Here is a 71,674-nt window from a genome sequence, read left to right on the forward strand (position 1 = left end):
ACTTCAGGTAAGTGTTCATAATGTCGACGATCGTGTATCCATATATATATGTTCACTGTACTTGTTAGCTAATTAATGAGTGTTAATGGACATGGCAGTGAACACTGGATATTGATGGAACTCGATCTGGAGAAAGGTCTTCTAGGCATCTGGGACTCGATGAGAAAAGAGCAAAAAGAGTTCCAAGAGATGATAGATATTATTCAGAGGTAATTGCAGTCTCACTAGCAAAACTATTCCAGTCTCTCTGCATGCAAATTAATGGTCCAAATATTTTTTATGTTATTTGGTAGTTGTTGGGAAAAGGTCTGTCAGGAACACCATATGAAACGCAAAGTGCCACTAAAAGTAGTGCTATACAAAGTAAGTACTAATACCTACCTTAGTTCAATTTCCCTATGCTCGGATGATGATGAATCTTTTTCTCGTAAAGTGGGTTCTACTGCAGCCCCAGGGGACCAATCTCTGTGGATACTATGTTTGCAAGTTCATGAGAGTGTGCTAAAAAAGAACTAGTCTAGAGCAAAAAAGGGTAAGTGTACACACACATATATATATATATATTCTTCATACATATATTTATATATATATATATATTCGTGATAGATACAATTTATTTATCATTATTCTTGATACATATATATATATATACTAATATACTTTTTCTTTATCTCATATCTCAAATTGAAGACTCGTTGGTTGAAGGAAAAAACTCTGGACACACACCATCTCAAAGCAATCCAAGAGACAATAGGTGGATTTCAGAATGATCAGGTCTTAACTCCCGGCGGCGAGTTTTACTATGACCCAAATATGTGATGATGAAAGCCAAATTTCATATTGATCCAAAGAACATGTGATGATGAAATGACGATGAAATGTAATATTATGTTTTAGTTTACTTTTACTTGTGTTGCTTGCGTGCATTGATCGAGCGAAAACTTTACAGTACGCGCGCGTATACGTATATTACTTTGCAGCGAATAATGCATATTCGAAAACCAAATTAAAACAAAAAAGAATCATCAATTGAAATAAGCAGGAAAAGAAAAAAAGACCCTTTAGTCCCGGTTGGTAATACCAACCGGGAATAAAGGGGCCAGCCCAGGCGCTGGCGTGGCTACCTTTTTAGTCTTGGTTGATATCACCAACCGGGACTAAAGGTCCACTTCTATTCCCGGCTACTAACCATTTATTCCCGAACTCCTATTCCCGGCTGCGTAATCGGGAATAAAGGGGGTTGGCAGCCGGGAATAGAAGCCCTTTTTTACTAGTGTCTGTTGCAAAGTCAATTTTGGTTTAGTAACAAAAGAAATGCTATGTTGAATATTATTAATTTTGCTACTCTGTATAGATTGTGGAGTATGTGTGTTTTTATAACAAGTTTGCTGATATGGCTCAGAACGAATAATACTGTGCTAGGAGCCCAAAAAGGAGTCTTTTGGTAAGTATTATTTTCAGAGATCAAGAGGAGGGGTTTCATGGTGCATTGCATTGGCTACCAATATCAAGGATGTACTAATTATATTCAGTTTGTCTTGCAACACTAGTGGCACATAGTAGGAGCAAAGCTAGCTCGTTTTCGTTATGTAAGTCCGTATAGATCAGTGCCTTATTATATAATCAAACTACTTGTTTGTGGACATGATGTATGGATTTCCTTGATATTTTAGCATGAACCAGCAAATATGCCCATGCGTTGCAATGAGAGAAAAACTATCAAATGTTCGTGAAAAACAAGGATTGAAATGATATATACTTAGTTATGTTTTATCATATGTAAAATTTAAAAGTTATAATTTATTTTAAGATGATAGTAACATCTATAATATAAGCTAATATTGGCAATTGTATGATAATGTCCTATTAAGTCTGCACCAAATTTAAAATACAATCTAGATAGATTTATTTCTGTTGCAAAACACAGAGATATTTTTATACTATTTATGCGTTGATATAGTTAAATATCGAGTTGCATGACTTACCCATAATCAAAGTACTAGTATGTCCGCTGACGGTTATGACGGGAGACATCTCTTGATTTTTCGCATGATAACTCTCATTGGGGATTACACAGGTATATAGAGACAAATTTATTTATAGAACGGACCGACAACAGTTTTGTCAAGATTTTAACTCACGGTTTAATTGGTTAGACAAAAAAGCTAAACCAGTTATAATAAAATAATTTTTTATCCTAAACAACAAAATTGCATAACAAAAATCTTTATTTTTCTTAAGAAAGAGGTCAAGAGTTCAAAGATCCATAATATTATTTTACTTATTTACTTTTAGTATTTATGAAAAGATAGAAGAAGTTAGAACGGTGGAAATTTGGACAAAACCAAACAGAAAAAACTAATGTGGAGAAAAAGAACAAAAAGACACAAAAAAGGGAAACGAAAACCGAAGAAAAGACTCAAAAAAAAGAGAAACGAAAACACAATGTTGAAGAAAAAGGACACCAAAAAGGAAACGGAAACAGATCATGAAAAAAATAAAGGAAAAAAGAAAAAACCAGCATAGATACGACACATAATAGGAAATGAAAAAAGAGAAAAACGGGGAACTAAGAAGGGCACGACACCGGTATGGCAGGAAACAAAATTTGGAAAAAAGAGATGCAGGGGAAGAAGGAATAGGAAAACAAGTATGATAATGATATGATTAAGATGTCTGGACGGACGGATGCCTCCCACTGCTCACTCCTGCATGCGCTCGCGCCCCTCCCCATTCTTATCCCTTCCACGCTCATGCCCTACGCTACCCCAATGATGCGGCCATGGCTGCTTCCCTGGCCGACGGCGGCGCCCTCTCACCAACCCCAATGTGCGCACTCCCCCACCCCAGTATCTTGCTCTCCCACCCCGGCGGCTCCTTCCCCCATCCCAGCATCCTCCTCCCTCACCGCGGCGGTTGCTTCTTCCACCCTGGCGATGCCCCTCCCCCACCCCGGCGTCCTCACCCACCGGGAGCACCCAACGCCTGCATGAGCGAGATCCATGGAGGTGGCACGACGGTGTTGTAGGGGAGTGGACGACTCTCCCCCACCCCAGCGTGACACCCTCCCCCACACCTGACGGCGCCCGCTCTCACATCGGTGACCGAGCTCCCCCATCCCGACGACCGGAATCGATCGGCCCAGCCTTTTCGTCCCCCTATGTTGCATATGTATGTTTCAAGTGTTTTAGACATTTCAGATGTATGTTGCATTTGTTTCATATGGATGTTGCAAAATTAGATGGGGGATGTTGCACATGTTGCAATTGTTGTAGAGGCATGTTGCAAGCGTATGTTTCGAGTGTTTCAGATGTTTCAAAGGTATGTTTCATTTGTGTTTTCTGGACGCATGTTGCAAGTATGTTTATCTGGATGTTGCATATGTTTTATTTGGGTGCTGCGTAATCAATGGTTTTCAAGTGTTTTTAGATGTTCTTTTCAAGTGTTTCTTAAGCATATTTGAAGTGTTTCAACTACCTTCAGACATATGTTGCAACTATTGTATTTGGATGTTTCAAAAGTAGACCGGATGTAGCATCTCTCCTCCCCACCTTCTGCTACGTTGTCTCTCCCGGTGACGCCATAGCCGAGTCCTTCCGAATCAAAGGTGCCACACACCCTTCCCCTCTTGTGGCCCCACATGGAGCATGAAACAGAGTGCAACACGCGTGCGTCTATTCAAATGTCTAGGCGCTAGCGCTACCAAAACAAATAGCATCACAATCTGTTGGATGATTTAGCTCCAGCAATGCCTAGCAACAAGATCGCGTAGATGGAATCGGATGGTAGCACATGGGACATAAGGATTTATACTGGTTCGGGCATGGTAGCACGCTAAACCTTACTCCAGTGCTGCTGCTCTTGTATTCGTATGCTCAGTTATAGGGGTCGTTGCTCCTAGCTACGTTGTAGATTGGAATGGTGGAAGATCAGTCCCAAGCCCAAGGTCCCTACCATCCTTTATATAGGTAGAGGGGATAGGGTTACAACAAGGGCAATTAGGCTAACAGATTGAATTCCTAGTTTATTACATGAAATACACAACATATTGATCCTAGCTATCATCAAGATACGCTCATCTTGGCTTGGCTTGATCTCTATGTTGGTTGACCTCGTCAGCCCTTGCGAGCCTCCTCTTTGATGGCTACTGGGCTGATAGCTTGGCGATGGTCACATATACGGGCGGTGCGGGTACCCCTAGCCCATATATCTAATAGTAGCTCCCGTTGGACTTAATGACATGCTAGCTGGTAGTTTTTTGCCCTCGGGACATCGTAGACCCCTATAATTTCTGAGTACTGTAAGTACCAGTGAGTTTTTCATTGGGTACCGAGATTTTGAGCAGTGCATCTTGATATTCTCAAGTATTGAGGAGCCAGTATGTAGCTTCTCGGGTATTGAGGGAGTTTCTTGAGTTCCGAGAACTTTCCTCAGGTACCAAGGAAGATGGTGGTGCACCATTTATTAGGGAACGTGGTTCCCTAGCCGCTGTGAGTGTCTGGCTCGGGTGGTTCAGCCCATATCGGGAAACACGGTTTCTTGGGCATAGCCCTTAAGATGTTGTAAACATCATACCTAGGTGTAGCACCCTCTAACCAGAAGCTAGCCTCCAGGACATTGTTAATGCCGGGATCGGGTGGTAGCACCCTCTAATCGGAAGCGTGGCCTATAGGACATTGTTAACACTAGGATCGGGTGGTTTCACCACTTTACTTTAGAAGTTGATTCCCAATGTATTCTGGCGTCAGCTAGTGGTTGCGCGTCATTAAGTCCTAATTGAAGAACAGATAGTCAAGACTGGGTAATTGCACAACGATCATTTCATGTGTCACTACGCCAGTTGATTTTTAAGGTGATCCAATGTAGATCGTTGGTTAACAGACACTAAGGGTGTCACATTTTTCTTTGATACCCACTAAGCAATGTGATCTCAAATTTTCATGAGCCTCGTTAGTGGAAAACGAGAGGTCAGTGTCTCAGAGCCCTAAGGCCAATGTAGCAGCAGTCCTGGGTCGAGAACCACCAAGGGCAAGTAACAAACGTGTGAGCAGCTATCGGTAGTTGAGTATGTTACTCTTCGAGCTGATAACGGGTAGAATGAGTGAGCGTCTGTGTCTTAATGAATAGGGGGATAGGACAAAGCTTGACTAGCATGGGCATGTCATAAAACTCTTTTTCTAGATTCTAGGAGCTCGTACTTTGGTTACAACCATTGGCCAACTAGTTTTCCGGTTTCTCGCAAAGGGGCACACATCCGCTAAAGTAAGGTACTTTGAGCTCATCCGGGTATTGGGAGATTTACATGACACAGAGGGTCAGAGGTTTTAGGATCATACTAGTGACCCTCTCGAATACCCCCTTGACTCTAGTATGGCAGGGTCGGTAGTGAATGGATCACTACTGCTTACACCTGTTGAAGGGGTGAGCCAGGCTGAGTACCCGATCTAAGTGTTAGATCACTTGCCTGCACCAGCTTGGGTGATAGTGTTTTGAGTTTGGGCCACTGGGACCCATGGGTGAGTTTGCTTACCAGAAGCTGGAGCATTGGTGCTCATGGCTCGTTTTCCCATGTGCAACATGTGCGGTTGGGATTCCATCCATGCTCTGGTTCCTGCTTATTTATAAAGAAGGGGGAGGCGCAAATGGGCATAATTTTATCTATGCACTATTAAGCTTACCTCCCTTTCTTTAGCTTATCACCTTCCTCCGTTCCCATCCCTTAGATCTGATCTGATGGAAAGTGTGGGGAGCTCAAGGACGGAGGTTTCCAGATGGGCAATGACCGAGCGTTATCCTTTTGTCTAGCCCATGTTTATCAGGTATGTCCTATGATCGACCCAAATTGGGTGAACCAGGGGTTCTTCTCACTGAGTGTTCTTCTAGGCTTGTAGTGCTTGATAGAGCACATCCTCCTCCTCCAACTTCGTTGGGCAGTGGAGAGGGCGCCGTGGCAGAGGAGGCCGTGGCTCCACAAGCAATTGTGGAGGTTGATGATGAGGTAAGCCGTGTTTGGGCACAGCTAGAAGCCATGCGAGCGACTGTTGGTATTGCTTAATGCAAATAGAAATAATCCACAAGTGCACGGAATTACCGTTGTAGCACTTCACCTTGAAGTATTCAGGGTATCGTATTTTTCTATAGGGAACGGAGGTAAATCTTCTATCTAGTTCATCCAAGGACAACACAAGGATAGAGTTAGCGAGGGTAGAGATGGATTCCTATGGTTTTGGATCTAAGGATAGATAAAGTCCACTTCTACTTGCTTACTTCGAGCACTGGTTATCACCTGGTCTGCCAAGCAATGCCAGCCTATAGCTCTACACCGTACCCAGACATGCAGGATTATGAGGGACGAACAAGGCTATCACCACCTGCCACCTACCCCTCAATCGTGGAGTATGAGGCAAATGAAGGTAACTTCTAGCTCAGACACCACGTCTATGCTATTGGTTACTACTCTATCGTTGGCTAGGAACTTCCGTATTTATTAGGAGTCCTCATACTAGAGTATCCATCACAAGGACAAACGATGAACCCACAAACAAGTAAGAGTAAAGTTTAACTAATCAAAGACTTTATAACCAAAAGAATCACAAACACTCACTTAGCAGGAAAACCCAACCAAGTGTAGCATAGGTGTTCATTGAGGTACATGATGGGGAGACACCGACAACTCCGGCTCTTCCCTGAGCTCTCCCTAACATCTCTTCCTTACAACTCTAACTAGCTATCTAGGGCCTAAGCCCTCGGAGTGTTGCTCAAATGTGGAGTGCTCTTTGCCTTGAGGTGTTGTGTTGTATGAGAGGGAGTGAGAGGATCTTTATAGTTTGAGAGGAGGAATGGAGGCCACTCAATGCGCCATGTCAGCAATTCGTGTGGTTCTTCACTATGGCCCTTGGATCAAACCATCATAAGATCAATGGTGGCAATGGAGTGGAGTTTGTGCTTCTTTACATGCCTTCCTATCTTGAGAAATCACCATCCTCTGCACCAAGTCTTCCGTGATGCACATGCAACTAACATTTGGAGAGGCGGTAAGAGGTAGCACGTCAAAGATGGGACTGAGACGCGCCAACAGGGGTGCGGAGGCACCAGTGGTGCGGCCACACCCTAGAGGTGTCATTTTGGCCCAATCTTCATTGTGTAGGCCTTTAGGACTGCATGGGCCACTCCTGCAAAGTTTGGTGCTATTTGGAGCATGTTTGCTTCAGTTTTTGGGCTTTTTTCTCCACCTGGCTGGGCTATGATTTGCCTAGTAAGTTGGCCTTCTCCCCTTGGGCTCATGACAGGTGATGTTACACCTTGTCTTATTGCACATTTTGGGCGTGTTGTCCTTGTTATTCAAGCATGTGCCCTTCAAAACATGTAATCACCAAAACTCGTGGAACTTGTTAGTTATAAGCCCTAATTCTATGTTCGATGTCCGTATTGGTTCATTTTATATGAAAGTTGGCTGTTAGAAATATGAGTTAAGCACCACCAACAAGCCCCCCCACACTTACCCCTTTGCTCAGTCCTCGAGCAAAGTTAGAGATAAAAGTAATCATGAACAAAACATTCTAAGATATATGGCTTACATGAAAGCTATTCCAACACATTCTTTACACAATTGGGATTTGTGGCGTTAGCTAACATGTTTCCTTGGGTTGTTGAAAAGCGGAACAGTTCTTGAAACAAAGCCATCTTCCCAATTTCACATCTTAGCAACTTGGAGTTTTGGAAGTTTTCTCAACAAAAAGCATAGTTCACTTTACACTCCTCAAATGGCACTCTCAAATCACTCAATGGTGTATAAATCCTTACCAAGGCATAGTAATGTTTTGCCTTCTTTTGTTATCTCCTACTTCTAAGAAGGTTTATGTGGAGCATTGGGCCGGGATAAATAATATAGCATACTTGTATTGCATATGTTGTAAAGTCAAATCGAGGATCCAAGGAGAAAAGTGCCATACTCTTAGATCAAGGTGTGCATGTGTGTGGAAAAAGGTAAATTAAAACTATACTCCTTTTGTAGATATGACATCTCTCTATAACTTATTATTTTGAAACATGGCTGTCTTTCTTCCTTCTTTTTTTTCAATACATGAGCCTTCATATGCTCATCATTTTTTTCTTTCTTTTGTGCTTGGATCTTCATGTATCCATATATTTTAAGCTTTTTTATAGCCCATGTTTCTTCTTCTAAACCACATATTCAGAGAGATATCATTGTCTTTTTAGAACATGGAGTATTTCCCTATCAAACATATTTTTGTCTGCTCCCTAGTGTAGGAGCAGAATTTTTAGTGGATCTAGATGGAAGTATGTTTTTGCGTACTCCCTAGTGTAGGAGCCAAGGATGGCAACAGGTCAGGGTTCGGATCGGGTGGAGTCTCCGTGCACCCTAAAACCAAAACCCGAAATCGAAACCCGAATCCGCCCCGAAAACCGATTCGGGTGGAAATCCATCACCAAAACCAAACCCAGTGGATACCCGAAACCCGAACAGATACACGAAACCCGAATGGATACCCGAAACCCACGGATATATATACACATATTCACATGTATAAACAAGAGGCAACAAATAATAAATATTTTCATGAGTCAACTTTAAATAAATTTAATAATCTAAGTAAACAAATTATTATTAGTATATTATAAAACATGAGTTTTAATTCCAAATGAATTTATTTCGGATATCCATTGGATATCCACGGGTGGAAAACCAAACCCGAAACCAAACCCTGATTGGTTTCGGGGCCCCGAACCCAAAAAGCGTGGGTGAAAAACCATCCCCAAACCCGAACCCGCAGAACCCGAAAACTCGTGGATATCCTGCCCCAAACCCGATCCATTGCCATCCTTAGTAGGAGCAGCATGTGTATGTGGAGTGTATGTGATCTTGATCTTGGGAGCATGATAAATCTATCAACAAGGGTCAACAAGACTTAACCAAACTCAACACAATAACAAGCAACATATGTGGAAGGCTTGAAACTTGCAAGATGTAATATTTGGCTTTGGTAGGAATTGCTCACCAATTGAGGAGTATGTGATACTATGGTTTTATATCATTTTTATCAAAATAAATTCTCCAAGTGTTTTGAATAGAAACTGGTAGGATTTCTAAGTCAGAACTAGATCACACCTCACAACAACTTAGTCAACATGATTGTCCTATTAGAATGTTTCCCACAAGCATAAGTGTATGTATATGGAACAAATTTATGCAAGCTTCTATCTTAAAGATGTTATGAACATGTCACTTTTCATAATTTTAAATGAAGTGTGGTGCATAGGGGCATTGTTCATCAGGAGGAGATAGTAAAGATAAATTGAGGTTAATTTTAGTGATCAAGATTTATGTTTGTTCAAACTCAAAATTGTAGGAAGTTGAGGGTAGTGTTGCACAAACAATCGTTTGAAGAAGAAGGAGCTGAGGAGAACCAGAGATGGCTTGGCTAAGCCAGATGTTTAACCAATCCCCTCTGGAGCCATCTATCCTTCTACATGATGGACCGTTTGGGTTTGTGTAGCGTGTTAGTGGGAGATCTCGAATATGAGCGTGTCGTTCTTGAGAGATCTTCCCCACACTTATTTTTGTACATGTTTTTATTCAACAAAGAAACAAAATATGCAACAAACAAGGGCTCTACCGACCTGAACACCGGGGAGCCTAAAACTTATTTATTATTATTATTATTATTATTGTTATCTATTTATTATGCTTATTTTTATTTGTTCACCAATCTTTTTATACTCAAGCAAGGCTACGATGAAGTTGCATTGTATGTCTAGCCTTGATTATTTCAATTTTAAATTATCATCATTGTTTATGAAAGTAATTACTCAAAGTTCATTAATCAAAATTAAACACCATGTCTAAGTTTGATTAAAGTAGGCCATTTTAACCTAAGCACCATGCTTAATTTAAAATGCCTATGGATGTACCACTAGTGAATATATCCAAACCAGAGCATATACAACATAAACAAAGGGAGCATGAATTTGTATGATCAAGTTAATTCTTATGGAGACAAATATGAGTAAGGGAGTTGGTGAACATTTTTTACATTTTTTATAGCAAGGTAGAGCTAACATCGTCATTTATTTTTTAAACAAGATGATCTTTGGTGTGTATGAAACTCTAGACTCTTACCATCTTTCCCCACACTTGGACTTTTGTGTAAAAGTTAAGTGTGCAATGTTGGGGGTCTCCTTTTGAGTGTGTTCCATTACCGAAGAACATCAAGGCATACAATTAATGTTGCTCCCATGTTCTCAAGCATTGTATGTCCCTATGCTTCTTGATCCTTAACCTAAAATGGTTAGCAAATAAGAATACCCGAAGATGCATGCTACTTGAAAACATGTTCTCACTTTTATTTGTAAGAAAGTTTTTTTATGTTAATCTATTTTTTATGATAATCTAGGGTATCTCCTGGCAGTGCTTTGTTTATGGTCATCAGCTTGACCTTGGGAACTTCATCTTGTAGCTAACTATGGTGGTTTAGTACCCAGCTTCACCACCAAACATTTAACATTAATGTTCAAGTTGCAAGGTTAGTGCCACCATGCAGCTACAAGATTTGCAATATTTATGATAAATGAAGGCATCCACAACCATCCTCCTAAAAAGTTTTGGAATGAGGATCAGGAGATGGTTGGAATCATCATAGGAGCACATGTCACTAAGCAAGATATCCATGGCACATGAGTTTTATCATGTAGGATTAATGTTGAATCTCGACCACAATCAAGAACAATGCTTGGATGGCCAGAGGGACAGGACTTGGGTTCGAGCGAGGGTGGTGATGAATGCTACGTTTCACAAGGAAGCTCTGGTGAAACTGAACAGGGGATATGAATTTCACCTCCTCAAATAGGTCTTTGTTGGGATGATGCTCCACCGTTGGGATATCTAAGTGAGTGGTGGAAGTAGTTTCCCCAAACTCTTTGCTATGGATCCCATGGGTAGGTTTTTTCTTGGAAAATATTTTCATGAGGGTAGCCAATAAGATCGAAATCGAGAATGGCAAAGATGTGGAAGTCCAAGCGAACCTCGGTTTTCTCTATTTTGATTGGCACCGCCCTAGCAATGCCATAACACTCAAATATGAGTCCTGAATGGACTTTTGAAGAGTTTGTTGGTCGAGACTAGCGACATTTTGCCCAAAAGGGTTTCTGCAAGGAATCCAGACATGATTTTAGTCTTAATCGTGGGGTTGTGTAGGGTTTATATGATAGTTCCCCTATATGAACAAGGTATGGTCGTGGAAGGTGAAAGAATCCGAATTGCTTCAGGAAGAAGAATGTTTCACTTCCATTAGCCATTCCTTCAATGGTTTGACCCTGGGGGAGTCTTCCTTAGAAGGAAGTGTAAGTTTTTCGTGCCCAAGGTATTTCGAGGTATTGCCATAATCCTCAAATTTGATAGGGAACCCTAAGGATGGATTAATGTTTCCTTCGGTGTTCGTGGTTCGGGTGAGGGCTCATAAATCGAATCTAAGGATGCTATGGGTTTGGATTTAACTGATGAGGACTCCTCAACGCTCGATAAGATTTTTGCCTGAAGGGTTCCATTTCTCATGATAGGGAAGTGTAGCTTTCTAGGAAGTTTTCAAGGAATTTCACTTGTTCCATCATGGGTTTGTGTATAAACTAGCCTTCGGTAGTCACATATAGTCATAGGTCAGCATTTATGTCAATACCCGAACAAAAGAGGCAACAATACTCTGTCGAGTAAAGATATGTGTGGGCTGGCATGTATTAACATTGAAAACCTAGCCCAGGCTGCACCTATAGACTCCTCACTGCTACTCAAAGTCGAGGATCGCCCTTGGTAGAGAGTCGATATAGGACATTTAGAAGAATGCAAGGTAAGACTAGTCTTTAAGTTCATGCTAGTCCCCATTCATGCTTTCTACGGCAAGTGTGTACCATTGCTTCACCTTTTCTATGAGAGAAAAGGGAAACAATTTCCACTGTAGAGTTTCTTATGTCATGCCTGAGATGCTCAGGCACTGAACACATCTCCTCAAACTCAGTGCAGGTGGTGGCAAGTGTTTTCATAATTGTGCCTAAAGAAGGGTTATGCTCGAACCATGGGTATAAAACTAGGGTGGAGTTCACAGCCAGATGAAATCTTTGGTTTAGAAGGTGGCTCAGGGAACTCGCCCTTTGAAGCGGACCAGTATTAGATAGGAGTGGTTTTCATGGTGAAAATATTTTGTGTTTTTATATAAATAAAAAAAGAAAAGATACATATATGAGGACGAACTAGGTTCAAAAAAATACGGCAACCGTTCCCTGGCAACGGCGCTAGAAATGCTTGTTGGTATTTCTTAACGCAAACAGAAATAATCCACAAGCGCATGGAATTACCAGTTATAGCACTTCACTCGGAAGTATTTAGGGTATCGTATTTTTTCACAGGGAACAGAGGTAAATCTTCTATCTAGTTTGTCCAAGGACAACAAGTATAGAGTTAGCGAGGGTAGAGATGGATTCCTATAGTTTTGGGTCTAAGGATAGATAAACTCCACTTCTACTTGCTTACTTTGGGCACTGGTTATCACCTAGGTCTGCCAAGCAATGCTAGCCTATAGCTCTATGCCATACCCGGACAGTGGGGGATTATGAGGGACGGATAGGGCTATCACCACCTGCCGCCTACCCCTCAACCATGGAGTACGGGGCAAACAAAGGTAACTTCTAGCTCAGACACCACGTCTACTCTATTGGTTACTACTCTATCGTTGGCTAGGAACTTTCGTCTTTATCAGGAGTCCTCAACTAGAGTATCCATCACAAGAATGAACGATGAACCTGCAAACAAGTAAGAGTAAAGTTTAACTAATCAAAGACTTTATAATCAAAAGAATCATGAACACAAACTTAGCAGGAAAACTCGATGAACTGTAGCATAGGTGTTCATCAGCTATGCAGGCTAGGGATCAGCCGAGATTAGTCCCGCATGTACCAGCCCGAGCATGCTGGTTGGGAGCAGCTAGCTCCTCAGCACTCTGAGACCTCCTGGCAGTAGGGTGCAAGTGAGCAATGCCAGTATGGCAACTTCGGCTACTATCAACAACATCCCTATGAATAAGTTTCAAGCAGCCACCAGGGAGGGCATATGTCCTTCTCTGCCCGTGGCTATCATGATCAGCCAATGGGCTACCATGACCAACAGATGGAGCATTCCTGCCTCGACACCTGGTTGACTACTATTGAAGAGACGCAGCAAGACATCTAGAACACGCTTCACCAGCACTCCTAGTGGCAAGCAGAAATGGGAGACCGTATCACCAACATCCAGCAACATCAGCAGCAGGAGAATGAGAATTGGAACTATTTGTTCAGAAAGCTCAACTTCGACCCACCATTCTGATTGACTATAGCAACACCTAGCTTGGGGGAGGAGGATCCCCCCATTATCTAAGGTAAGTTTTCTTTCCTAGTATTTTGTCTCTTTATTTATTTTTGAGTTTGTTTCTATTTTAAAAAAATGCATAACTAAAAAACAAAATAAAAATTTGTCTTTATCTTTCATGCATAGTATGGTGTGATCTAAAACATGAAAACCAAATAAAAAGAGTGTGTATAAAGTTTGCTTTAATTTCTGTTTTTAAGAGCCAATAAATAAAAAGAACTTGAAGATGATGAGTTCTCATACTAGAAATGATGAATAGTTGCTCTGTTGTAATTTTTTTCAAGTACCTTGTTTTTCAGCCTTGAATTCTTCTGAGTTTTGGATAGGATTGTTTTGACATGAGAATTTGCTCTGAAGTTGAAACTTGTGGGTAACAAATGCTTGATCTAAGTCTAGGTAATTGACTGGATATGATATGAGAAGGTCTGAGCTGCTATTTATCTTGTTCCAAGTATACTAAAATTCTGGAGATTTCTTTTGAAAAACAAGAAAATGCTACATGATGAGTTCCTGTATGACAAAGCTTGAAATTCCTACCAGTGCCGAACATGATATTTAGGTTAGGAAAACTACCACTCACATATGCTGCTTGTTTTTGCATTGAGTTTTATCAAGCTTTGTTGACCCTTATGAGAGGTTTGTCATGCTCTTAAAATCAAGATCAGCATACACACCATCCACATATGCACTACTCCTACACTGGGGGTAGGCGCAAAAACATACCTTCCATCTAGATCCACCCAAAAATATTTTACTCCTACACTGCGAGTAAGCAACAAAAATATTCTTGATAGGTTCCATCCACCAAATAGATGCTCCAAGTTCTTATTGATATCTCTCAAAAGTTTTGTTGTAGAAAAGAAGCATGGGCTATGCAAAAGTTATTCATAAAAAAAGAAAAAGTTGAGAAAAAAATGGACAAGTGTTCGACATATCAAAACAATGGGTACTTAGATGTCCGCCTAAAAAAGAAGAAGAGATGAATAAGATAGCCCTAGGTTTTCTTGCAATTATTTCCAAGTTTCTGAAGAGATAAGTTTTCAAGGAGCATAGTAGAATTAGGCTAGCCACCATAAATATCCACCATATTCCACACACATGTACATCTTGATTTGATTGTTGACTCAACTCTCTTTGGATCCATTATTTGACTTTACAATATATGTATTGCAAGTATTCTCTTTCATGTTATCACCATTCCTATGAGCTCCACATAAGGCTTAGTTGTAGGAAGAAAGGTATGACATCACTATTGCCTTGGTGAGGATCCACAAATATCACTATATTTTAAGAGACTTGAGTGTCATACAATGGAATCTCTAAGTTTTATTTTGAAAACTTACAAAAACTCCGGAATAATGGTTAAGCAAAGTACTTGAGATATAGTGCTTGACTTGATCGTTCTATCTTTTAATTGCTCAAGACCCAAGTAAAGGCTACAAGCCCCTATGGTTGAAGGTAATATGGGTAAGTTTGAAAGTCAGATTAGTTTGTTCTAATCCGAAGGAGAATTCTTGTTTAACGCATGTGTGCTTTTGAGGAGTGAAAACATTGATGCAACTCCTGATCCATTACAAAGTTTGGCATTGCTCAGGGACAAGTAAAGGTTAAGCTTGGGGAAGTTTGTTGATGGTAGTTACCATCCATTATAAACCATAAATAAAACTTGAAATCATGCATGAAAATGATCACCAACATAGACTTAGGGGTTTAAACTGACAATTTTCATGAGTTTTGGTGAATCTGTATTTTTCAGTTGGGTTTATCCAAAAAACCATCAAGGGGGATCAAAATGACAAATTAAACCGTGATTATCCATCGCATAAACAACTCCAAAAGGTTCCTAGAGGACACTAGAAGTCACGCCACCTAAGCAGACACTGGAGGGGATGACCACCTGTAGGCCTGGCCGGTCCCCTGTCCCCACCAATCAACCTCCGCTTTGAAAGTTAGTTCAACACCACCTCCCTAGATTGCATCTACATCGTTTATCTAAGTTGGTTTGATCCAAGGGCTCATAATTGATGCTCTGGCCTATATATACCAGCCCCTGCCCCCCTCCCTTGGCATCTACCATAAGTCAAGATCAGATCAGAAATTAGAGTTTCCAGAGAGAAGAGAATAGAGCTCCAATTCTTCAAAGTTTTAGTATAGGCTAGCTAGCTAGGTTCAAGTAGAGTTTGGGCTATTGGTCAGGATTCCGGATTCGTCGTCTGGAGGCCGGTATATCCATTGTATCCCTCCTTATTTATAACTTTGTGCTACTTCAATATTATGTTGCTATTTATTATGTTCCTAGTTTGCTCTAGTAGTATACTTGATATAGTCATGATTGATAATGAATTTATGCAGATGATCGCAAAGCGCTTAGCTCAGTACTCGAGTGAGTTAAGTGGTCGACATTATGTAAGTGTGGTGCTTAAATATTGTTTACCTACGGATGCACTCTACACTCTGGGTCATGTGGTAGATCATGGATGTGACACTTCCATTGAGTCCTTTGTAGTCCACTCCCCGTTTGTATAACAAGTAGAACCCGGTTGCGAAGAGAGACAAGATGTATTCTTGATCTTCCTTATTAATGTTCCTTATGCATAGATACATAGTTAGTTATGCTATAGATGAGAGTGTATATACTTAGGTGTACAAAAGACTTAGTAAATAAGGAATGACCTAGGAATCTTTTTGCTCTTAATTAATCTCCTACCTAGCCATACTATATTTATGAGTATCTATTCCTATCTCTGGATTACTATCAATGTTTTACACTTATTCATTTATTTATCAATTGACTTACCCCTGCTATAGCATGAGAGTTAATGATCTTGTCATAAGTATGCATATTTGTCAATATCTCTAGCCACCCCATCGCTCCTCCCTATGAATAAAATATAAATAATGATACCTGGTATACTCTCAGGTGAAATGTTACAATGGTACATTATCTATGCGCTTGGGGATTACTTAGTATATATATAAGTTGCTAACAATGCATTTCTAGCATCATTGCTAGCGATGACAACTTAGTAAAGAAGTGATGCTAAGAAATGCCAATAGTAAGTTCATCGAGGAACACACCGCCTGGGGGCGTGTCTCGAGTTGAACTGATCCTGGTGAGGCTGTTAGCCTCCTCATTGTCCCTTCGAGGGATATGGAGTAGATTCGAGTCCATTTAATTTTGCCTCAAGTTTTCTGACCTCCGCATAGTAAGCTTCCATTTTGTGGTCGTGGCACGCTGAGGCTTTCATTACTTGCATGATGACAAGCTTAGCGTCACTCGAGGCGACAAGTCTTCTAACCCCAAGGGTGACAGCGGTTCAGTATCCCATGGAGCAGTGCCTCGTACCCTGCTATGTTATTCATAGCACCCTCGAAATTCAAACAGAGTACATACCTAATTCGGCTCCTGTTGGGGGAGACCAAGACAACTCCTGCTCTCGCTCCTTTATAACACCTCTGGTGTTACGAGCTCGCTTAACACTGAGATTACGACTGGGGAAATAGATCTATAAATATAGTGAGTCAGTTACTTAAATGTGCTAATGAAAATCCCGACAAGGAAATAGACGGGTAGTTTTAATCGTTTGGCACTAAAAAACAATTTTTGTAAACAAAATAAAATATGACTTGTATTTAGTACTAGGATAAAATTTGGAGCGCAAGTTTAATAGATGAAAATGCAACTCTTGTTTTGGTGAATAAAAGTTGTTCAATAGTATATCTGATAGCTCAAAGATCGAATTTCGTTAAGACGGCAAACACTTGAATTTATGTTTAAAAGTATCATTCTTGGCGAGTTATATTGAACTAACTAGTTAAGTAGTCCTTAGATGTTTTGTTTCTATAAGTTAGTATGACCTGTGGACTAGTGTAGGAAATGCCTAGTGGTTGAACTTAATTAGGTTTAGGCATATTAACAATTTCAGCAAAAGCGCTAGTAGATGTTAGTTCAAACCAAAACCTTTAATTTTCTAAGTTTAGAAAGGTAGTAGACAATACCGTTTTGGTAATTAAATTCTAGCTAAAATACCTAAACACTAGCTTCATGTAACTATAGGTGAGTACTTGAGTATGGTATGGGTTGTAGTCATCGATGGGGGTCGCGTTATGCTCATAAAAATTGCCCAAATTCTATAGAAGGTGCTGTAACCATGTCGTTAGCACTCCATTCATGGACTGGGGTTTAGGGCGACAAACTCATCTTGGCATGCTTGTGTCCTTTCCCCTAGTCATTCGTTGGTCACGCCAATTGCTTCGCTAGATAGCCGGTGGTGTGAACCTTAGGTTTGTATAGTCGGTTTAGCCTTAGTCGAGCTTTTAAGCGGTTTGTGGTATGCTTTAAATAGCGTGCACATCACCGTTTTCTATTTTTTGGCTTGTGCTCGCGGTCACCGTGCCTGCCGAAGTGCTGGCCGGCTATGGCCGCGCGTGCCGTGGCATTGGCCGGTCTCGGTCAACTGCGACCCGGCTGACCGCCGCTGCCTGTCTTTGCCGCGCACCGTTGTTTTCTCGCTACTACATTGCTGAGCGCGGGCACATAGTCGCGCTGAGCCACTATGCCTACATCATGTCTTGTCTCATCGTGCCATGATCAGCCAATGCCATGCAAACCTGCCACACTAATGCACATCATGACACTGCACGCTGAGTCGCTGCGCCCGCGCTGTTGCTGTCTCGTGATGGCGCTCGTCTTGGCCGCACATGCCGCGTCCGATCAACGAGTAAAGGCAGCCACTGCTGGCCCCGCCTCTGCGTGATGGGCTCAGTCACCATCCCTCATCCCTCTTGACCTTTCTGACTCGCTGCTACCAACGAGCCGTGTCCCACGTGCATCGTCGTCGATGGAAGCGACGAGCCGGCGCAGGACCCAGCCGCAGCAGTCCCTGTTTCATCGTGCATAGTGTGTTGTTGTTTAATTGCTTGCACCTACAAGTAGCTAAACCAGTCAGCTAGCTCCCCACTCCGAATCGGAGCCAATCTTGCGCCACTAACCACCAATTTGGTGTTTTCCTCATCGTCGGCCTTGAGCGCCGCCGCGGCAAGATATTTGGGGCTAAGCCCAAACCCATAGGTAAAGGATCAATTGATGGCGTTTCTAGGCTTGTCTTGACCCCCTTAGGCTGGTGCTCATCTTCTTTTTGGCCAAGGCGCTCATCGACGGCGTGGTGACACGCCATGTCTACCTTGGAGCGACGCCACCGTGCTCACGCGCACATGGCTAGGTCATCTTGGCCCTCCTCTGCCTCAACCGCCACCACAACATGGACCGCGGTGAGCCCCTGCTGCTTCCCCACCACCTCTACCTCTCCGTTAGTATCCTTGGTCACTAGTGTGCTCGCGTCACCATGACGGGTGGCTCGACAGCACGGACTGAGTGCTAGGGCCATTATCTATCTCCCAACCGTCTAGGAGTTTCTGTTGGCCCCGCAGCGCTCGTTGGCTTGCTCGGGTAGCCGGTGCCTTGCTCTGCTGACCGGCGTAGGTGTGCAATGCCGGCTGAAGTTGCGTCGTCGTGCACCGACCACCATGGACCATTCCGTGGTGAGGATGAGATAGTTTGGGGGCTTAGCTGCAAAGCGTGTTTCTTGCAGAATAGTGCGCAAGTGTTTCGCGTAATAACTCGCTAGGTCAGGGGCTCTTTAGCAAGATGCGCTGGAGCGCTCACGCTGCTGGGCCTATCGGGCCAGCCTGCTATGCGTGTGGGCACCCCGTCGTGGGCCGTTTTGGCTGCTGGGCCGAATCGGTCGTCGCCGGCCCTTCGTCTTTTTCTAGTGTTTTCTAATTTAGTTTCTAAGGCAAACTTGTAAATTCAATATAAAATTATGCAGGAGTCCAAAAATTATGAAACCAATTTTGTTAGGCTTCTAAAATTATGATCTATCTGCTAGTATATTTTGTTCACATAGTTTGATAATATTCTTGGAAGCTATATAATTAATTTGAGATACTTAATATTGTAAAAATATAAACTTGTATGAATTGTTGTGATAAATGGGTAATAGTGTTGGATCTAAAATTTTTACAGTAGATTCCTAACAATATTAGGTATTGACTGTAATTTTTGTAGCCCCATAGGGATTAGTTTGTTAAGGTAACTAAATGAGCCCTAGTGCATAAATATATATTTAATCAATCAAATGTCAAAAATAATTGGGTGTTTGTAGAACGAAAACATTTCCGAGAACAAGCCTTACTTGACGACATGGATATGTAGACTAGCGCGTTAGAGCTATCTCATTAGCTTGTGAGGCGTGATTGGATTTCTAAGAATTTCGGCTGTCGTTGATTATTTACATCTATGCATTTGCATCAATACATATCCTAATAGGAACGATGATGGATCGATGGTATCTACTGGAGTAGCTGAAAAGATGGTGCTAGGGATCATGTCACGAAGATGGAATGCTAACTTTTGGTTATATTTTACCTAGGCAAGCCCCGGTGCATAACCCCTATTATTCTGCACTTTAATTTATGCTTGTGCATTAAGTTTAAGGAGTTGAATGAAACCCACTTATATATATATATATATATATATATATATATATATATATATATATATATATATATATATATATATATCTTTATCTTATGAGTCCTACTAGTATGACAGGATCGTGTAGATTGCTATGCTATAGGACTCAGGTAGAAGTCGAGTGATTGCCTGTCACTCGCGAGAGATGTGAAATATATTATTGTTGCTGCTATATTATTATCACCTAGAATATATATGGTTTGGCATTCAAGCGAGGCTCGGATTGCATTTGTTCCGCCTGTGTCAGTTAAGGACCTGCCGCTGTATTGGGTTCTAGGCAGGTCACAGACTTATTATCCTGAACACATACTTGTGTATGGGCGCGGGAAGACTCATTGCTCTCTTGCCATGGGTTCTGGCTCTTTCCAGACTGATTGATTGGAGACAAGGATGGTGGAGGTCTAAGCACCACACTGAGTCTAGGACTTAGGAGCGGGGGCTTAGAGTCCAAGTTTGGACGGGGACCTGGACCCCATGATAGGAGGGTAGTGGGTTGATCTTGCTTGTGCCTGGGGTACAAGTAGGGGTGTGTGTTTCTAGGTACCCAGCTGGGCACATTGATTCGCGAATCGCTGGGTGATCCAGTACTGACTTGTCTACAATCTAGCACCCTTAGTAAGGAACTAGAAGATGAAAGATGGTAAAATATTCTGATTGCTTACCACCTACTTGAAAGTAGCACAGGTGCTTACATAGAATGGTTAGTTAATGAATTAATGATGACTGCTAATAAAATTGAATATGAGGATGCACGTTTAGTAATGCTCCTACATATGCAATAAACCCACATGCCAGATAGCCTTGTATACCCTTAGGAGTCTTTTTTTCCTCCTGATAGGTAAGTCTCGTAGAGTATAATTAAGTACTCAGGGTTTGTTCTACCCTATTGCAGGTGACAAGGACATGTGGAGCTGACACTTGTGTGTGGAAACCTCCTGGTGGGCTCAGAGAGGATTCTTTTACAATGCGATCTTAGTTTTTATTTATAACTCTCACTAAATATTTTATAAATAGAAGTTTTATAATCTGGTGTCATAGCTTATATATCAATGCTTCATCATGTTATGAATAGATATTTATTTCTGCTGTAACTCTGAATCATATGTTTATATTCCTCTGTTAAATTAAATTGTTCATAACTCTAATAACATGGGTATATTCTGCTGTTATAATCCATAAATATTATATTCTGATGCTGCATGGAAAGTGATGTAAAAAGTGATTTAAGAATGTTGTAAGCTTTATTCTCTCATTTGTGATCCTAATGGAAAAATAGTGGATTTTTGGGTTCTCCCTTGGGGTGTGCTCGATGGAACTGCGTAATTTAGCAGTCTTCCCTTAAGTACTTAGTGTCTAATAGAAGACAAGTACTCCTAGGAGGCATTAGATTAGGTAGGTTCTACCACATCCTTGCAGCATGAGAGAGCCATCGAAGTACATGTTCCAAGTACTCTAGATCAACCGCAGGTAGGTCGATGTGTGCTTCTATCCACTCGGCGATGAAGTCCACCAAGGATTTGGATTTTATGGCTGTGTGTGGCGCGTATGTGATGCCATACACCATGAGCTCCAAAGCCCATTTGGCAATCCATCCAGGTCGTAGTCCCGATTGTTGATGATCTCTCCAGCGGAAAGGAAGTGACTATAGTGATCGGGTGTGAGTCAAAGTAGTGAACCAGCTTTTTCTTTGCTAAGTACACTCCATAGAGTATCTTCTGGATGTGCTAGTAGCGAGTCTTGCTCTCAGCTAGTATTTGACTGAGAAAGTATATCGATCGCTGAATGGTCTATATGTGGCCCTCTTCCTTCCTTTCGACAACTATACCCACACTGACCACCTGGGTGGTAGCCGCGACATATAGGAGCAGAGGCTCTTCTTCATTAGGAGCCACCAAAATAGGGGGTTTGGTGAGGAAATCCTTGATATCATCAAAGGCATTCTAGTGCTTCTGAGCTCCATCGCCACTCTAGGCATCTTGCGCAAGAGCTTGTAGAGAGGGAGTCCTCTCTCGCCCAACCTGGAGATGAATCGGCTTAGGGAAGACAGACATCCCATGAATTTATGGGCGTCTCTCAACGCTCGAGGGGGCCCATATCGAGGATGACCTTGACCTTCATTGGATTGGTCTCAATCCCGCGTGCCGATATGATATAGCCGAGCAGTTTGCCGAATGGTACCCCGAAGGTACATTTCTCTAGGTTGAGCTTGATCTTGAACCTTCAAAGGTTATCGAAGGTCTTCGAAAGATCTTGAATAAGATCCCTAGCTTTAGGATGACTTGATGACCATGTCATCTACATAAGCCTCGGTGTTTCTGCCGATCTGTTCATGGAGGCAGCGCTTCATGCAGCGCTAGTAGGTAGCCCCCGCGTTCTTCAGTTCAAACGACATGGTGACATAGTAGTATGCTCCGATCGGGGTGATGAACGAAGTAGCTAGTTGGTTAGATTCTTTCATCCAGATCTGGTGATAACCGAAATAAGTGTCGAGGAAATAGAGCAATTCTGAAACTACTGTGGAGTTGATGATCTGGTCTATATGGGTCAAGGGGTAAGGATTCTTGGGAACACACCTTGTTAAGACCCATGTAGTCAACACACATTCTCCACTTGTTCTTTTTGGGCACCAAGACAGGATTTGCGAGCCAGTCTAGATGCAAAACCTCTATGATGAAGCCCATGTTGAGGAGTTTGGCTATCTCTTCTTCTATTGCCCTACGTCGCTCAGTTGTCAAACTATCTTAAGCGTGGCTTGACTAGCTTGGCATCGGTTCGGATCCTCAGGGAATGCTCGAAGATTTCTCTCGGGATTCCTAGATTGTCTGAGGGTTTCTAGGTGAAGATGTCCTGATTGTCAATTGGGAATTTGACGAGTTCGTCTTGTTGGGCCTGGTTTAGGCTCCTTCCGATGTTTGTGGTCTTACTTGGATCAGTTTTCTCCAATCGTACCTTCCTTGACTCTTCTCTAGGCAGTGAATGAGGGGGCCATGGCCTGTCTCGAGGGTGTGAATTGTGCTAGTGACAACCTTTTTTCTTTGAGGGGTGGAGAAGGGAAGTTGAAACGCAGCTGAAAGGTCCTAATGGCTAGAGGGGGGGGGGTGAATAGCCTATTTAAAAATTTCTACAACCACACTTAACAAACCGGTTAGACAATTATGAGGCAATGCGAGTGTTGCGCTAGCCTACTAAAAATGCAAGCCACCTACCACAATTCTAGTTTATATAGATTCTATCCACACAATAGCTATGACACTACACTAAGTTAGTGTGCTATCAAAAGCTAACTAAAGAGCCATACTAACCAAACTAATAAGCTCTCACAACTAGCTACACTAAAGAGCTTGACAACTAGTTTGCGGTAATGTAGAGAGTGAGCAAGATAGTTATACCGCCATGTCAAGGAGTGAACCAAGCAATCCAAGGATGAATACCAATGAAGACCAATCACCTCAGAATCAAATGATGAACACAATGATTTTTTACCGAGGTTCACTTGCTTGTCGGCAAGCTACTCCTCATTGTGGCGATTCAGTCACTTGGAGGTTCATGCGCTAATTGGCATCACACGCCAAACACTCAATAGGGTGCCGCACAACCAACACAAGATGAGGATCACACAAGCCACGAGCAATTCACTAGAGTACCTTTTGGCTCTCCGCTGGGGAAAGGTCAAGAACCACTCACAATCACTACTGATCGGAGCCGAAGACAATCACCACCCTCCGCTCGATGATCCTCGTTGCTCCAAGCCGTCTAGGTGGCATCAACAACCAAGAGTAACAAGCGAATCCCACAGCAAAACACGAACACCAAGTGCCTCTAGATGCAAACTACTCAAGCAATGCACTTGGATTCTCTCCCAATCTCACAAAGATAATGAATCAATGATGGAGATGAGTGGGAGGGCTTTGGCTAAGCTCACAAGGTTGCTATGTCAATGTAAATGGCCAAGAGAGTGAGCTTGAGCCGGCCATGGGGCTTAAATAGAAGCCCCCATGAAATAGAGCCATTGTACCCCTTCACTGGGCACAACACGGGGTGACTGGACGCTGGACCTCAGCGTCCAGTCACGCGATGCGTGCCACGTGTCCCCTCCCTTCAAATGTTGATCACCCGATCTCAACGGTCAAGTGATGATCGGACACTGCAGCTCAAAGTGACCGGACGCTGAACCTCAGCGTCCGGTCATTTCTGGTAAGCATCCAGAGATGACTTTTCACAACCGGACGCGTCCGGTCATGCTCGACCGGACACACCCAGCGTCCAGTCACTCGGCGTTTCCCCTGTGCATGACCATGTCATTGTGACCAGACGTAGCCAGCCAGCGTCCGGTCGTTTCAGCGCCTGTGTCCGATCGACGACCGACGCTACGCTTCTTCTGCTGCTACTGACTGGATGCACCGGTCCTTTAGAGACTAGCGTCCGGTCACTTATAGTGACTACGTTCACCTAAGTTTAGGGTGCCGGTGGCACTGTCGGACTGTCCGCACTCTACGGGCAGACACTCCGCCGGTGAAGTTCCTAACCCTTGCTCAAATGTGCCAACCACCAAGTGTATCACCTTGTGCACATGTGTTAGCATATTTTCATAAACATTTTCAAGGGTGTTAGCACTCCACTAGATCCTAAATACATATGCAATGAGTTAGAGCATCTAGTGGCACTTTGATAACCAGCATTCCGATACGAGTTAAACCCCTCTTAATAGTACGGCTATCGAACCTAAATGTGATCACACTCTCTAAGTGTCTTGATCACCAAAACAAAATAGCTCCTACTATTTATACCTTTGCCTTGAGCCTTTTGTTTTTCTCTTTCTTCTTTTCAAGTCCAAGCACTTGATCATCACCATGGCATCACCATCATCATGTCATGATCTTCATTTGCTTCGCCACTTGGAATGTGCTACCTATCTCATGATCACTTGATAAACTAGGTTAGCACTTAGGGTTTCGTCAATTCACCAAAACCAAACTAGAGCTTTCAGCAGCGGTGCTCGTATCAGAGCCCCCAAGTCCTGCCTCTGCATGAGGAGGTAGTCCAGCTCGTGCTGCGCCGAATCTAAGTTTCAGACCGCATTCTCAATGTCAAGTAAATCGCATTGATAGGCATTGTAAAGGTCCCCAGAGACAGTGATGATACCATTAGGACCTGGCATCTTCATCTTCAAGTACGCATAGTGAGGTACGGCCATGAACTTGACAAAACACGGTATGCCGAGCACGGCATGGTATGTGTCTTGGAAGTCAACGACCTCGAAGGAGAGTATCTCCTGGTGGTAGTTTGCCGCTTCACCAAACATGACCCTTAGATCGATAATGCCAAGGGGCATCGCCAGTCTCCCTGGTACTATTCCGATAATCAGGCCCCTTGGCGGGCACAATTTATCTATGCCAATCTTTAGTCTTTTGAAAGTGTCCAATATATGAGGTTGGAATCACTTCCTCCATCCATGAAGATCTTAGTGGCATGGACAGTCTCGAGGACTGCATTGATGACTAGGGGAAACCTGTCGACATCAACCGAGTGTTCGGGTTGGTCGCTTTCGTTGAAAGTGATCGGGTGCTCCGACCAAGGCAATCGGGCCATGGTCGCGAGTGTTATGGCATGAGCATCCTGAGCAGCAGGTGGGTGTCCTGAATCCGATCGGGTCCCAGTATGGGCCCGGATGGTCATTACTCGTTTGAGGGTTTGCTTCGAGTATCCCTTGTGACGTCGATTGTCCCCTTGGGGGGGGGTGCTTCACGGGGGAGCTGCCGTAGCGCATGTCTCGCAGTAAGACTTAAAATCTTTGGCGAGGTGGATCATAGGGTATCCATGGTTTTGACATGAGAGGTTCATGGCGTAGCCAAGATTTGCTCGATGGCCCAGTTTTTGGCTTCACTTGACACTTAGCCAGTTAGATCCGTGATTCCACTTCGTTATCCGGGGTGCCCCAGCCCTGTTAGGGTTGATCACGAAAGCTAGAAAAAGTTCATAGGCACTTGCCATAGCAGTGCTCTTGAGCCTGTCAAAGAATCTAGGCAAAACAGCATCTAACTGATGGCGATGGTTCCACATCATCTGGGTGGTTTGACTCCCACTAGATTTTGCGAGCAGTGTCATGGAGGTACTCTTGACAAAATTGAGAGAAAGTAGACTCGGCATAGCGACTTACATGATGGGCCAACTGAAGTGGTCCTGCCACGATCGCATTCCCGAGCTCGGTGAGGTAAAGTTGATTAGGCGAACTATGGTGTAGAAGCCCGCACACAGGTTGTTGGGGTTGTTACGTCGCCGGTCACTCGATCGCGCGAAGGTGGCAACATCGTGGCCGTCCTTCTCCGGGCGCCTCTTGGTTGCACCTTTACCCGTCCTGTGGAAAATAGCCATCCGAAACACAAAAATAAATCTTTACGCGAAAGGCCCCCACCTGGCACGTCAACTTTCGGATGATTTAGCTTCGGCAATGCCTAGCAACAAGATCACGTAGATGGAATCGGATGGTAGCACACGAGACATAAGGATTTATATTGGTTCGGGGCGTGGTAGCGCGCTAAACTATACTCCAGCGCTGCTGCTGCTCTTGTATTTGTATGCTCAATTACAGGGGTTGTTGCTCCTAGCTACGTTGTAGATTGGAATGGTGGAAGATGGATTCCCGAGCCCGAGGTCCCTTTCCTCCTTTATATAGGCAGAGGGGTAAGGTTACAACGAGGGCGATCGGGCTAACAAATTAGATTTCTAGTTTGTTACACGACATGCGCAACAGATTGATCCTAGCTATCGTCCAGATACGCCCATGTTGGCTTGCCTTGATCTCCATGTTAGTCGACCTCGTCAACCCTTGCGGGCCTCATCTTTGGCAGTTGCTGGGCCGATAGCTTGGCGATGGTCATATCACATATACGGACGGTGCAGGGTACCCCTGGCCAATATATCTGACACAGAAATACTCCTACGTACTCCTATTTGAACTCGTAGATAGTAATTAACCATGTATATAAGCCCGACCAGAAGAAACTCTCCATTATCTAGTAGATATAGGGAGAGGGACAAAAAAAATGGACAGAACCGAAAAAATAGACTAAGCCCTTGTTTAGTTCCACTCCCAACTTCTAAAAAGTTGCTACAGTACCTGTCACATCGAATGTTTGCGGCCCGTGTATGGAACATTAAATGTAGATGAAAAGAAAAACTAATTGCACAGTTTGGTGGGAAATTGCGAGACTAACGTTTTGAGTCTAATTAGTCTATGTTTGAACACTATTTGCCAAATAAAAATGAACGTGCTACAGTAGTCCCCAAAATCCAAATTCCTACAACTAAACACAGCCTAAAATTCTGCCTCTTTATTATTAGGAATACGTATAGATTGTTATTATAAAAAGTATATTTGTTGAAAATCGTGTAGATAAGTTTTATCTCTATACAGCTTATTTCATCTCCATCCTCATCTATACTGGTCTAATATAGCAGCTCGACTTGTCCTTTTTCTTGTCCCTCTATTAACCTTCAGTGTGTTATATCGAAGAAAAAGAAACCCCTCAGTGTCACAGGCTTTGCGGCTCGGTGACTCGTTTTATAAACGTTGTCCATCGCTGCTCCCGAAACGAAACGAACCCCAACCAGCCGCCTTCTCCTGGATTCCAATCTTAGGCCGGCTCGAGGTGCCGCCCATTTCAACGGGTCTCGCATTCTTTACTAGGGGGTACGTAGCACTGTTCCAGTGCTCCTCCTCTTGGGTTCTTCCTCCTCCCAAATCATTGTATTTGTATATGTATACTGGCCGCAATTCTTTTCTTTAGTCCTCTTGCCTCTGCTCGGGACAGAGGAACAGTGGCTCTGTCTGGTTGGCCGGTGCTGGTGCGTTAATGGCGGTTGACCTTCTCAACCTAGCCTCGCGTCTTTAAATCAGGCGGGAAGCGTCTCCTACGTCGCCTCAGCTCCCTCTTCTCCATCTCCCTGATCAAAATCAAACCACTGAATGAGAGCTTCAAACCCTTTCTGGCCATCTCTGATCCTTTCTTGAGCTCTGCTCTTCCATCTCAGTCCTCTGCTCGGTCTCTGCTTATTCTTGTCGTCTCTCGCAAGGTTTGCCTCGCTTTGATCCTCTGTTTCTCTGCAGAAAAAAAAAAGCTTGAGTATGTATCGGTCGGTCACCAACCGCGTCCAGTTTTGGTTTACCGTGTCCAGTTTTGGTTTCTTGGTGCAGTGCAGCAGATTGAAAATGGCGTCGCCGTCGCCGTCAGCTGGAGAGAAGAAGAAGATCCTGGTGGCGAGGAAGGGCCGGCTGCGGCAGCGCTACGACGGCGAGTACCGCCTGGTGGCCGGGTGCGTGCCGTACCGTGTGGGCGCGGACGGCCAGCCCGAGCTGCTCATGGTCTCCACGCCCAACAGGGACGACCTCGTCTTCCCCAAGGTAACCTACTCCAACTCCAACTAGCAGTCACACACCTCACAACTGCATGGGCCTGCGATCGATCAACGTCTCAGCTAATTAGCGCATCGCCTTCCTCTTTCGGCACTTGGCAGGGCGGGTGGGAGGACGACGAGGACGTGCACGAGGCGGCGTGCCGCGAGGCGCTGGAGGAGGCCGGCGTCAGGGGCGCCATCAACGTAACTGCTTTCTTCTGTCTCTCTCACAGTCTCGCTCTCACCTCCACGTCGCTAGCGTCGTCCGTCGCCGGCGTTCTTCGTAGCAATCTTGCTAGTAGCTCGATCCTCCCAGAGTGAAAAAAGCACGCAGTTGATGGCGACGGGCGCCTGCTGTCCGCGTCGTTATCGTTTACGTGGGCGAACATGATCCTAGCAAACCAAGCAACCAGCTGCTGACTAGTTGCAAGATTATCCGCTTAAAAAAATTCACTTCATCCATGGATCGATGAAAGCTGCCTGCCTGTCTATAGGAAATATAATGGAGAAGCTCAGGTTTGTTTGTTTGTGATTATGATCTCTAGTTAGGCCCTCCACAGCGTACTAGTAGTGCCTGAAATTTTTTTTCAATACACGTAGGCTCATCAGAACTGGCATCATCAAGCCACAGAGTGCTAACATCGCTCTTGGTCCCGCAAACGAAAAAACATCCATATAAAATACTACATCAATCCATCTGATGTACGGAGTACTAGGCAAAAGCATCCAGCTTTGATTATTTAATTCACGGCAGCGGAGCAACTACTTGATCCGCTTTAGAAATTTCAGGACACTGACATCGACTGCCGTAGTGTATAAAGCGGTGCTCAGATTTTTTTTCTCTTCTTTTGGCACTATGCACTGCCGAGGGCCTTAGCTGAACCGGCTTCTTACTGGCTGGCTCGAAAAAACAAAGAACCCTGAATTGAGGTCACTGACATCTAGAGATTTCTGAGGATACACTTGAATAAGCCGAATAGCTGAAGAATTAGACAGCGACGATGCTCGCTCGATAGCGAAAGTGACAGGGAAATTTCCCTCACGAAAGTTATGCTATTGCTGCGGCGGATCGTCAGAAACCAACAGTATAGGAGACTTTGCCGTTGACTTGCTCAACGAAGAAATTTTCTGATAAACGAGTTCAAGATAAGCACGGCAATTGCGCAATGCGATGTTTTTAATTTTATTTTTACAATGGTGCTCCTGTCATCGAGATGGGAAGCCCAGATAGATTGCGAATGATTGCTCGCTTTATTCGCCCCTGGCTGGGCTTCTTGTCAGAACTCAGAACTCAGAAGGCGTTTTTTCTTTTTCACGGCTTGTTTAGTTTCACCCTAAATTCTCAAAAAGTGCTACAGTATCTATCACATTAAATGTTTGCGGCCTGTGTATGGAGCATTAAATGTAGACGAAAAAAAACTAATTGCACAGTTTGATGGGAAATTACGAGACGAACGTTTTAAGCTTAATTAGTCCATGATTGAACACTAATTACCAAATAAAAATGAAAGTGCTACAGTAGCCCCAAATTCCAACTTCCTGAAACTAAACACGAGATTCAGAGATCTGAGCCAGTCACCACCCTTTTTTTCCCCATTGTATCCATGGCCGGCCAGTATGCATGTGCTGTGTCTCCTGCTTGGCAAACACATGTCACCCAGTCTAGAATAAATAGAATACAAGTAAAATTTGTTTTCTTTTGTTTAGCAAAGAGAGCCCAGAAATTAAATCGAACATCTGCTAAATAATCAGTTTTGTTGAAACCAACACCGGAAGGAAGAAGGGATTGATTAACTGATGAATGAATGCTGATTGCTGTCTATGTTTGTTTCTCCCAGCGGACTGCGCTCGGGATGTGGGTGTTCAGGAGCAAGAGCAGCCCGGTGAGCAGCGACGACAGCCCCCGGGGCGCCTGCAAGGGCTACATCTTCGCTCTGGAGGTGGCCGAGGAGCTGGAGCAGTGGCCCGAGCAGGACACCCACGGCAGGCAGTGGGTGAGCTCGTAACACCATTGGCAAAAAAAAAAGGGCAATCCGCTGGTGCTCAGAGTTATTAACGGCTGCTGGATCGATGGCAACGTATGTGCAGGTCTCCTCGGCGGACGCGTACCGCCTCTGCCGCTACGACTGGATGCGCGAGGCGCTGTCGGCGCTGCTGGACCGCCTGGCGGAGCCCAAGCCCGCCGCGGAGGGGCTCGGCGAGCACGCCGGCGTGTACATGATGGTCAAGGCGGCCGCAGCCACCGCGGATCGAGCGGTGGCGCTGTGGTAGCTTCACCAATGCCAATGTCAATGCCACGCAGCAGTCATAAAATCGACCATCTGAAGCTCTCTGTTCCGACTTGATTCTCAACATGTGCAAATCCTCATCTGGGGGTCACCTCAGGCACGGCTGTTCCTTCGAATGAACTTGGTGTCGGTTGGCTTCCTAGGAAATGCTCTAGCTTCAACAAATGCAGTGTTTGCAAACTTGTCCGGTCAACCCTGGGCCTGTAAATGATTTTGGTTAGGCCACGGATTAAATGGATACAACTGTCAGTGCGTAGCTAGAGTTTCCTTGACTTTGTCAAGTCATTAAGGGCGCGTTTGCGCATCTGGACTAGCACGGCCTAGCCAGTCCAAACGGACCAGGCGTGGGCAGGACCTGCCTCAACTGCTGCAACGTAGCTTATTTGCACACCTATACCGATTCAACCCGGCCTAGATGAGCTAGGTGTTTGTGACCCAATACTCAGTCGGGCTCAAACGCCAGCCGCCACCAACTGCCGAGCACAGATTGTGTTTGCCAGCTGCTGTGCTCGGCCTGGCCCAAAAGAGAAGGAAGAACATCATGATCAATAGAGAAGCAAACACTTTGAATGAAAATATACAAAAGACATAGGCCTCAGACTAATTCCATTTAATCAACACATACATTGCCGGCTACATTGCATAATCAAATAAGCAAATTAAGAACAGTAGCAGAATTAAGTAGTTTGGCAAGCCGAGAAGGGCAATAAGTTAACAGAAAAGAGAGTACATGAATCAAAGTGGCATGTAGCCAGCTAATGTAGTCATCCTATTGTGTCATCATCGGCCTAATTAAAACAACAGCTGTGGCACATGAACAGCTTGAGTGACAAACTAACTACAACCATAAACAAGATCAAGATGACAGTATTTTTGCAACAGCCTTGCAGCCCAGGTGAATAAGGATAGATTTCAGAACCTTAAGCTGTCACCAGGTTCATGGGATGCTGATGCATCCCCATGATGGGCATCAATTGGTAACAGTAAGGGTTCTTGAGGTACCCTTGCATTAAAATCTCTAAGAGCATCATCATAGTTGTTGTACTTCTGATAGATAGCCCCTTCTTCCCTAAGCACTTGCTTAGCACACTCATACCGTGTAAAAATAAATCACAGGTTTCTTTCCTTCAAGGACCACATAGCAAGGAGGTATTCTCTGAAACCAACCAAATGTAGAACATGTAAGTGGTCTGAATGACATGCCTTAGTCGACCATTCAGTTTGAATGATGATGAACATCATCGGCTACTTGATAAAAAAATTAGCCTCAGCTTAGTAGTTTGGTGGTTTTTTCTTTGTTTAGTCATTGGTGGCTACCAAGAATTGTAAGAACCAAATAAAGAGGCAAATAAACAATAGTTGTACTCACTGTCATACAGACCTTTTGATCAGTTGCACCCACTGCCATCAGCCATCACAAGAGGATGTTGTTGCTATGTAGTACAACTGAGCATAAGTGTAGAATGGAAGGATATGCAAATAAAGAACAAAGCACAACAACAAAACCATCAAAACAAGAATAAGGTAGCCAACTCATGTTTGTTTTATGCATCATAGGCCTTTAAATCCTACAGTTACCACCAGGGCATAAACAACACAAATAGGCAACTAGTTATCAAATAAAAAGTAGTCAACAGAGGCTACAAATAAGTTTCTTACAATACCAAGTTCAGCCCAATAGCCAAGGCTCAAATATTCCCAAATCCTTGCCTATTGTTAGCCACCCTCCTAGGCAAACTACACCATCAAGGTCAGGTGTCAAAAGAACAAGCAGACTGCACAAAAGCTCCTGTTGTCAAAAGAAGAGAGAGTGGGTGAGGAGGGTGGAGGAACTATACATCTCTACAGTCAACCCCCTCCTGGCCTTCTAGCCCTTCATGTGTAGTGGAACTACACATAGTAGTTTTTGACCAGGAAGGTCCTAAGCCAAAGGGCCCTGTGGGCATCACTCATGTTCACAAAGCCCCTGCCTTGGGCCTTGTTGTCCTAGGAGGAAGGTGTAGGCAACAATAAGTGCCTCCTCACTGAAGCCAGGCATCTCCATCACAGCAAGGTATAGATTGGCATCAACATGGGCAGGTCTAGTCTCCCTAAGAGCATTGGCCACATTATTCACAAGCATCTGACATGTTAGTCAACATGAGCATCTCCTCCTCAGAGAAGTTCCCTCTCTTCCTCTTTGGGCCAGCAGCTGAGGAGGTAGGAAGCAGTTCAGTGGCCTTGCTATCCCCTCCCTGTTCACTAGGAACTGTGGTGTGGGTCAAAGGAGGACCATCAGCCTTGGCACCAACACTGTCAGCCTGGTTCTGCCCTAAGGCTTCACTAGACCCAAGTGCAAACTTGCCTGTGGCCATGGCATTAGCAAAGATAGCCTCCATCTCAGTGTACAACCTAATAGGGCAGTTAAGAAACTCTACATCTTTAGGATGGTCCTACAGGGTTGGGCAAATGTAGTTTAAGAAAGGCAAATGTAGGTAGTCAAGGCAAAGACGAGATCAAATTGCTACCTTGAAGTGGCTAAGGTAGTGCTTTTGCTCAAGCATGATAGCATGAGCCTAGTCATCCCAAAGAGCACCACTAAGGTCCTTCAGCTTGCTCACCCTAGCCCATTTCTGTCTGCACTTCCTCAAGTGGTTGTACACTTGAGTTGGGCTAACAACCTCCCCATAGAACTAGCTTGAGGGCTTTGGCCATAGAATTCACATCTTTGTCCTTGAAAACCTTGTCAGGCCTGCTACCATCACTAACAAGGGCAACCATCCTCCTTAGCACAAAGCCAGAGGTGGTGTTGGTCCACCTCATTGCCCTCATAGCCCCATTCCCAGCCACAGGAGCAGCAACATCAACAGGGTTCGCTGCACCTAGGAGCAACACCAGCACCAGCTACAACAGGGGCAGCAGCACTAGCACCAGCACTAGCTACAACAGGGGCAGAACCACCATTGATGAGCTGCTCCATCACTGAAGTACCAGCAACAAACCCACCCTCAAATGCACCTGAATCCATCCTAGGGCTGGCATGTAATGAAATCAACAACAGAATGAATCAAGAACAGACTGACAACAATATTAACAGTTGCATGAATAAACAACAGACTGACAGATCATGAAGAACAGAATGATTCAAGAATAGACTGATAGTAAGATTAACAACAATAGAATGAATGAAGCATAAAATTGGTCTCAGCTTTGTCCACCAAATTATTACATCACCATAACACACACATGAGTTCTATAGCAGGGTACAGAAGCTAAATTCAAGAACATATTACATCAAATAGTGTTTGTTCCCCTCCCTTCCCACATAGCATTACAAATGACATCCCTTATTTCAGCCATGTCAACAGAGTCTTGGTCCAGATGGGCTGGGGGTAGGTTGGTTGGATCAGCAGAAGCAGTGAAACCTTCCTCATCAGGCACTACTTCATCAATGCCAAAACCTAGGATCTAGTTGTGCAAAATGGCACCGACAACTACAAGCTTCACTTGTGTCCTATACTTGTAGAAGGGTTTGTTGTCCAAGATCCTAAACCTGCCCTTCAGTGCACCTATAGCCCTCTCCACAGTCACTCTAAGTGATGAGTGCCTAAGGTTGTAGAGCTCCCTTGCATTGGTGGGCCTATTCCTTGGGCCATACTTAGACAAATGGTACCTAACCCCCCCTGTAGGGAGGTAGGAAACCATTTTTGCATGCATACCCAACATCTACCAAGAACATTTTACCTACACAAGACATCTACTGTGAGAGTGTGTGTTAATAGGCCATGGAATATGTAATTAGTGTTGGTGTGCAATTACCTTATGGCAAACTTAAGCCATCTTCCCTGGCTACAGCATCTGCCAAAACAGTTGCATCATGGGCAGAGCCCTCCTAGCCAGCCAGGACATAAGTGAATTTCAGATCACAATTCACAGCTACCATCACATTTTGGGTGGGATCCTTTTTCCTACCCCTGAAAAGCTTGTTGCATGCGCCTAGGAACCCTTGCTAGGAAATGAGTGCCATCTATAAAGCCAATGACATCCTAAAAAGCATGGGTCAGTCATTGCAATAGGTCTAATGTAACTAATGAACCTAGGGTATACAATTACCTTAAAATATGGATTCCATATATGGCTTCCAAGAATCTTTGGGTGAGTGGTAGTGCTAGCTGGCTTTATCATTTCATTCCTAAGCTCACCCACAGCATACAACACTTGATGGAAGTGCTTGTGGATAGTTTGGATGGACCTCCTAAAGGACTGGTGGACAACCCTAAATCTTTGGTTGTGCCCTACAACATGTAAAAACATGGCAACCTGCTCTTCTACTGACACCCCCTCCCTATCAGTGACAAGACTCCTCTCTCTAAAAGTTCTCACTAACTTAAAAAAGCAGCTCTCTTCATCCTAATCATAGAAATACACTCTGAATCAGTGGAGTTGTATATCATTCTCAGTGTTCTCTGTCTGTGCTAGTTCATTTTCATCCCTAATCAGGGCCAGTGCTATAGGATCATGCAGTGGGGTTTTAGGTTCAGGGGTTTTCCTTTTCAGCCTAGTGGATACAAAGGAAACCATAACAACAGTCAAGGCAGCTGCCTTCCTACACAGCATGTCACTGGCTCAAAGACAGATCCATCTACAATGCATGTAAAAATGTAACATAATTTTAGCTTAATGTACCCTGCTAGGCATCAACATGAATGTGAAATGAATGCATATGAACAAAAGCACGGCTGCATCTTGTATGTGATGCCTCCTAGTGCTTAATTTGGACAACATCATCGACCAATGATGGAACAAAAAACTCAGAGCAATAGTAATCAGAAACATATCAACATTCCTAATAGATCAAGAACAACAAGGTACAAGTAACACTAACAACTGCATCAAATAGTTATGAACAGCAAGGTACAATACTAATCTAAAACAGATCAACAACTCTAACAGATCATGATCCCAATAGATCAAGAACAACAAGGTACAAGTAACCCTAATAGGAGCATGAAGCAGTTATAACAAGTATGAAACCCTAATAGATCATGAACAACAATGAACAAGAAATCCTAAGAACTTCAAGAAGCACCACAAAAAAGAAGATTGGGGGTCAATTTCACCTTGGCTCGGGGTCCAAACAATGGAGAGGAGGTAGATCTAGAAGTAGAGGATGCAGATCGGGAAGAAGATGAAGCAGATGTGGACTGAGAAGAAGAGGAACACCACTGCCACAGAGTCCCAGCAGCAGCCAGAGCGGGGACGCGGCGAAGAACCTCGGCGCCGTGACCAAACCCACAACCAGCCGGAGGTCGCCGCCGCCGCCACGCACCACCACTCACCTCCGGTCTCTCACGAGGGAGGTGGAAGAGCAAGCACCGAGTGGAAGAAGGAGAGAGTAGAGAGTGGGAACCCGTATATAAAGGCCGGCGAAATCACCGCCATTTCGCTTCGCGTGCGGCGGCCAGAGCGGGAGCAGGGAGCGGGGACACATGCGAAGAAGTTTCCCCTTCCCGCCAGAGCCCACGCGAGCCACCCCGTCGCCGCCCAAAATTGCCTGCGTGTGCCGCCACAAGCTCGGCTCCAAAGAAATGAGGGTTTTGGTCGTTTCTAGAGGGCCAGGTGGAGAGGGCATTTTTGGCTCAGGGAAGCCAGGCTCGCTTGTGGGCCACTGACCACAAACATGGCAAGTTGTAGCCCACTGGGCGCAGCTAGGGCCTCCGGGCTAGGGTCGCAAACGTGCCCTGAGCTTTCCTCTGTTTTATCATCGCTTGTTGTGCTAACCTTGTTCTCGAATCTCAACTTGTTGTGCTAACCACGTCACGGCATGCCGCGATGTGAGCACAAGACCATAACGACAACCACGCCAAGACGTGCAGCCCAAGACTGACAGTTACTTGCAAGCCAAGTTGGCTAGGCCCTCTCCATCAGGCTTATGACCTCTCGGTTAGGAGAACCTCCTTCTTTGTAACCTGGCTCCAGACTCTATATAAGGGCAACCAAGGCCTTCTTTCAGGGCAACCTATCATTTTCATTCTCACCACACCTCCTCTCTCTCTGGGCTCTCAAAGTTTTTCTTCGGGCAGCCATTCTCATAGCTCTAGCTCTCCTACCTCTTCTACCATTCTTGCACCCCATTGTAAGAACTTCAGGGCATTCAAGCAAGGAACACGCACTCGAATCATCTCTGGGACTGGACATAGGGCTCCGGCCTGAACTAGTATAAATCCTCGTGTCTTTTGGATGCTACCATCGTCTTCCTAAAGCAGTGCGACATTCGTATAGATTTACTAGTCTAGTTTACAAAACATCGACGGTTGGCGCGTTAGGTAGGGGGGCAGTCGCGCACTCTCGTTTGTTGAGAAGAAAGCGATGACTCCTCGCACCGCCGGTGGACTCGCTCATAGAATGGCCCATGGCGGCCACATCCGTCATGAAAACCATAGGTCCATCGGCGTCGAAGGGCTAGTGCCTACGTCCGCCTTCGGCGCGGCCCAAACTTCCGCTCTGGTGGTCTGGACCCAGCGGCTTATGGTGGACACACCCTCGGAACTGCCCTTAGTGTCTGCATGCCTAAAGTTCACTTACATAGGGGGGGTCAGTACCTTCTCTCATCATCGGCCATGGCTAAGCCTTCCACCCAGGAAGCCAGAGGCCCATGGCTCATGGCGAGCTCACCCTTGGAATGCCCCAGTCGGCCACATCCTTTTGGGAAACCATGAGATCATCTGCACGAACGGGCTAACATCCATCACCCGCCCTCTACCCCGTCTAGGCCCACCGCGTGGGAGGCCTGGACCTAGCATTAGAGTCACGCTCGGGTAGCGTCTCCACCGCCAGCGGAACATAGTAGGTCAGGGCGCCCATGAGCGATGGAACCACTCGCCACTACACAACATCGTCGTTAGTGATCAGGCGGCTACCCAGCGCCACGCCTCACAAGGCTAAGCCCAGAACCAGGGTCCAATCCCACATGATGGATTGGTCGCCCATCATGCCTTTGCGAACTGTCAACTTTCACTCGAAGGCGCGTGCGTCCAAGGAAGTGAGCCCCCAAAGCGCACCACGTGTCGCGCTGAGCGAACCAAATCATGTTGCCCTCAGAACCCACTTCCGCAGCAATAGGTCACGCTAGCTCTTCACTAAGGGCGGCAAACACACCCAAAAGTAGAGACGTGGCAACCACGACGTCATCGTGCCATGAGGGTCCAAGCACCAAAACACACGGGCCCTCTAGACCAAGGATCACGGTCAGTCGGAGACGAAGAAGTCATCCTCGAGGACTCGCTAACCCATCGAGGACGTTGAGCCGGCAAGGGTCGACCCAGGGCTACCCAGGTGGTCGACCCACACTGGCTACAACCGCTCACGCGATAAAAAGTGCCTTCACCAGCTCGTGACCCTAGGACCGCAACTACTCCGCCACAAACAAGCGCTTGGGGGCTCGCCACACCCCGAGCAACGATGGCTAGACTCACGACAGCTTCCGGTAGATCGGTCAGTTATGTCAACTTTGACCTTAGCCTCTCCACCTAAGCACATCCAGATACACATGTAGGCTCTCCTATAGTTCCTAGAGACTTAGAGTCGACCCATAGAGCAAACCAGAAAACATGATATCCATGCATTTCATCCTGGTATCGCTTAAACTCCTGAGTGACTCAATTCGGCTCGTGCTAGCAGCCGGACACAACTCGCTCACAGGGGTTGCACACATAGGCGCATACGCATGATCCATGGTGTAGCATTGTTTGTCATCGTCCTTGCGACTGACCCATTCAAAGTTCTTTCCAATCAGCGCCTCACACTGTGATGAACCGATGACCCGGGTCTTGATTTCATGTTTGCACTAAAAGGTCAGCCCTAGCCAAGCCTCATGGACTAGCTCCTAGGCAGGACCAGCTCCCCGCCGCTATGGCAACCAGCAAATGACAGGCTCATTGAAAGATGTGGCTTTGTGTGGGGATGCTCGTGGTTCCTCTATAAATTTGTGGGGGCATCGATATGCAACGGTGTTGGCGACACTCATTGCATGGTGCATGAACATGATGTTGCTTCTTGTGGTAGCTGGTGTCATGCAGGATGGTAGCGGCCCTTGTGGGCTGGCGTGCCGGCGGCAGGTCACGCATGTCTGTGACCTCTTCAGTGCTGCATCGATCTCGTGTCTGTGACCTCATCAGTGCCGCATCAATCTCCTATTGGTGGCGGTTTGCTATGGTCCTCCATGATGTGGTGGTTTGGGTTTGGGTGTTGGGTGTTGTCAAGCAAAAGACCTGTTAGGCCCTTGGCTTTGGCTGATAATGGTGACGTCTCTAGTGGCATGCCCCTCATTGGATGCAGTGTCGTGAGACCCCTTACTCTCTAGGAGTTTGGTTGAAAAATCTTGGTTCTCCATTAGGCATTGACGATGTCTATGGGTGTCATTCTCCTCGTTGGAGGTATCATTGTGGAAAACCTATTCCCCCTCCTAGTTTTCATCGCTTTGTTCTATGTGGTGTACATAGTAACGTTTTACAGTTGATGCTTCAGAGGATCATCGGTTTTGTGTTTCTTGCTGCAGTAGTTTTGTCGTTGCCTCCTTCATGAGTTTTTTTTAATTTTGTTTTTTATTATGCTTATTCTCTATTAATATATGCCTGACATGCTCTTGCTATTGGCTCTTAAATTTTTTTTAAAAAAATAGGCAGATACAAAATCAAAGATTCTACAAACTACAACCTGATCGCCGACCGCACGGACAATTGGACGGCTTGGGTAGAAATTAAGAGGAAAATGGATATCATGAACCACAAATTAACAAGCAACGAACTAATAACTGAAAATCGAAGGAATCAAAATTTTCAACAACATCCGATAGCATTGGATAGATGGTAGAAATTGAGCGAGAGAAAAAAGATACATTAGACAGTGAAAAAGATATATTAGATAGTGAATTCACTTTAAGTTCCCAGCGCATTGTGATTCGATGATGCTGTCAAGGATCCAACTGTTTTGCCTCGATCTGAATTAGTGGTAATGCTCCAATTAAGACGTCCGGACGGACAGACGCCTCACTTTGCTTACTCCCGCACCCAATCCCTCGCGCTCTGCCCCCACCCCACCCCACCCCACCCCAACACGCGGCCATGGCTGCCTCCTTGGCTAGCGGCGGCACCCTCACCCACCCTGGCATGTGCCCTCTCCCACCCCGGTGGCTCCGCCTCCCACCCCGATGGCACCCCCACCCTGGCGTCCTCACTCACCGGGAGCGCCTAATGCACACAAATCCAGTGGCCCTCTCCCACACCCCGGCGAGATTTGTGGAGCACTAGCGAGATCCATGGATGTGTCGCGACGGTGTTGCATGGGAGTGGGAGACTCTCCCCCACCCTGGCATGGCGTCCTCCCCACCTCCGGTGGTGCCCTCTCTCACCCCGGCGACTGAGCTTGCCCCACCACGATGGCGCTGAGCCAAGCCTGGTACTAGTGGCGCTGGTGGCGGTGGTGCTTGCGTGCAGTAGCTCGTCGCCGTCTTTGACCCCAACAACCGAAATTGACTGGCCCAGCCTCCCCATTCCCTATGTCGCATATGTATGTGTCAAGTGTTTTAAACGTTTCAAATATATGTTGCAATTATTTCATATGGATGTTGCAAAAGTAGATCGGGTGATGTTGCACGTGTTGTATATGCTGCAATTGTTTCAGAGGTGTTGCAAGCGTATGTTTCGAGTGTTTCAGATGTTTTAGAGGTATGTTTCATCTGTGTTTTCTAGACACATGTTGCAAGTGTGTTTATCTAGATGTGTCACACATATGTTGCGTGTGTTTTATTTGGATATTGCGTATGGCTGCAATGGTTAAGTGTTTTCAGGTGTTTTTTTCAAGTGTTTTCAACTACCTTCAGACGTATGTTGCAACTGTTGTATTTGGATGTTTCAAAAGTAGATCAGGTGTTGCATCTCTCCTCACCTTCTGCTGCATCATCTCGGTGTGTCCTCCTCCCGACATCGGTAGGGCATGCATATCGATGCCGCAGGCTGGTCCTTCCGAATTGGAGGCATTGCACCCCTCCCACTCTTGTCGCTCGAGCCCCGCGGGCCCTGCGTGGAGTGCGTGGGCATCTGGACATGGGAATCCGTCCGGGCGTGCGGGCGCTAGCATTACCATTGAGTTAGTTATGGACAATAATTAAAATAGGTCAGATTTTATTTCTTTAAATTGCCAAATAAAATTGGACGTGTAAAATACAAGGAACAAACCGTACATAATTTTCCCGTTGAAATTACCTATTTCTTTTAAAAGAAAGGACAATACTTGAGTGTTTATGATTGCTCAATTGGATTTAACTGAAAGTTTTATTCAATTTATTGAATGGGGGAAAAGTTGCAAGAAGAACTAAATATTTTTTAGATTAAGATATGAAAAAGCATGTAGATAATAATGATCTACCATCAAAATATTATAAAAACACCAGTATATATAGAGAACGTTATAGAAAAAGACGGTGATGACAATGGTTTTATTGAGGAATGAAAACTCATCAAAAGAAAATAAAAAAATGAGAGCCATCTTAGAAGAGACAACCTTTCATTAAGAAGACAAATTGTAGAAATAGGCACCTAAATTCAAATGGATCGAGAGAGGATTTGAACTTAGATGGGTTGGTGCGTAACCACAACTCCACAACCCTCACCCAATTTGGTAGAAAATTACACAACCACATATAAAATTGGGATCTGATTTCTCCGCACCATACCATACCACTCTGGGACCCATCGCTTCTCTCCTCCGCTTTACGCCATGGGCGAAGCATCGGCAAACGGCAGAGGAAGCTCGAGCGCTACTGCTGCTGAGGCGGCGACGGTGTCAAGTGTCCAAACCCAAAGGCTGAGAGCCAAGCCCTATTCTGTTTCTTTGACGCCATCATACTCCACCCTGGCGAGCCGTCGCCTCCTCCTTCTCATGTCTGCTATGCCACCGCTCCTCCAGCCCACCTGCGGTGAGGATCTGAGGACGCCATGTTCCCTGTCTAGTCCATATTGATGTGACGGCCTAGCCCACTGCTTGGGTCTTGGGAAGTTGGGAGACTGGCATGAAGCAGAGGAGAAGAAAGATAGACTACCTGCGTATCTTTAGCCTGCCTCTTCCTTTCTCTCTTTGTCCCCTGAAATTTCTCTCTGCTCTTCTTGTATTTTTCAGTTTTTTTTGTAATCTCTATTTTTGTTTCTTTTTGTTGTACCCTTTGTTAGTCCTTACTAATTCCAGTAGGGGCCTTGCCCCTCCCAGTTTCCTTCAAAAAGAAAAAAACTGGAAAACCAACGAGTGGTGTGGTGATCATACTCTAAACACGAGTTTCATCATTTATATATCTCAGACTCAGACTCAGTGATCAGAAGTTGTAAACATTTTGGCCACATGTAGCACCCGGTTTTAAGAACAAAATCAGATACACACCATATGTGACTCTAGGAAGTCAAATCTCACATATAACCACAAATAAGGATAATATCAAAAGACAATGCTCAATATATAACGTACTTAGTATAAATGATATAACCTTAGACAGCAAACAGTGGAAAGACAACACCGATCTTCGGTGAAGACTTCAATTCCACAGGGACAACTGACTGGTTGATCACAAGCCTAACTTCTCCAGACTAGCAATCTAGTACCCATCCGAGATTTTTTCAAAGATTTAAGAAGTAAAGCAAGCGTAAATACATGTCGTACTCAACAAATATAACATGGGGTTCATGAGGATCAAAAGGTTAACACTGGTTTCACTGTGATTAGCTTTTAATGGTCACAATTTTAGCATAGAAGTAGCAACAAGTTTATCACAAGCCCATATAAACACATGATCAGATAAACATGAATAATGAATAGCATAAACAGTAATCATTAATGAGCATCTTCATCATCATCAGTATCATCCGTGTTCATCATCATTAACCATTAGTGATCATCTATTCCATAAATGTTCCAAGGCCGCTCGTAATCGTGAGCACGGCTGATATACTAGTTTTACACTCTGCAGAGATTGTACACTTTCACTGTGAGTCGTGATTTACCCTTTCGCTTGAGGTCGCGAGCCTCTTAACCCACTACCAAGGAAGATCATCAGAATTCACTATGAAGCCTTTCAAAGGTTCATCTATCAAGTTAGAGCCATTAGATTCACTCGGCAAATAAATATAGGAACCCCCTGTCGAATGGCACAATTTCATCATGGCTATACACATAAGAGTAGAGGTTGTCCTATACCCGATTTGTCAAACCATTCTTACACCATAAAGGTAACCACTACCAAGCTAGAAAATGTCCTCATACTTGACTAAAGCCAGAGCCATATAGCTCTCAAAGCTGTACTGTAAGTTCCGGATGATCACTTATAGATAAGTCCTTAGGGAGAGGAATCTAGAGCACCATAATAACAGCCCAATGCTCTAGCCCTCTTGAGCCATGTTGCTAAAAACATCTTTTAGTGTTTATTGCATATAGCATTAGTCAAGTTACAAGATCATGGTTGTACTTGAGCACTAGCATCATACTACCCAATGCAATACCCCATATTAATCAAGGCACAAGGTAACGAAGTAGTAGGGAATCTTTAATGGTAGTCAAGGTAGACACATGCAGCATGAATAAATCATTAAAGTGAATAGGACAACAAGAAGATCCCATGCTATACTTACCTTAAACTTAGATCCTTCTTCAAGTCCAAAACTTTAAAAATCTGGTTCTTGATTCACCACGTATAGCTCACCGACTGTACGTAATCATAGAACACCATACAAACATCCATACACATACATACATAGCATAAAATTACATCTATTTTAGAACAGTACACCAAACATATAAAACAGTAAGTATAAAGGTTTTTAAGATGTTCTACATGTTACTACGAATACACAGACGCGAAAAGCATTCTAATCGGAGCTACAGTGAAAAAGATACAACTACTGATAGATTTGCTTCGAAAAAAACTATAAGCTTTATTTATTTTAATTATAAAACATATAAAAGATACTTTGGAGAAATATCTAAATTGTTTTAAGCCAAATTATATTTGTATTAGAAAACCAATATAAGATTTAATCTTATTTTGTTTACAAAAGACAGAGGTAAAAAGCCTAAGTTGCTTTTAATTAAAAAAGTAGCTTCATATAGATTAATCAAATTACTATTTTATTCAAAAGCCCTAAACATGCTAAACAATGTTACTAACACGTAGATTACATCATTACGAACTTAATGCAACTTGAACGAGTCAAATAGAAGTTAAAACGGAGAAGATATGGCCTAATGAAGGTGCCGCCCATTTCAACGGGTCTCGCATTCTTTACTAGGGGGTACGTAGCACTGTTCCAGTGCTCCTCCTCCTCTTGGGTTCTTCCTCCTCCCAAATCATTGTATTTGTATATGTATACTGGCCGCAATTCTTTTCTTTAGTCCTCTTGCCTCTGCTCGGGACAGAGGAACAGTGGCTCTGTCTGGTTGGCCGGTGCTGGTGCGTTAATGGCGGTTGACCTTCTCAACCTAGCCTCGCGTCTTTAAATCAGGCGGGAAGCGTCTCCTACGTCGCCTCAGCTCCCTCTTCTCCATCTCCCTGATCAAAATCAAACCACTGAATGAGAGCTTCAAACCCTTTCTGGCCATCTCTGATCCTTTCTTGAGCTCTGCTCTTCCATCTCAGTCCTCTGCTCGGTCTCTGCTTATTCTTGTCGTCTCTCGCAAGGTTTGCCTCGCTTTGATCCTCTGTTTCTCTGCAGAAAAAAAAAAGCTTGAGTATGTATCGGTCGGTCACCAACCGCGTCCAGTTTTGGTTTACCGTGTCCAGTTTTGGTTTCTTGGTGCAGTGCAGCAGATTGAAAATGGCGTCGCCGTCGCCGTCAGCTGGAGAGAAGAAGAAGATCCTGGTGGCGAGGAAGGGCCGGCTGCGGCAGCGCTACGACGGCGAGTACCGCCTGGTGGCCGGGTGCGTGCCGTACCGTGTGGGCGCGGACGGCCAGCCCGAGCTGCTCATGGTCTCCACGCCCAACAGGGACGACCTCGTCTTCCCCAAGGTAACCTACTCCAACTCCAACTAGCAGTCACACACCTCACAACTGCATGGGCCTGCGATCGATCAACGTCTCAGCTAATTAGCGCATCGCCTTCCTCCTTTCGGCACTTGGCAGGGCGGGTGGGAGGACGACGAGGACGTGCACGAGGCGGCGTGCCGCGAGGCGCTGGAGGAGGCCGGCGTCAGGGGCGCCATCAACGTAACTGCTTTCTTCTGTCTCTCTCACAGTCTCGCTCTCACCTCCACGTCGCTAGCGTCGTCCGTCGCCGGCGTTCTTCGTAGCAATCTTGCTAGTAGCTCGATCCTCCCAGAGTGAAAAAAGCACGCAGTTGATGGCGACGGGCGCCTGCTGTCCGCGTCGTTATCGTTTACGTGGGCGAACATGATCCTAGCAAACCAAGCAACCAGCTGCTGACTAGTTGCAAGATTATCCGCTTAAAAAAATTCACTTCATCCATGGATCGATGAAAGCTGCCTGCCTGTCTATAGGAAATATAATGGAGAAGCTCAGGTTTGTTTGTTTGTGATTATGATCTCTAGTTAGGCCCTCCACAGCGTACTAGTAGTGCCTGAAATTTTTTTTCAATACACGTAGGCTCATCAGAACTGGCATCATCAAGCCACAGAGTGCTAACATCGCTCTTGGTCCCGCAAACGAAAAAAACATCCATATAAAATACTACATCAATCCATCTGATGTACGGAGTACTAGGCAAAAGCATCCAGCTTTGATTATTTAATTCACGGCAGCGGAGCAACTACTTGATCCGCTTTAGAAATTTCAGACACTGACATCGACTGCTGCAGTGTATAAAGCGGTGCTCAGATTTTTTTCTCTTCTTTTGGCACTATGCACTGCCGAGGGCCTTAGCTGAACCGGCTTCTTACTGGCTGGCTCGAAAAAACAAAGAACCCTGAATTGAGGTCACTGACATCTAGAGATTTCTGAGGATACACTTGAATAAGCCGAATAGCTGAAGAATTAGACAGCGACGATGCTCGCTCGATAGCGAAAGTGACAGGGAAATTTCCCTCACGAAAGTTATGCTATTGCTGCGGCGGATCGTCAGAAACCAACAGTATAGGAGACTTTGCCGTTGACTTGCTCAACGAAGAAATTTTCTGATAAACGAGTTCAAGATAAGCACGGCAATTGCGCAATGCGATGTTTTTAATTTTATTTTTACAATGGTGCTCCTGTCATCGAGATGGGAAGCCCAGATAGATTGTGAATGATTGCTCGCTTTATTCGCCCCTGGCTGGGCTTCTTGTCAGAACTCAGAACTCAGAAGGCGTTTTTTCTTTTTCACGGCTTGTCTAGTTCCACCCTAAATTCTCAAAAAATGCTACAGTATCTATCACATCGAATGTTTGCGGCCCGTGCATGGAGCATTAAATGTAGACGAAAAAAAACTAATTGCACAGTTTGGTGGGAAATTACGAGACGAACGTTTTGAGCTTAATTAGTTCATGATTGAACACTAATTACCAAATAAAAATAAAAATGCTACAGTAGCTCCAAATTCCAACTTATTCAGAGATCTGAGCCAGTCACCACCCTTTTTTTCCCCATTGTATCCATGGCCGGCCAGTATGCATGTGCTGTGTCTCCTGCTTGGCAAACACATGTCACCCAGTCTAGAATAAATAGAATACAAGTAAAATTTGTTTTCTTTTGTTTAGCAAAGAGAGCCCAGAAATTAAATCGAACATCTGCTAAATAATCAGTTTTGTTGAAACCAACACCGGAAGGAAGAAGGGATTGATTAACTGATGAATGAATGCTGATTGCTGTCTATGTTTGTTTCTCCCAGCGGACTGCGCTCGGGATGTGGGTGTTCAGGAGCAAGAGCAGCCCGGTGAGCAGCGACGACAGCCCCCGGGGCGCCTGCAAGGGCTACATCTTCGCTCTGGAGGTGGCCGAGGAGCTGGAGCAGTGGCCCGAGCAGGACACCCACGGCAGGCAGTGGGTGAGCTCGTAACACCATTGGCAAAAAAAAAAGGGCAATCCGCTGGTGCTCAGAGTTATTAACGGCTGCTGGATCGATGGCAACGTATGTGCAGGTCTCCTCGGCGGACGCGTACCGCCTCTGCCGCTACGACTGGATGCGCGAGGCGCTGTCGGCGCTGCTGGACCGCCTGGCGGAGCCCAAGCCCGCCGCGGAGGGGCTCGGCGAGCACGCCGGCGTGTACATGATGGTCAAGGCGGCCGCAGCCACCGCGGATCGAGCGGTGGCGCTGTGGTAGTTCACCAATGCCAATGTCAATGCCACGCAGCAGTCATAAAATCGACCATCTGAAGCTCTCTGTTCCGACTTGATTCTCAACATGTGCAAATCCTCATCTGGGGGTCACCTCAGGCACGGCTGTTCCTTCGAATGAACTTGGTGTCGGTTGGTTTCCTAGGAAATGCTCTAGCTTCAACAAATGCAGTGTTTGCAAACTTGTCCGGTCAACCCTGGGCCTGTAAATGATTTTGGTTAGGCCACGGATTAAATGGATACAACTGTCAGTGCGTAGCTAGAGTTTCCTTGACTTTGTCAAGTCATTAAGGGCGCGTTTGCGCACCTGGACTAGCACGGCCTAGCCAGTCCAAACGGACCAAGCGTGGGCAGGCCTGCCTCAACTGCTGCAACGTAACTTATTTGCGCACCTGTACCGATTCAACCCGGCCCAGATGAGCTAGTGTTTGTGACCCAATACTCAGTCGGGCTCAAACGCCAGCCGCCACCAACTGCCGAGCACAGATTGTGTTTGCCAGCTGCTGTGCTCGGCCTGGCCCAAAGAGAAGGAAGAACATCATGATCAATAGAGAAGCAAACACTTTGAATGAAAATATACAAAAGACATAGGCCTCAGACTAATTCCATTTAATCAACACATACATTGCCGGCTACATTGCATAATCAAATAAGCAAATTAAGAACAGTAGCAGAATTAAGTAGTTTGGCAAGCCGAGAAGGGCAACAAGTTAACAGAAAAGAGAGTACATGAATCAAAGTGGCATGTAGCCAGCTAATGTAGTCATCCTATTGTGTCATCATCGGCCTAATTAAAACAACAGCTGTGGCACATGAACAGCTTGAGTGACAAACTAACTACAACCATAAACAAGATCAAGATGACAGTATTTTTGCAACAGCCTTGCAGCCCAGGTGAATAAGGATAGATTTCAGAACCTTAAGCTGTCACCGGTTCATGGGATGCTGATGCATCCCCATGATGGGCATCAATTGGTAACAGTAAGGGTTCTTGAGGTACCCTTGCATTAAAATCTCTAAGAGCATCATCATAGTTGTTGTACTTCTGATAGATAGCCCCTTCTTCCCTAAGCACTTGCTTAGCACACTCATACCGTGTAAAATAAATCACAGGTTTCTTTCCTTCAAGGACCACATAGCAAGGAGGCATTCTCTGAAACCAACCAAATGTAGAACATGTAAGTGGTCTGAATAACATGCCTTAGTCGACCATTCAGTTTGAATGATGGTGAACATCATCGGCTACTTGATAAAAAAATTAGCCTCAGCTTAGTAGTTTGGTGGTTTTTTCTTTGTTTAGTCATTGGTGGCTACCAAGAATTGTAAGAACCAAATAAAGAGGCAAATAAACAATAGTTGCACTCACTGTCATACAGACCTTTTGATCAGTTGCACCCACTGCCATCAGCCATCACAAGAGGATGTTGTTGCTATGTAGTACAACTGAGCATAAGTGTAGAATGGAAGGATATGCAAATAAAGAACAAAGCACAACAACAAAACCATCAAAACAAGAATAAGGTAGCCAACTCATGTTTGTTTTATGCATCATAGGCCTTTAAATCCTACAGTTACCACCAGGGCATAAACAACACAAATAGGCAACTAGTTATCAAATAAAAACTAGTCAACAGAGGCTACAAATAAGTTTCTTACAATACCAAGTTCAGCCCAACAGCCAAGGCTCAAATATTCCCAAATCCTTGCCTATTGTTAGCCACCCTCCTAGGCAAACTACACCATCAAGGTCAGGTGTCAAAAGAACAAGCAGACTGCACAAAAGCTCCTGTTGTCAAAAGAAGAGAGAGTGGGTGAGGAGGGTGGAGGAACTATACATCTCTACAGTCAACCCCCTCCTGGCCTTCTAGCCCTTCATGTGTAGTGGAACTACACATAGTAGTTTTTGACCAGGAAGGTCCTAAGCCAAAGGGCCCTGTGGGCATCACTCATGTTCACAAAGCCCCTGCCTTGGGCCTTGTTGTCTAGGAGGAAGGTGTAGGCAACAATAAGTGCCTCCTCACTGAAGCCAGGCATCTCCATCACAGCAAGGTATAGATTGGCATCAACATGGGCAGGTCCAGTCTCCCTAAGAGCATTGGCCACATTATTCACAGCATCTGACATGTTAGTCAACATGAGCATCTCCTCCTTAGAGAAGTTCCCTCTCTTCCTCTTTGGGCCAGCAGCTGAGGAGGTAGGAAGCAGTTCAGTGGCCTTGCTATCCCCTCCCTGTTCACTAGGAACTGTGGTGTGGGTCAAAGGAGGACCATCAGCCTTGGCACCAACACTGTCAGCCTGGTTCTGCCCTAAGGCTTCACTAGACCCAAGTGCAAACTTGCCTGTGGCCATGGCATTAGCAAAGATAGCCTCCATCTCAGTGTACAACCTAATAGGGCAGTTAAGAAACTCTACATCTTTAGGATGGTCCTGCAGGGTTGGGCAAATGTAGTTTAAGAAAGGCAAATGTAGGTAGTCAAGGCAAAGACGAGATCAAATTGCTACCTTGAAGTGGCTAAGGTAGTGCTTTTGCTCAAGCATGATAGCATGAGCCTAGTCATCCCAAAGAGCACCACTAAGGTCCTTCAGCTTGCTCACCCTAGCCCATTTCTGTCTGCACTTCCTCAAGTGGTTGTACACTTGAGTTGGGCTAACAACCTCCCCACAGAACAGCTTGAGGGCTTTGGCCATAGAATTCACATCTTTGTCCTTGAAAACCTTGTCAGGCCTGCTACCATCACTAACAAGGGCAACCATCCTCCTTAGCACAAAGCCAGAGGTGGTGTTGGTCCACCTCATTGCCCTCACAGCCCCATTCCCAGCCACAGGAGCAGCAACATCAACAGGGTTCGCTGCACCTGGAGCAACACCAGCACCAGCTGCAACAGGGGCAGCAGCACTAGCACCAGCACTAGCTACAACAGGGGCAGAACCACCATTGATGAGCTGCTCCATCACTGAAGTACCAGCAACAAACCCACCCTCAAATGCACCTGAATCCATCCTAGGGCTGGCATGTAATGAAATCAACAACAGAATGAATCAAGAACAGACTGACAACAATATTAACAGTTGCATGAATAAACAACAGACTGACAGATCATGAAGAACAGAATGATTCAAGAATAGACTGATAGTAAGATTAACAACAATAGAATGAATGAAGCATAAAATTGGTCTCAGCTTTGTCCACCAAATTATTACATCACCATAACACACACATGAGTTCTATAGCAGGGTACAGAAGCTAAATTCAAGAACATATTACATCAAATAGTGTTTGTTCCCCTCCCTTCCCACATAGCATTACAAATGACATCCCTTATTTCAGCCATGTCAACAGAGTCTTGGTCCAGATGGGCTGGGGGTAGGTTGGTTGGATCAGCAGAAGCAGTGAAACCTTCCTCATCAGGCACTACTTCATCAATGCCAAAACCTAGGATCTAGTTGTGCAAAATGGCACCGACAACTACAAGCTTCACTTGTGTCCTATACTTGTAGAAGGGTTTGTTGTCCAAGATCCTAAACCTGCCCTTCAGTGCACCTATAGCCCTCTCCACAGTCACTCTAAGTGATGAGTGCCTAAGGTTGTAGAGCTCCCTTGCATTGGTGGGCCTATTCCTTGGGCCATACTTAGACAAATGGTACCTAACCCCCCCTGTAGGGAGGTAGGAAACCATTTTTGCATGCATACCCAACATCTACCAAGAACATTTTACCTACACAAGACATCTACTGTGAGAGTGTGTGTTAATAGGCCATGGAATATGTAATTAGTGTTGGTGTGCAATTACCTTATGGCAAACTTAAGCCATCTTCCCTGGCTACAGCATCTGCCAAAACAGTTGCATCATGGGCAGAGCCCTCCTAGCCAGCCAGGACATAAGTGAATTTCAGATCACAATTCACAGCTACCATCACATTTTGGGTGGGATCCTTTTTCCTACCCCTAAAAGCTTGTTGCATGCGCCTAGGAACCCTTGCTAGGAAATGAGTGCCATCTATAAAGCCAATGACATCCTAAAAAGCATGGGTCAGTCATTGCAATAGGTCTAATGTAACTAATGAACCTAGGGTATACAATTACCTTAAAATATGGATTCCATATATGGCTTCCAAGAATCTTTGGGTGAGTGGTAGTGCTAGCTGGCTTTATCATTTCATTCCTAAGCTCACCCACAGCATACAACACTTGATGGAAGTGCTTGTGGATAGTTTGGATGGACCTCCTAAAGGACTGGTGGACAACCCTAAATCTTTGGTTGTGCCCTACAACATGTAAAAACATGGCAACCTGCTCTTCTACTGACACCCCCTCCCTATCAGTGACAAGACTCCTCTCTCTAAAAGTTCTCACTAACTTAAAAAAGCAGCTCTCTTCATCCTAATCATAGAAATACACTCTAAATCAGTGGAGTTGTATATCATTCTCAGTGTTCTCTGTCTGCGCTGTTCATTTTCATCCCTAATCAGGGCCAGTGCTATAGGATCATGCAGTGGGGTTTTAGGTTCAGGGGTTTTCCTTTTCAGCCTAGTGGATACAAAGGAAACCATAACAACAGTCAAGGCAGCTGCCTTCCTACACAGCATGTCACGGCTCAAAGACAGATCCATCTACATGCATGTAAAAATGTAACATGATTTTAGCTTAATGTACCCTGCTAGGCATCAACATGAATGTCAAATGAATGCATATGAACAAAAGCACGGCTGCATCTTGTATGTGATGCCTCCTAGTGCTTAATTTGGACAACATCATCGACCAATGATGGAACAAAAAACTCAGAGCAATAGTAATCAGAAACATATCAACATTCCTAATAGATTAAGAACAACAAGGTACAAGTAACACTAACAACTGCATCAAATAGTTATGAACAGCAAGGTACAATACTAATCTAAAACAGATCAACAACTCTAACAGATCACTGATCCTAATAGATCAAGAACAACAAGGTACAAGTAACCCTAATAGGAGCATGAAGCAGTTATAACAAGTATGAAACCCTAATAGATCATGAACAACAATGAACAAGAAATCCTAAGAACTTCAAGAAGCACCACAAAAAAGAAGATTGGGGGTCAATTTCACCTTGGCTCGGGGTCCAAACAATGGAGAGGAGGTAGATCTAGAAGTAGAGGATGCAGATCGGGAAGAAGATGAAGCAGATGTGGACTGAGAAGAAGAGGAACACCGCCGCCACAGAGTCCCAGCAGCAGCCAGAGCGGGGACGCGGCGAAGAACCTCGGCGCCGGTGACCAAACCCACAACCAGCCGGAGGTCGCCGCCGCCGCCACGCACCACCACTCACCTCCGGTCTCTCACGAGGGAGGTGGAAGAGCAAGCACCGAGTGGAAGAAGGAGAGAGTAGAGAGTGGGAACCCGTATATAAAGGCCGGCGAAATCACCGCCATTTCGCTTCGCGTGCGGCGGCCAGAGCGGGAGCAGGGAGCGGGGACACATGCGAAGAAGTTTCCCCTTCCCGCCAGAGCCCACGCGAGCCACCCCGTCGCCGCCCAAAATTGCCTGCGTGTGCCGCCACGAGCTCGGCTCCAAAGAAACGAGGGTTTTGGTCGTTTCTAGAGGGCCAGGCAGAGAGGGCGTTTTTGGCTTAGGGAAGCCAGGCTCGCTCGCGGGCCATGACCACAAACATGGCAAGTTGTAGCCCACGGGCGTAGCTGGGCCTCCGGGCTAGGGTTGCAAACGCGCCCTAAACTTTCCTCTGTTTTATCATCGCTTGTTGTGCTAACCTTGTTCTCGAATCTCAACTTGTTGTGCTAACCACGTCACGGCATGCCGCGATGTGAGCACAAGACCATAACGACAGCCACGCCAAGACGTGCAGCCCAAGATGACGTTACTTGCAAGCCAAGTTGGCTAGGCCCTCTCCATCAGGCTTATGACCTCTTGGTTAGGAGAACCTCCTTCTTTGTAACCTGGCTCTAGACTCTATATAAGGGCAACCAAGGCCTTCTTTCAGGGCAACCTATCATTTTCATTCTCACCACACCTCCTCTCTCTCTGGGCTCTCAAAGTTTTTCTTCGGGCAGCCATTCTCATAGCTCTAGCTCTCCTACCTCTTCTACCATTCTTGCACCCCATTGTAAGAACTTCAGGGCATTCAAGCAAGGAACATGCACTCGAACATCTCTGGGACTGGACGTAGGGCTCCGGCCTGAACTAGTATAAATCCTCGTGTCTTTTGGATGCTACCATCGTCTTCCTAAAGCAGCATGACATTCGTATAGATTTACTAGTCTAGTTTACAAAACACCGATGGTTGGCGCGTTAGGTAGGGGGGCAGTCGCGCACTCTCGTTTGTTGAGAAGAAAGCGATGACTCCTCGCACCGCCGGTGGACTCGCTCATAGAATGGCCCATGGCGGCCACATCCGTCATGAAAACCATAGGTCCATCGGCGTCGAAGGGCTAGTGCCTACGTCCGTGGCCCAAACTTCCGCTCTGGTGGTCTGGACCCAGCGGCTTATGGCGGACACACCCTCGGAACTGCCCTCAGTGTCTGCATCCTAAAGTTCACTTACATAGGGGGGGTCAGTACCTTCTCTCATCACCGGCCATGGCTAAGCCTTCCACCCAGGAAGCCAGAGGCCCATGGCTCATGGCGAGCTCACCCTTGGAATGCCCCAGTCGGCCACATCCTTTTGGGAAACCATGAGATCATCTGCACGAACGGGCTAACATCCATCACCGCCCTCTACCCCGTCTAGGCCCACCGCGTGGGAGGCCTGGACCTAGCATTAGAGTCACGCTCGGGTAGCGTCTCCACCGCCAGCGGAACATAGTAGGTCAGGGCGCCCATGAGCGATGGAACCACTCGCCACTACACAACATCGTCGTTAGTGATCAGGCGGCTACCCAGCGCCACGCCTCACAAGGCTAAGCCCAGAACCAGGGTCCAATCCCACATGATGGATTGGTCGCCCATCATGCCTTTGCGAACTGTCAACTTTCACTCGAAGGCGCGTGCGTCCAAGGAAGTGAGCCCCCAAAGCGCACCACGTGTCGCGCTGAGCGAACCAAATCATGTTGCCCTCAGAACCCACTTCCGCAGCAATAGGTCACGCTAGCTCTTCACTAAGGGCGGCAAACACACCCAAAAGTAGAGACGTGGCAACCACGACGTCATCGTGCCATGAGGGTCCAAGCACCAAAACACACGGGCCCTCTAGACCAAGGATCACGGTCAGTCGGAGACGAAGAAGTCATCCTCGAGGACTCGCTAACCCATCGAGGACGTTGAGCCGGCAAGGGTCGACCCAGGGCTACCCAGGTGGTCGACCCACACTGGCTACAACCGCTCACGCGATAAAAAGTGCCTTCACCAGCTCGTGACCCTAGGACCGCAACTACTCCGCCACAAACAAGCGCTTGGGGGCTCGCCACACCCCGAGCAACGATGGCTAGACTCACGACAGCTTCCGGTAGATCGGTCAGTTATGTCAACTTTGACCTTAGCCTCTCCACCTAAGCACATCCAGATACACATGTAGGCTCTCCTATAGTTCCTAGAGACTTAGAGTCGACCCATAGAGCAAACCAGAAAACATGATATCCATGCATTTCATCCTGGTATTGCTTAAACTCCTGAGTGACTCAATTCGGCTCGTGCTAGCAGCCGGACACAACTCACTCACAGGGGTTGCACACATAGGCGCATACGCATGATCCATGGTGTAGCATTGTTTGTCATCGTCCTTGCGACTGACCCATTCAAAGTTCTTTCCAATCACGCCTCACACTGTGATGAACCGATGACCCGGGTCTTGATTTCATGTTTGCACTAAAAGGTCACCCTAGCCAAGCCTCATGGACTAGCTCCTAGGCAGGACCAGCTCCCCGCCGCTATGGCAACCAGCAAATGACAGCTCATTGAAGATGTGGCTTTGTGTGGGGATGCTCGTGGTTCCTCTATAAATTTGTGGGGGCATCGATATGCAACGGTGTTGGCGACACTCATTGCATGGTGCATGAACATGATGTTGCTTCTTGTGGTAGCTGGTGTCATGCAGGATGGTAGCGGCCCTTGTGGGCTGGCGTGCCGGCGGCAGGTCACGCATGTCTGTGACCTCTTCAGTGCTGCATCGATCTCGTGTCTGTGACCTCATCAGTGCCGCATCAATCTCCTATTGGTGGCGGTTTGCTATGGTCCTCCATGATGTGGTGGTTTGGGTTTGGGTGTTGGGTGTTGTCAAGCAAAAGACCTGTTAGGCCCTTGGCTTTGGCTGATAATGGTGACGTCTCTAGTGGCATGCCCCTCATTGGATGCAGTGTCGTGAGACCCCTTACTCTCTAGGAGTTTGGTTGAAAAATCTTGGTTCTCCATTAGGCATTGACGATGTCTATGGGTGTCATTCTCCTCGTTGGAGGTATCATTGTGGAAAACCTATTCCCCCTCCTAGTTTTCATCGCTTTGTTCTATGTGGTGTACATAGTAACGTTTTACAGTTGATGCTTCAGAGGATCATCGGTTTTGTGTTTCTTGCTGCAGTAGTTTTGTCGTTGCCTCCTTCATGAGTTTTTTTTAATTTTGTTTTTTTATTATGCTTATTCTCTATTAATATATGCCTGACATGCTCTTGCTATTGGCTCTTAAATTTTTTTTAAAAAAATAGGCAGATACAAAATCAAAGATTCTACAAACTACAACCTGATCGCCGACCGCACGACAATTGGACGGCTTGGGTAGAAATTAAGAGGAAAATGGATATCATGAACCACAAATTAACAAGCAACGAACTAATAACTGAAAATCGAAGGAATCAAAATTTTCAACAACATCCGATAGCATTGGATAGATGGTAGAAATTGAGCGAGAGAAAAAAGATACATTAGACAGTGAAAAAAGATATATTAGATAGTGAATTCACTTTAAGTTCCCAGCGCATTGTGATTCGATGATGCTGTCAAGGATCCAACTGTTTTGCCTCGATCTGAATTAGTGGTAATGCTCCAATTAAGACGTCCGGACGGACAGACGCCTCACTTTGCTTACTCCCGCACCCAATCCCTCGCGCTCTGCCCCACCCCACCCCACCCCACCCCACCCCAACACGCGGCCATGGCTGCCTCCTTGGCTAGCGGCGGCACCCTCACCCACCCTGGCATGTGCCCTCTCCCACCCCGGTGGCTCCGCCTCCCACCCCGATGGCACCCCCACCCTGGCGTCCTCACTCACCGGGAGCGCCTAATGCACACAAATCCAGTGGCCCTCTCCCACACCCCGGCGAGATTTGTGGAGCACTAGCGAGATCCATGGATGTGTCGCGACGGTGTTGCATGGGAGTGGGAGACTCTCCCCCACCCTGGCATGGCGTCCTCCCCACCTCCGGTGGTGCCCTCTCTCACCCCGGCGACTGAGCTTGCCCCACCACGATGGCGCTGAGCCAAGCCTGGTACTAGTGGCGCTGGTGGCGGTGGTGCTCGCGTGCAACAGCTCGTCGCCGTCTTTGACCCCAACAACCGAAATTGACTGGCCTAGCCTCCCCATTCCCTATGTCGCATATGTATGTGTCAAGTGTTTTAGACGTTTCAAATATATGTTGCAATTATTTCATATGGATGTTGCAAAAGTAGATCGGGTGATGTTGCACGTGTTGTATATGCTGCAATTGTTTCAGAGGTGTTGCAAGCGTATGTTTCGAGTGTTTCAGATGTTTTAGAGGTATGTTTCATCTGTGTTTTCTAGACACATGTTGCAAGTGTGTTTATCTAGATGTGTCACACATATGTTGCGTGTGTTTTATTTGGATATTGCGTATGGCTGCAATGGTTAAGTGTTTTCAGGTGTTTTTTTCAAGTGTTTTAACTACCTTCAGACGTATGTTGCAACTGTTGTATTTGGATGTTTCAAAAGTAGATCAGGTGTTGCATCTCTCCTCACCTTCTGCTGCATCATCTCGGTGTGTCCTCCTCCCGACATCGGTAGGGCATGCATATGATGCCGCAGCTGGTCCTTCCGAATTGGAGGCATTGCACCCCTCCCACTCTTGTCGCTCGAGCCCCGCGGGCCCTGCGTGGAGTGCGTGGGCATCTGGACATGGGAATCCGTCCGGGCGTGCGGGCGCTAGCATTACCATTGAGTTAGTTATGGACAATAATTAAAATAGGTCAGATTTTATTTCTTTAAATTGCCAAATAAAATTGGACGTGTAAAATACAAGGAACAAACCGTACATAATTTTCCCGTTGAAATTACCTATTTCTTTTAAAAGAAAGGACAATACTTGAGTGTTTATGATTGCTCAATTGGATTTAACTGAAAGTTTTATTCAATTTATTGAATGGGGGAAAAGTTGCAAGAAGAACTAAATATTTTTTAGATTAAGATATGAAAAAGCATGTAGATAATAATGATCTACCATCAAAATATTATAAAAACACCAGTATATATAGAGAACGTTATAGAAAAAGACGGTGATGACAATGGTTTTATTGAGGAATGAAAACTCATCAAAAGAAAATAAAAAAATGAGAGCCATCTTAGAAGAGACAACCTTTCATTAAGAAGACAAATTGTAGAAATAGGCACCTAAATTCAAATGGATCGAGAGAGGATTTGAACTTAGATGGGTTGGTGCGTAACCACAACTCCACAACCCTCACCCAATTTGGTAGAAAATTACACAACCACATATAAAATTGGGATCTGATTTCTCCGCACCATACCATACCACTCTGGGACCCATCGCTTCTCTCCTCCGCTTTACGCCATGGGCGAAGCATCGGCAAATGGCAGAGGAAGCTCAAGCGCTACTGCTGCTGAGGCGGCGACGGTGTCAAGTGTCCAAACCCAAAGGCTGAGAGCCAAGCCCTGTTCTGTTTCTTTGACGCCATCATACTCCACCCTGGCGAGCCGTCGCCTCCTCCTTCTCATGTCTGCTATGCCACCGCTCCTCCAGCCCACCTACGGTGAGGATCTGAGGACGCCATGTTCCCTGTCTAGTCCATATTGATGTGACGGCCTAGCCCACTGCTTGGGTCTTGGGAAGTTGGGAGACTGGCATGAAGCAGAGGAGAAGAAAGATAGACTACCTGCGTATCTTTAGCCTGCCTCTTCCTTTCTCTCTTTGTCCCCTGAAATTTCTCTCTGCTCTTCTTGTATTTTTCATTTTTTTTGTAATCTCTATTTTTGTTTCTTTTTGTTGTACCCTTTGTTAGTCCTTACTAATTCCAGTAGGGGCCTTGCCCCTCCCAGTTTCCTTCAAAAAGAAAAAAACTGAAAACCAACGAGTGGTGTGGTGATCATACTCTAAACACGAGTTTCATCATTTATATATCTCAGACTCAGACTCAGTGATCAGAAGTTGTAAACATTTTGGCCACATGTAGCACCCGGTTTTAAGAACAAAATTAGATACACACCATATGTGACTCTAGGAAGTCAAATCTCACATATAACCACAAATAAGGATAATATCAAAAGACAATGCTCAATATATAACGTACTTAGTATAAATGATATAACCTTAGACAGCAAACCAGTGGAAAGACAACACCGATCTTCGGTGAAGACTTCAATTCCACAGGGACAACTGACTGGTTGATCACAAGCCTAACTTCTCCAGACTAGCAATCTAGTACCCATCCGAGATTTTTTCAAAGATTTAAGAAGTAAAGCAAGCGTAAATACATGTCGTACTCAACAAATATAACATGGGGTTCATGAGGATCAAAAGGTTAACACTGGTTTCACTGTGATTAGCTTTTAATGGTCACAATTTTAGCATAGAAGTAGCAACAAGTTTATCACAAGCCCATATAAACACATGATCAGATAAACATGAATAATGAATAGCATAAACAGTAATCATTAATGAGCATCTTCATCATCATCAGTATCATCCGTGTTCATCATCATTAACCATTAGTGATCATCTATTCCATAAATGTTCCAAGGCCGCTCGTAATCGTGAGCACGGCTGATATACTAGTTTTACACTCTGCAGAGATTGTACACTTTCACTGTGAGTCGTGATTTACCCTTTCGCTTGAGGTCGCGAGCCTCTTAACCCACTACCAAGGAAGATCATCAGGAATTCACTATGAAGCCTTTCAAAGGTTCATCTATCAAGTTAGAGCCATTAGATTCACTCGGCAAATAAATATAGGAACCCCCTGTCGAATGGCACAATTTCATCATGGCTATACACATAAGAGTAGAGGTTGTCCTATACCCGATTTGTCAAACCATTCTTACACCATAAAGGTAACCACTACCAAGCTAGAAAATGTCCTCATACTTGACTAAAGCCAGAGCCATATAGCTCTCAAAGCTGTACTGTAAGTTCCCGGATGATCACTTATAGATAAGTCCTTAGGGAGAGGAATCTAGAGCACCATAATAATAGCCCAATGCTCTAGCCCTCTTGAGCCATGTTGCTAAAAACATCTTTTAGTGTTTATTGCATATAGCATTAGTCAAGTTACAAGATCATGGTTGTACTTGAGCACTAGCATCATACTACCCAATGCAATACCCCATATTAATCAAGGCACAAGGTAACGAAGTAGTAGGGAATCTTTAATGGTAGTCAAGGTAGACACATGCAGCATGAATAAATCATTAAAGTGAATAGGACAACAAGAAGATCCCATGCTATACTTACCTTAAACTTAGATCCTTCTTCAAGTCCAAAACTTTAAAAATCTGGTTCTTGATTCACCACGTATAGCTCACCGACTGTACGTAATCATAGAACACCATACAAACATCCATACACATACATACATAGCATAAAATTACATCTATTTTAGAACAGTACACCAAACATATAAAACAGTAAGTATAAAGGTTTTTAAGATGTTCTACATGTTACTACGAATACACAGACGCGAAAAGCATTCTAATCGGAGCTACAGTGAAAAAGATACAACTACCTGATAGATTTGCTTCGAAAAAAAACTATAAGCTTTATTTATTTTAATTATAAAACATATAAAAGATACTTTGGAGAAATATCTAAATTGTTTTAAGCCAAATTATATTTGTATTAGAAAACCAATATAAGATTTAATCTTATTTTGTTTACAAAAGACAGAGGTAAAAAGCCTAAGTTGCTTTTAATTAAAAAAGTAGCTTCATATAGATTAATCAAATTACTATTTTATTCAAAAGCCCTAAACATGCTAAACAATGTTACTAACACGTAGATTACATCATTACGAACTTAATGCAACTTGAACGAGTCAAATAGAAGTTAAAACGGAGAAGATATGGCCTAATGAAGATAGTGGCAGTTTTGTAAATAGATGGAACTTGATTTTCAAATTTATAATAAATAAAATTGGATTTTAAACTGGGCCACAGGCTGCAGCTACTATTAGTTGAAAGCTCAGGGGTTTTCCAAAAGAAAAACAACTAAAACTGACTTATTTTTAATACAAAAGGATGGAGGATTGATTTTCTAATAACCGGAGGACCTTTTTGGAAAATGACGTGGGGCTGCCGGCGCTGACCAAATCAGCGGTTGCGTGGCACGCCATGATTGGTCGGATGGCGGTGGTCTGCATGCACTATGGCATGGACCAGCGGTGGTGGACTCCGTCCACGGTTCGCAGTGGACCGAAGGGGTATGAATTAACGCGATCTAATCTTGAGCGTTGATCGGAACAGGGACGGCTGCGGTGGTTTGGGCAAGATTGCCGGCCGGAGTAGAGAGCCCCACACGGTGGTCCATGCCCGACGCTGAGGAGCTCGCGGGGGAAACGGAAAAAGAGGCTACGGGCCTCGGCTGCGCTAAAGAAAGGGACGCGGAGATAGAGGAGAACAAGGAGAACTCACCTCAGCAATCCTCGGTGGCGTGGAGAGGACGGAGGCGGCGTGCGGCTCGGGATGGCGGACGGTGTCGACGGCGGTGCCTAGGGCTATGGCGGCTGGAGCAATGCGAGGGCAGCGGCTGTCGCTTTAGGGTTAGGTGAGGGGGGCGCAACGCAGGGGCGCTATTTATGAGCGGGGCTGGCTTGCGGGTCATGCTAGGCGTGGCGTAGCGGAGACGGAGACGAATTCCATGGCGGCGTTGGAGTCCAGCGCGATGACGACTCGAGGTAGGGGACGGCACCGACAGGTGGGCCCGACGCGTCAGTCGCAGAGAGAGAGAGAGAGAGAGAGAGAGAGAGAGAGAGAGAGAGAGAGAGAGAGAGAGAGAGAGGATGCTGCCGCACAGCTTCGGTTTTGGTTTGGCCGGTGGGAACGGGCCGACGCCAAGGCGGGGAAGAGGGGAAAGGAGAGACAGGCCGCTTGCTCCGGAGGGAGAGAGCTGGGCCGGGAGAGAGAGTGAAGGGAGCCGGGCCACGCGAGAGAGGAATAGGCCGGGCCGGCTGCTCGGGCCAAATCCATGAGAAGGAAAGAAAAACTAGAATCCCCTTTTCTATTTTCTTAATCACCATTTCAAATCTAAATTCAAATCGAATTCAAATATAGTTTCAAATATACTTTTCAAGATGAGAACTTTTGGGAGGTTTCCAAAACTGAACTTTTGCAAACTTTTAAAAACTCTTTTATTTTCTAATTCTCTTTTTATTTTCTTTTCAGAGCCCTTTTCAAACTTATTTCCAAAAGCGATTTGAATTCAGTTTGAATTTTGATTTCAACCACTCATTGCAATAAATCAAATGCACCGGCATATATGCACATCCATGTTACTACTCTTTATGATGAATTTTAATATAATGAAAAATATTCTTTTTCCTATATTTCATGTGCACAAAAATTCATAAATAAATCTTTTAAATCGTATTTTCAAAAGTACAAATTTCAGGGTGTTACACCACGGCTGTCGAAGACCCTGTTGTTTGTTTCTTTCTTTCAGTCCAAACGGTTCAGACTGTCAGGATGATCAAACAGTGTCGCTAGTTCGCTACGCACAACAGAGGACACATAGATCAGTGGCGAAGAACATAACTCCAAAGAATATTCGACTGATATGCCATGCGAACATTAGCTCGTGTACCTGGCATTATTCTTGATTGATTGTTCATGGGCTGGGCTGCGCTTATTGACCAGCACACCAATCCAGAAACTACCAAGTACCAAAACTACGGTTTCCAAATTGGTATCCTCACTATATAGTCGGCCCGACGGCCCGTACTGCTGCTCATGAACACTTGGTCCAGGGCTTCACGTAATCCTAGCTTAGTCGGCCTGTACTGTCCATCTAGCAGCCAGAAAAGCCTTTCACCATTTCAACAACATGAGAAAAGAACGCAGTGCCCTGAATCTGCATTCTGGAACGAGAGTGCATACTACTCGTACCTTGCTTCATGAACAGCGTAAGGTGGCACAGAAAGTTGGTTATCACCGCTTGCTTATTCGGCTTCTTTTTTCAGCCGAAACAGTGTTTTCTCTTACAGCAATTCAGCCGGAACAGTATTTTTTAGCCAATTCCAGCTAAGTTTCAGACCAGCGAACGGGGCCATTGTCAATTGCTGTCTGCAGACCTGCAGTATGCGTGTTTCGTTTGAGGCCCTGTTTAGTTCCCTCCCAAAATGCCAAAATTTTCAAGATTCCCCGTCACATTGAATCTTTGGACGCATGCATGAAGCATTAAATATAAATAAAAAATAAAACTAATTACACAGTTTAGACGAAATCCACGAGACGAATCTTTTAAGCCTAATTAGACTATGATTGGACACTAATTACCAAATAACAACGAAAACGCTACAGTATCGTTTTGCCAAAAATTTTGGCAACCAAACTGGCCCTGAGTTCGGTCCTGTGTGCTGTGGGTTTCTCCAACATTTTAGGCAATTCAACAAAACTGAAAACTGTGATAGACAGATTGCCGATAACAGCTGAAAACTGTGTTGGTTATTTTCCCCCTTTGGTATCATTTTCTCATGCTCTTAATGGAGGCTTCCACTTTTTTTTTTGTTTAAAAAGGAGTCTTCAGACCTTTTACAAGCTCTCCATTTTCCAAAAAAAAAGGAGCCTGAGTTCTGTAAAGCTATATACTATAGCCTAAAGTTCGTCTGTTGCTAAGATGGAGAAGGAAAATTTGCCTCTTCATTTTCATGATGAAAAACTGTACACAGCTATAACCATCCATGCAATACAATGCTGATTTGGCCTCAAGTTGTTCAGGCTATTTTGAAAAGAGGAGTTCATGCTTTACACACTCCGTTCGCTGGTTTGAAACTTGGCTGAAACTAGGCTGAAAACACTGTTCCGGCTGAATTGTTGTGAGAGAAAAAACACTGTTTCGGCTGAAAAAAGAAGCCAAACATGTCATTTTTAAGACAAACGAACGGGGCCGTGGGGTTACCTGCACATCAGCACATGGCTGACTGGCCAACAGTACTGAGCTGGTCGTCAACCTTTAGTAACTACCTTTATTTTGGTCCTAGCTTAACAGTAGTAGGTCACAAGGGGCGGATGTGTGCATTTCTTTGCTCAAGCTAATAGAGCTAGTGGATATGCCTATTCCTATGGAACCCAATAGTTCTGCAAATAATCCTATATCCTAATCAACTCCAAATCTCTACAGATAACTGAAAACCGAATCAATATTAAATATATAATGACGGTTGTGGGGTCAGCGTATCATCCAACGATAATAACTAGTACAGTTTTTACCATTGGATCATACGCCGACCCAGGCAGTGAAAACATTTTTCACTGTTGGTTTTTTGCCCCACTACACCTCATCGGCCTTGGAACTGGCGGTGTGAAACGTTATCGTTGCCGGTTTTGGAGAAACTGGTGGTGAAAATAATTTCTGTAGTAGTGGTTATCCATCTCTTGATTAATTACTTTTTACTTGCATGATATATTTAATTAATACATACATAACCAATTCAGTAGTAAACTTTGACTTTCAGGGTATGCTTCGGGATACATCATACATTGCTTCTGCTCCTTTTCCGGTCCCCAATGCTTAGCTTGTTGAAGTTTTGGGCCCAAAGTGAGACTTTTTACTAGTACATGGAACCTTGGTTCATGCATGTGTGCAGCACTGAAGTGCTCGCTTTGTTTACCAAGAGACTGTACTGTCGTCTGAATAGCTTACTCTTAGAGCATGACACTAAGGCTCTTCAGAACAACAGGTTTGTTGAGATCAGGTCCAAATCTTTTCCTTAGAGCACATGATTTTATTCGTCCAAGCTTCTTGTTTGTTGCTCCTGGGAGAATTTGTTCGAAATCATGCTCCATTCAGTTTTTTATGTGATGTCTGCTTTTTGATGGAAGCATCGGCGAAGTCACAAGGATACCTAATCGCAAGAGGTTAGCCATAAGGATAGAGTTACAGATAGAGTAGTTTGGATTCTTTTCACAGTAAGTTGTTAGGATTTTAGTGTAGACATTCTCTGATACTAGTACATAAATAGACTTTTAGACTTGAGAACATAAGTTATCATATCGCATTCCATTTATTACCAGCTCAGTTTTGTTTGTTTATGGTTAAGACTTAAGAGCAATGTTTCTGCATTGCCAAATGGGTGTATATATGAAATTGTCAATCAAAATGATTTTCTCAAGGTGCATATAAGGTAAATATGGCCTGCTTGGTTCTGCGAAGATTGTTCTGACCTCGCCTCGCCTCACTAGGCTCAGAACAACGAGACGCTCGCCCGAGCAGGAGAGCCTCCTCAGCCAGGAATGAAAAAGCTTGCCAGCAAAAAAATTGAGATCAGCTAGCTGGACATCCAAACGCCTTGCCCACTCTGGTTCCTAGCTCGGCAGGGCAGCATAGCTCTCGGCAAAGAAACCAAGCAGACCCTTAGGTAAAGTGAATAGTACTCTTCAGTTTCAGCAGCAGACCCTTAGGAGTTTCAGTTTCAGCTGAAAACAACGAAAGTAAAGTGAATATTCTAGGAAATGCACGGTTATTTCAAAACCACTAGTATCACCATACATTTTTGATAAAAAATCAAATGCGATATTTGTTTGCTTGTAATATGATTCGAACCTTTTGTTGTACTAAATCAGGATAGCTCGTGGTCAATTTTTGCCAAATACTCTGCAGAATCAGACATACAGTCTTTAATGTCATGTGACTATAGTGTAAGAGAAGGATTGACTTGACCTGCATTTGGTTTATACAGATTTTTGTCGATAAAAGCTCCTAGTTTCAGATCACCGCTTTATTTAATTCTGAGGTACTATCTATAAATGAATATATATATATATATATATATATATATATATATATATATATATATATATATATATATATATATATATATATATATATATATTAATGCCTATATGATACGAACAATAACTGCTGAATATTATGTCGTATCATATCGCACATACTCTGCATCCATACTTGAAATGGTTATGTTGGTTGAGTTCATTAATTTTTCTCTCTTTTTTTTTTTAAAAAAAAAGAAAACTCAACAGTGCAAGATTGCATCTCACATATCTAACAAGAACAAGGGACACCTGAGGTGATTCAGCCAGAGAAGCACAAACGGAGATAAACTATATACATGATCAGCTTCAAACCCAAACAATTCTCAAGATTCATTGATCCTGGCTAGCTATGGCTGTTGCTGCGATGATAATAGTAAATGTAGTCCCAGATCTGGCAAAGATACACCTTTCACCTTTCATGCACATTGGATCAAGCAAAGATTGCTTGTGTCAGAAGATCTCTAGAAGATTACACACATGATCAGAGAGTGTAAGCACAGTCTGTTGATCCATTGCCTTCCCATGCAAGATATTAGACTGTCCTCTGCCAATTTGTTTTCAGAAGATTGCAGTGCCCACTGGCCAGTACATTGTTCGGCTACCGTTAGGAAATTCAGCTGGGTCTCTTGGCTCACATGTTGCCCATAACTAGTTTGGAGCCACTGGTAGCCTCTTGCCTTGATCTTACATCAATGCATACGTACGTAGAGGAGAGAGAAGAGTGAGGCATCTGCTAATCTAGGCATGAGTGAGCTGAGATTAAAAGTGTTTCCATGGGGCCTCAAAGGTGATGGATGCTCATGGAAGTGACCCATGATTAGTTTGGTTGAGATTGCAGGTACATGCATGGGGAAGTGGCAATGATAATGCCCTTATATTGTCAAAACCAGAAAACTAATAACCTGCATGATTAGTAACATGATGGGGGTGATCTAAAAGAGCCAATAGGATATCATACTGTAAGTACAGATGGCTTCCGTTTTAGTTGAGATTATTGAGTTGTGTTAAAATATCAATGTCGGCACGCAAATTTTCAGTTAGTTAATGATATAGGAGTACTCCATAAAGGAAGGTGAAATGTAGAATATATATATTCCAAGAAAGATTGGTTATGGTTCATAAACAAAGCAGAAGTGGTACTGGTACAGCATCCTATCATGCTACCACACATCTGCATCGATCATAACTGAAATTTGTCATGCGCCTCGCTTTTGAGACGACTTGCAATGATACTAAAGGGGCGGATCGATAGCAAGATCTTGGGTTAATTTTCGCTGGCCTGTACTATTTGAATATCCAAGATAGATAAACAACAAATGTGGCATCTTTCAGAAAATCTACTAGCTAGGTAGCTAAAAAAAACTATTACAACTTATGTTGGCCTCACAGGATCATCGGCTCAGGTGAGTGAACCACTCACCAGTCTTGCCGAGCATCCGCTAGTGTTGCCGAGCACCCACTAGCCGTGCCGACCATGAACAAGCGTTGTTCGTCCCCACACACTATGACTGGAGCTAGAAGAAGGGAGAACAGAGCATGCACACACAATACAAGACACCAGCGTTGGTCGAAGCCCTGTCTATGAGATGGCAAATCTGAGCCATCTTTACTGAGTTACGGTGGTAGTCTATTTATACAATTCTATCCATCTAGTCCTAGTACAACACACATGCTATAACAATAACTAGATAACATACAGGGCTGACTCTGCGCCAACCACTGCATGTGCCTACAGTACTGTAGGTGAGACGTGCGGCGCCTGCACCTGCAGCGGCTACAGTATCACAGCAGGGGGCCTTTTCGGCGCCGCCTTCTCTTGCTGTGTTCACACAAGGTAGCAGTAGATTATCTAACAATCTTCCCCTAATCCTACTGCTAAGCCTTGTACCCCCTCCATGCCGATCATCTCCTTCAGCTCCGTGAGTCGAAGACGTCGGCGAGTTGCCGACCAGTTTCGACGAACTCGATGACGATCTGCCCTCCATCGACACAGTCCCTGAGGAAGTGGAATTTCACGACGATGTGTTTGCTCCGGTCATGCAAACCGGATTCTTCACGAGGGCGATGGTGGACTGGTTGTCCACCATCATTGCTGGTGGGTGAGCTTCCACACCGGTCAGCTCGCCCAGCAGCCGGCGTAGCCACACAACTTGGCACGCCGCTGTGGCCGCCGCTACGTACTCTGCTTCGCATGTAGATAGTACCACCACCTTCTGTTTCAGTGACAATCATGAAATTGGGGCCGCCAGAGGTGCTCCATCACCCGTCGATGTCCCCCACCATGTCTGCGTCGCTGAACACAGTGAGTTGCAGCCTACTTCCATCGGTCCTTGGGAAGATGATCCCATGATCCACCATCCCCTTGACGTAGCGCAGTAGCCGCTTCACCATAGCCTAGTGATCCTCTTTGAGATCCACCATGAAGCGACTGACGTAGCCCACGACGAACGCAATGTCCAGCCTCGTGTAGACTAGGTAGCGCAGACCACCGCCGATGCTCCGGTAGAGTGTCGCATCCACCTTCGCCGTGGTGCTGGCCTTCGTCACCTTCAGCCGCTCCTCCATCAGAGTCACGCATGACTTGCACTCAGTCATGCCGCTCCTTTCCAATAGCTTGGAGGCATACGCGCTCTGACCGAGCGTGAGTTCCTCCTTCCCCTGTCTCACCTCTATGCCAAGGTAGTCGGAGAGTGTGCCGAGATCGCTCATTCGAAAACGAGCCGTCATCTCGCGCTTGAAGCTGTTAATGTCCTCCGTGCGCATGCCGGTGACGATCAAGTCATCCACATACATGCCGAAGATGAGCTCCTCCTTCCCCCGTCGTCGCGTGTAGAGCGCGTGCTTGGTTGCGCACCTCTGAAACCCAAGCTCGCCCAGCATGGCGTCAAGCTAGGCGTTCCATGCTCGTGGGGCCTGCCGCAGCCCGTAGAGCGCCTTGCACAGTCGGAGCACCTGTGGTCCTCTCCCTTGACGGTGAAACCTAGAGGTTGCCTGACTGAAGACCGTTTCTGCTAGTTCACCGTTGAGGAAGGCCGATTTAATGTCCAAGTGATAGACGTGCTAGTCCTTTGCTGCTACCAAGGCAAGTAGCAAACGGACCGACTCCATATGCGCTACTGGCATAAAGACCTCCTCGAAGTCTATGCCCTCGCGCTGAACAAAGCCTCGGGCGACAAGGCAGTGCCTTGTGTTTGACAATAGCGCCAAGCTCATCCCGCTTGACTTTGTACACCCACTTCAGGCTGATCAGACGATATCCTGGAGGTGGATCGATGAGCTGCCATATCTCATTTTCCTCGATCGCCTTCATCTCCTCTAGCATCGCCCGTCGCCAATTTTTGTCCCGCTCGGCCAGCGCGAACGTGGGTGGTTCCTCTGCTCTGACTAGCAGCAACTCTGTGTCATTGAGTAGCCAACCAGCCAGTCCTGAGGGTCCTGTGCCATCGACGATGTCGTCCGGCCTGCGAAACCACACCTCCTCACCTTTGTGGAAGGCATCCACGAACTCAGTGATGTCACTTGGAGGTAAGGCGAACTCGATCGGCGTCGATGGAGTTCCCTGTTCTGCCAGAGTGCTCGGTTCAGTACCTGAAGTGCTCGACACCCTAGGTTCAGTGCTCAGCACTACTTCTGGACTTCTCGTCATAACTCCTGTAGTGTTCGGCCACACTGTAGGAGTGCCCAGCCTCAGTCTTGGAGTGGTCGGCACCACTACAAGACGTCTTGGCTCCACCACGGGAGTGCTCGGTACCCGTCCTGGAGTGGTTGCCACCACTGCAGAACCTCCCAGCACCACTCCTGGCGTGCTCGGCATCCCTCTAGGGGTGCTCGACATTCTTCCCGGAGTGCTTGACATCCCTCCTGAAGTGCTCGGCACTGCCCCAGGAGTGCTAGGCTCCACCGCTGGAGTGCTCGGCACCTCTTCCCTAGTGTCTCCACCACCGTGGATGACCAAGTGCTCAACGACGAAGGTGCTGGTGAAGCCACCAGCTTCCCCCGTGCTCGGACTGCTCTAGTCCCAAGCCGCCTCCTTGTCGAACACGACGTCGCGCGAGACAAATACCTTGTCTCCGTGTGGGTCATAGAGCCAGTACGCCTTGGTACCCTCCGTGTAGCCTAGGAACACCATGGGTGTGCTCCTATCCTCTAGCTTGGTGAGGTTCGGCTTCGCCTTCCTGATGTGGTCAATGCAACCGGATGTCCGGAGGAAGGACACGCTCGGTTTGCACCCATACCAAGCTTCGAACGGCATGTTGCCTGTTAGGGCTTTGGTCAGAGCGTGGTTGCGGATGAACACTGCCGTGGTCACCGCCTCCCCCCAGAACCTTGCCGGCATGCCTTTGGCCTTCATCATTGATCGGGCCATGCCGACCACCATCTGGTTCTACCTCTCCCCCACGCCATTCTGTTATGGCGAGTACAGCATGGTGTGGTGTTGCCCCACACCCTAATCCTCGCAATACACAACGAACTCCACTGAAATGAATTCACCGCCGCAATCCGTCCTCAGCACGCGAAGCTTCTTGCCACTCTCGGCCTCCACGCGCGTCTTGAACTTCTTGATCACCGCCGCTGCTTCATCCTTGCTTGTTAAGAGTTGCAGCCACATGTAGCGACTGTAGTCATCCAAGAGCAGGAGGAAGTACCACCGACCACCGTTTGTAGTAGGCGTGATCGGCCCGCAGAGGTCATTGTGAACGAGCTCAAGAGCTTCCTTCGCGTGATACTTGGCCGCCTTTGGGGAAGGTAGCCTCCTCTCCTTCCTGGCCAGGTAGCTGTCACACAGCTCGCCTCCGTGTTTGATGTGGGGTAGCCCTCGGACCATCTTCTCCAGCCGACCAAGCACGACGAAGCTGAGATGTCCGAACTAGGCATGCCACTTCCACAGTTCCTCGAAGTGTCTTGCCGCTAGGCACATCGGCTGCTCTACCTTCAGGTCGAGCAGGTATAACCGGTTTAGGGACCTCTTCACCTTGGCAAGAAGTCGTTGCTCCCAGTCCCTGATCCTAAGGACGCTGTCCTTGATCAGTACTTCGCTACCGCGCTCATCCAGCTGACTAATGCTGATGATGCTAGAACATAGCTACGGGATATAATATACATCCGTTAGCGCGTGGTGCTCCCCGTTCTAGCATCTAAAGATAATGGTGCCGCGCCCTTAGATAGCCACCCTTAAGCCGTCACCAAACTTAACCGTACTGGTAACATCGCCATCAAGCTCAGAGAAGGATGTCTTGGAGCCCGTCATGTGGTTGCTGGCACTAGAGTCCAGATACCACCGCTGCTCCTGGTCGGTGCCCACACGTCCGAGGTGAACTTGGGCGCGTGGTTCGTCGAGGTTGACGGTCTTCAGAGCCTTCCCAGGTCCTTCCATCGTCGTCGCCTCTTCCTTCTCCTCGGCCTCGACATCGTGCAGTGCACAGAACGTCGCCATCAGGATAGTGGCCTCATCCTCATCATCAGCTTGCGCTAGATGAGCTTCAACCTTCTTCTCCTGCTTGTGGTTTGGGCACTCCCGTGCCCAATAGCCCATCTTCCCACAACATCGGCAGGCGTTGGGGTCGACCTGCTTCTTCTCCGAAGAAGCCTTGCCGCGGCGCTTGCCATCGCCACCACGGTTGGAGGAGGCTGCCTTCCTAGAGTTCCTCCGAGCAGCCCACTCCTCTTCCATCAGTAGGAGTTTTTCGTTGTCCTTCGTTGCTATCGCCTGCTCTAGGCGCTCGTCCACTGCCCGTAGACGACCTGTCACATCCTCAATGATAAGGGTGGACAAGTCCAGCATCGTCTCTATGGAGAGAGCGATCTAGATGTACTTTGCCGGCACATAGTGGAGGTACTTGGAGACCGCCTCCTCTTCGTCGATGGTGACGCTGTGGCTCTTCAGCTTACTAATGAACGTCTATAGGCGGAGGGAGAAGTCCTCCATCGTTTCACCATCCTTGAACTTGAGGTTGGCATACTCCTGCTTCAGAAGCTGGGTCGTCGCCTTCTTTGCGCGGTCGGAACCGACACGCATCGCCGTAATAGCCTCCCACGCCTCCTTAGCAGAGCTTTTCGTCCCCAACGGCTCCCTGTACTCCATCGGTACAGCAACGAGGATAGCCTCCAGCGCTGACATATTATCTTCTTTATTATCGGTGCCCTTGTCAACAGCATTCTAGAGCTGTCAGGCTCTGAGCTAGACCTTTAGGGTCACCGACCACTCTCCATAGTTGGTGCGAGTCAGCGTTGGCCAACTGGTGCTGCTGACCTCCCGCACCGTACGAACAACGACCTCTGGTCGTGGTTGGGCAGCCACAGCAGTGCCACCGCTATCACCCATCTCCGAACCGCCCGTCATCGCCAGCGGTTAGTCTGACGACGACGCTTGTACGGCTCCGATACCACTTGTTGGCCCACAGGATCACCGGCTCAGGTGAGTGAACCACTCACCAGTCTTGCCGAGCACCCGCTAGTGTTGCTGAGCACCCACTAGCCGTGCCGACCATGAACAAGCGTTGTCCGTCCCCACACACTATGGCTGGAGCTAGAAGAAGAAGGGAGAACAAAGCATGCACACACAATACAAGACACCAGCGTTGGCCGAAGCCCTGTCTGTGAGATGG

At 45.5% G+C, this 71,674-nt stretch overlaps 3 protein-coding genes across 5 annotated transcripts; 2 read left to right on the forward strand and 1 right to left on the reverse strand.

The window, feature by feature from the left end:
- Positions 1–27,647: 27,647 nt before the first annotated feature.
- On the forward strand, positions 27,648–30,903 carry LOC136493348 (nudix hydrolase 13, mitochondrial-like). Of its 2 annotated transcripts, none has more exons than XM_066489424.1 (5): positions 27,648–28,022; positions 28,144–28,350; positions 28,464–28,547; positions 30,182–30,337; positions 30,432–30,903. In XM_066489424.1, exons 2-5 carry the CDS (start codon positions 28,159–28,161, stop codon positions 30,612–30,614), a joined length of 615 nt encoding a protein of 204 aa, XP_066345521.1. In that variant the 5' UTR covers positions 27,648–28,022; positions 28,144–28,158; the 3' UTR covers positions 30,615–30,903. The 2 variants fall into 2 exon arrangements, with proteins under 2 accessions (XP_066345521.1, XP_066345522.1); XM_066489425.1 differs by having other exon boundaries at positions 28,149–28,350.
- Positions 30,904–43,922: 13,019 nt separating this feature from the next.
- On the forward strand, positions 43,923–47,199 carry LOC136493222 (nudix hydrolase 13, mitochondrial-like). Of its 2 annotated transcripts, none has more exons than XM_066489286.1 (5): positions 43,923–44,327; positions 44,454–44,655; positions 44,770–44,853; positions 46,469–46,624; positions 46,719–47,199. In XM_066489286.1, exons 2-5 carry the CDS (start codon positions 44,464–44,466, stop codon positions 46,899–46,901), a joined length of 615 nt encoding a protein of 204 aa, XP_066345383.1. In that variant the 5' UTR covers positions 43,923–44,327; positions 44,454–44,463; the 3' UTR covers positions 46,902–47,199. The 2 variants fall into 2 exon arrangements, with proteins under 2 accessions (XP_066345383.1, XP_066345382.1); XM_066489285.1 differs by having other exon boundaries at positions 43,925–44,327; positions 44,449–44,655; positions 46,719–47,198.
- A 19,644-nt stretch (positions 47,200–66,843) lies between these two features.
- On the reverse strand, positions 66,844–67,949 carry LOC136491797 (uncharacterized mitochondrial protein AtMg00810-like). The gene is made up of 2 exons (XM_066488034.1): positions 67,590–67,949; positions 66,844–66,888 (listed from the first exon to the last, which is right to left on the reverse strand). Exons 1-2 carry the CDS (start codon positions 67,947–67,949, stop codon positions 66,844–66,846), a joined length of 405 nt encoding a protein of 134 aa, XP_066344131.1.
- Positions 67,950–71,674: the final 3,725 nt, after the last annotated feature.

This window comes from Miscanthus floridulus, chromosome 11, assembly GCF_019320115.1.
Source record: "Miscanthus floridulus cultivar M001 chromosome 11, ASM1932011v1, whole genome shotgun sequence".
Lineage (NCBI taxonomy): Eukaryota > Viridiplantae > Streptophyta > Magnoliopsida > Poales > Poaceae > Miscanthus > Miscanthus floridulus.

Excerpts from the sequence above, each read along its gene's own strand:
- LOC136493348 (XM_066489424.1), top strand. The coding sequence starts at position 28,159 with ATGGCGTCGCCGTCGCCGTCAGCTGGAGAGAAGAAGAAGATCCTGGTG. Across the intron at positions 28,351-28,463 it reads ACGACCTCGTCTTCCCCAAG|GGCGGGTGGGAGGACGACGA; the intron begins GTAACCTACTCC and ends GGCACTTGGCAG. Across the intron at positions 30,338-30,431 it reads ACACCCACGGCAGGCAGTGG|GTCTCCTCGGCGGACGCGTA; the intron begins GTGAGCTCGTAA and ends ACGTATGTGCAG.
- LOC136493222 (XM_066489286.1), top strand. The coding sequence starts at position 44,464 with ATGGCGTCGCCGTCGCCGTCAGCTGGAGAGAAGAAGAAGATCCTGGTG. Across the intron at positions 44,656-44,769 it reads ACGACCTCGTCTTCCCCAAG|GGCGGGTGGGAGGACGACGA; the intron begins GTAACCTACTCC and ends GGCACTTGGCAG. Across the intron at positions 46,625-46,718 it reads ACACCCACGGCAGGCAGTGG|GTCTCCTCGGCGGACGCGTA; the intron begins GTGAGCTCGTAA and ends ACGTATGTGCAG.
- LOC136491797 (XM_066488034.1), bottom strand. The coding sequence starts at position 67,949 with ATGCTGGGCGAGCTTGGGTTTCAGAGGTGCGCAACCAAGCACGCGCTC. Across the intron at positions 66,889-67,589 it reads AGGCCAGCACCACGGCGAAG|CAAGAGAAGGCGGCGCCGAA; the intron begins GTGGATGCGACA and ends GTGTGAACACAG.